Here is a 70080-nt window from a genome sequence, read left to right as displayed (position 1 = left end):
GGCACTTTATTGATTTTATCTCCTTCTTTTCCATGAGGCAGAACATTTATTAAGCACTAAATGGTACTCAGAGAGTCTTTAGGAGGACAAGGCTTGTTGAAGTTAGTAAGGAGTTTGGAGAAACCAAGGATTTGTTGGTTTGTTGGTTTGTTGGTTCTTGACGAGAAGAGCCCAGGCTGCCCAAGTTGGTGGCCAGGGTGGCCCTGTCGTTGTGGCAGTGCCACTGACCTGCCATGGTGGCTCTTGTGGCTCCAGGAGTGTCCCAGGAGCTGCTGGTGGCCATCCCTCTGCTCTCCCTGCCCACTGCAGAGCCCACTCTGCACTCTCACCTCATGAAGGGAGAAAAAGCTTTTTCCTGTTGTGGCATGACCGTGTCCCATGTCCTGGCTCTTCTCTGGTGGGTGAGAATGATCCCTGGTCAAATGGGACAAAGCTCAATGGGGAACCAGAGGAGGTGACTCTTTTCAGGTATTGGGATGGCCTGAGGGACTTCTCAGGGGAATCAGGGAGAAACTGGAAGTGTCTGTGCCATGTCTGTGCTGTGCTGCAGCCACACTGAAGCTCAGAGTAATGGCTCGAGATGTTTCTCCAGAAACCAAAGCTATCAAATCACAAAACTAAACACTTGTTCTGTGTAGTTTTTTTTTAACCTATCCTAGTTCAAAATAACTTCTGCTCTTAATTAACTTACCCAATCAGCACCATCAGCCAGCCCTGGCAGCTGTTTGGCTGTGTTTCTCTGTGCTGGTGAAGATGTGCTCAGAGCAGGGCTGGGACCTGCACTGGCTGCAGTCTGAACTGGCGTGAGACAAGAAAACCACAAGAGAATGAGTGTAAAAAGCACATGAGCATCTCTTTGGCTGTGCCCATGTTTTGATTCCAGGAACTTTGTTCAAAATAGATTGCTCTGAGGGCCACCCAAAGGAGCTTGATGGTTTCCAGTCAAGCTGAAGAAATGAGTATTTCCTGGGGAGTTGGAAAGGAATTTAACAGAGCTACCTATAAACCAATTGGTTTCACTTCTGGTCCCGAGGCTCACCAGAGCTCAGGAATTCCTCTCAGAGGGGGTCCCTGCTTGGGCTGCACCCCAGCACTGCTCCTTCCACTGATGTGCAGGGATCAGAGCTGGGCTGCAGACAGAGGAGTGGGGTGCTGAACAGCACAGATCATAGGGGAGCCGAATTTGTATGCTTTAGCACAAATTAGATTGCATTTCTAAAATCCTAATAAGCATAGAGATGGATCCAGTGGGATTGTTACAAACCAAAGCAGAATAATAAGCTCATCCAGAATTTAGCTAATGGACAAAAGGAGAGACAGATTTCAAGTAATGGGCACATCAAATGAAGCAGAGAGCATCTCTCTGAGAAGAAATACAATCCTGTTCTGGGATGCTGGGGCCTGCAGGGGGACATGGAGGGACTTTGCAAATTGCAGCTGTGCTGGGGAGAGGTGCTGATGAGTGCTCACCCTTAAATATGAGGGTCAAGGAAGTACTTCAGGTATTGATGAAAAATTGCTTTTAGGAGACCAAGTCCTTCATTGAAACCAATGGAGAATTTGCCATTGACTGCAGTGGGATCAGCACTAGACCTGTAACAAGAAAATAATAATGGTCTTGTCTGAGAAATAAAGAAATAAATAAATAAAAGCCAGCATTCAGAGCAGCCAAGAGCATTCTCTGTGGCTCCAGGAACACTGTACTTGGTGAATCATTTCTCTGTTAGATAGAGCACTTGTTCGGCTCCTGATTTATCTCCAAGCAAATTTAGACTACTCAAAATCGATTTGCTCGTCATAATTTTTCAATGCCTATGGGCAAACTCTTGGCTGGTGTTGTTCACTGTTGTTGTTCCTGCTGAGCATTGGTTGCCTGGCTCACGTGGGGCTGTGCCCCCTCCCTGCTGTGTGACGAAATGATATAAATGTTATAAATAGGCTGGGGAAAATCACAGTGCCTGTGTTCCACAGGGTGGGATTCGTGGCTCTAAGGGCTCTGTTACACCACTCTTACATGGTTAGCCCCAAAATTCTGATTCCCTTTATTTTAGAGTCAGTTCAAAGCACCTGTTCTTTAAAGAACTGGGTGCATGTGTTAACAGGCAATAAAGAAAAGCAAAGCACATCAGGCAGCAGCTAAAGAGACCTTAAAAGGCTTCCCTGAGAGCCATTGAGCCAGAACCTGCAAATATGCATTAATGAAAGTTATTTTGCTGATGCAGGTTTCTCACAATAATTTGGTTGGGTTGGATTGCTGTTTGGGAGGAGGGGACCTAAGGAACCTCCCTGGACATTATCCTGGGGAGCCTTTTAAGGCAGCACCAGCCCAGTGTCAGCACATTTTATGGACACTGCTGCAGCTCCTCCAGCTACTGGCTGGATGGGATTCAAGCAGTAGCCTGGAGGGGATTTTACAGACCTCTGCCCTTTTCTGTTGAAGCTGCTGCTTACCCAGGATCCTGTCCAAATTTTATTTAGATATTCCTATTTGGCCTCCCTGTTTAGAATTTTAATTACGTTTGGCTGTTCCACATGTGGTCAATCCAGTTTCGTGCTTCAGTGAGTGCTGCTCAGCACTGAGAATTCATTACCTGTGGGGGCACTGAAGGATCCTTCAGCCCTTAGCATTTGCACTTCCTCTGAAATTCTGGGGTTTGCAGCCCTGCCTGCCCCAGAAGAGCTTTCACAGGAGCAGATCTGCTGGTAAGAAGCTCTGATCTTGTGTGTAAGAAGCTCTGCTCAGCTGCAAGAGCAGCCCAGGCTGAGCTCACTCTGTTATCAGGAGATTCTGTGATCCTCTGCTGTTTCTAACTCCACAAGTGACACACAGGTTTGTCTCACGTCAGGCTCAGCAGCTCCTTGGATGTTTGGTTTAGCACTGAGACATCATGCTTTCATTGGGATCCTTTGTTCTTGCAGTACCTTACACCAAACACGTTTTTTGGAAATGCCAAGAATTTGCATGATATTAAAATGCATGTTCCACTGGGCTTTCCAGTTAATTCTTTCTCTTTTTTTCTTTTTTTTTCTTTTTTCTTTTTTTTCCTTTTTTTTTTTTTTAACAAATAGACTCAGTTTTACCATTGTTCAATTTTTTTCTTTTATTTAAGCAAAATCTTCAGCCATTCAGCGCGTCTGTTGAGATTTTTTTCTTTCATTACTTTATGGCAGATGAAAGTTAAGAGGTCCAATTACTAACATTTTATGATAGCACAGAATATTATTAAAGCACTTAAGAGGTTATTAACACCTTTTATGTACCTCATTATTTAAAAGCCTGCCATATTTAATCATTTTAGCACCATTAAATTGGCATTAACAACAACCCCATGACTTACGCTCAGAAATGTCACCATTTGACAACACTAATGCAATAAAATATCTCACAGAAACCTGGAGGTACCAGGTGAATTATAAAAAAATTTTTAAAAAAATAAAAATTAGGGGTTTTTCATGGGTTCCAAGCACAGAGATGTGCAAGGAGAGGCAGGGGGTGCCCACCTCACAGTGGCTGCTCCAGAGGGAGCCAGGGGAATGTGTTTGGCAGGGAAAGCTGGGGTTGCTGCAGGACCCTCTGCAGTGGCTGGGGGACACCAGGGACAGGGAGAGCTCCCTGTGCAGAGGAGCAGGAGCTGATCCTTGGCCAGTCCTCTCTGCAGTCCAAGTGCAGCTGAAGGTCAGGGGTCTTGCCTGGGCAATGGCAGTCCTGGGAATCCTTTTGTGTCCCCAGGGACGCTGGGGCACCTTTGCTGTGTCCATGCCATGACCCTTAATTCAGCGAGTGTCACACTCCTCGCTGTGCCTGGGGATGGATGAGCACCTCTGACAGGTGAGGGAGCAGCAAAGCCCTTCTTCACTCCCTGCCCTTCTTCACAGCAGTTACCCATGTGCTGCTCCCTCTTAAAGGGGTGTAATTATTGCTCCTGTGACTCTCCCCTTGGACCCCCTTCCTTTCTTCTCTCCCCTCTGTCTGTGCTGGGGGCTGACACACAGACCGGTGTTTGGTGATTGCACACTCAGCATCTGCCTCTGCCCTCTGATTATCAAGGACAAAACCCAACAGCAGACTGGAACATCATGTTAATCAAGGTAGAAATATTATTTTTACAGCCTTCTGATTATTTCTAACAACCTGCTAAAAGCCAGTGGGACTGGGTGGGTCGGAAATGCTCCGGTGACATTGGGATTGTTCCAGACCCTGGAGTTTTTCCAGCTCCTGCAATTTTCAGCTCACCAGCTGAAGGTTCAATTCATGTGGGACTTTTCCACAGCAAAATATGGGAAGAATTGTGTTTTCTCTTTAAGGTTTACAAATAAATTCCTTTCTTATAATCATTATTTTCATAGACAAGTGTTACTAATATATTTTGGCATTTTAAAGCACATCCTTGAATTTACCCTGGCAACTGCTGTACAGCTGAACACACAATCAGGGAAATCTATTCCATGACTTTAGTAGTATTTGCATTCTTTGTGATGGTCTAACAAGGAAAAAAATGGAAAAAGTCCCCAAAGTCTCAAATCTAGGGCCATAAAAGGCCTCCTGAGTTATTTTTCAGGCGTTGGCACTCAGACAAGTGACTGTGTCAAAACCCCCAACAGGTCTATGTACAAAACCAGCTGCTGGAAGGGTGCCAGCAGCACTATCAGGATATTAGTTCAGCCTTTTGGGGAGGGTAAATGTCAGTGTTTGTACTGGGAAGGGCTGGGGTGTTCAGTGTTAATGAGGCTGCCTGTCCACAGCCCAATCCCCCCTTCCAGTGATCTGGGGATCTTCCCTGTTTCCATTGCCCTTGAAGGGATGGATTAACATTCCAGCCCAGCCACGCTTGGGTTTGTTTTGCTGTTTGTAATACATCGATGTCTGCAGCAGTTAAATGCTGGTAGGTCCTCAGGTCTGTTAAACAAATGATGGGAGCCTTTAAACATCTCTGCACTGGGCTCCATCCCCCAGAGCCAGCATGCAGATCACTCAGGTGTGAGTGGAGAGGAGGGAATGGGGCTCCTGCCAATCCCCCCCTCCAGCAGAGCCAACTCCCTCATTATCTGGGAAGGAGGGAGGTTAATTGGCATGTCCTGTGTAGGGTTTAAAAGCAGTGCCCTGGCCCTGAGCACAGAGCTGTGTCTGGTTTTCTCCCCCAGGTCTGGGTCTGTCTCTCCAGGTGTCTCTGGTATCTCTGATGTTCCCTGGCCCTCCTCCTTCCATCTCCCCCACTCTTCCCAGGGTGTTTTTGTGTTTCTCTGCTGTAGCACCCTTTGCTGGAGCTGTGCCACGGTGATGGAGCTGGGCCATGGGGTGCAGCCCTGCAGGGCCATGGGGACAAGGGAGGCTGTGGCTGGCTGGGGTCTCTGCCCCAGCTGGGCTGCCTGGGACAGGAGAGGCTCTGCAGGGCCAGCAGCAGCTCCCCTTGCCATGGGCAGTGAGTGAGGGTCTCACGCTCCTGTGCCAGCAAAGGAGTGATCAAACTGGGCAAGGACTGAGCTCCAAGGGGAAGGGCTGCTGTACATTTATATATGATGCTATTCTGAAAATGGCAAAGCCCATATCCTGCCTGTAGGAGCAAGTTTCATCTGTTACATCAATACAGCTGCAGCAACAGGTAACTATTGCATTCAGTGCTGTAAAATAGCTCCCATGTGGCTTTTCCTACCAAGCCTTCACTACCAAAAGAGGTGTGACATTTTTTTTTTTTCTTTATGGGCAGATAGCTACTAAGTGGTAACTATTTTCCTGTAAAATCTGGGGGTGATGAGACTCCAGACCCAAAGGCAGCATTGCTGGGTGAGAGTAGCCATGGGTCACTTGGCACCGGCCAAGGGAAATGGTTCAGTCCCTGAGGTTATTTCAGACTCACCATTGCTCTTTACTTGCTGAGTAACTTAAAATCCTGTCTCAGCACTTGTTCTGCTCGTGCCTCTGAACTGCCCTGGAACATTCATCCCAGCCTGTGGCCAGCAGAAGTTTCTAGTTCAGCCTGCCCTTCCTTGTTTGAGGGGACCGTCTCCTCAGCAGCAGAGCTGGACAATTTGGCTGTTTTGCAGAGCATCATCAGCCCAGGCTGGTGCAAACCCAGGGTCATTTATCATCGGGGGCTGTGATGGATGAGGTGATGTGAATTGGTGGCTTTGCTCCATTAGTGTTGGAACCAACCGATCTCCTTGCTGGCAGCCGCAGCTGGAAAGACTCTTGGTGCCCTGTGGCACCTTTCCTTTTTGGAGAAGGCCTCTGTCCTTCAGAGGGACTGTGAGCAATCAGCACAGTGACCTCGGAGATTTTGCTGCCTCTGCTCCCTGGAGCTTTCCTGCTGTGCCAGGGCTCAGTGCAGACTCCGATTCCTGCAGTGAGGCTGACTCAGCTCCCTGGGGAGAGTGCCCAGGACCCCCGGGCAGGGCAGGCAGATCCCACAGCTACTTTGCAGCCTGGGATTTGCGTGTCTGCAGCGTGGCTGCTTTGCAGCACCGAGTTATTTGCATTTGTGTGGGGGTTTTTTCTGCCCCAGATCCCACAGAGGAGCTGCTGCCTCTCACGCAGCACAGCCCAGGCTCGCTCACTCCTGCAGCTCACCCGGTGCTTGCCACAGATTCAAGTTAAAGTTAGCCCTGGCTTTTAAGGTCTATTCCAACCCATTTAACTCCTCGGCTTTGTGTGAAAAACAAATGGGAAATATAAAAGCTTACATCAGCTCCTGCAAGTCGCAAAGTGAATGGGGAAAGCTGCAATAAATTTACAGTCAGAAAAAGAACTGTGTGTAAACTCCCACTTTGTTCAAAGACAGTTTATTAGCAAAGGATAATTTTAGGTGACAGTTGTTGCTGGGGTATTTTGTGCTTTTTAAAAATTATTACTACTTTTTAGTTCTACAGCGTAATTCTTGAGCAGATACTCAAACAAGCGGAGATTGGCTCATCATTCCTCTTTAATTCCACATCATGTCACTTTGGAAGGGAAATGGCTTGGTAAAAGCCAGAGAGTTCAGATACGATGCTGGCAGATCGTTATGAAATATTCACAAGACATTTAGTTTAACTTGGTGCTAATTGAACACTGACAGCACAAGTTACTCCTGCCTGCAGCAATAGTCTATCACGTTTAGGCAAGTGGCATTCCTTCCCCTTTGATGCTCTCCGAGACTGGAGGCTGTCAGGGAGCACAGTTAACAACCAGTAAACACTCGGGGAGCAGCGCTGGAGAGGATCCTGCACGGAGAATCCTCCAAAAAGTGGAGAGAGTTTATTAGAACAGGGGTTGTGACAAGGTTTCCACTTTGTCTATGAAAATACTCAGTATCAGGTGAGGGGTGACTCTAAATCATACAGTTTGTTGTTTTGTTTCTTTTAAATATCCTCCTGAGTGAAGACACTTCAAAGCAAGACTATTTGCAGACTACCTAATTTCTGAAGCCATGGCCCAAAAGGGATCCTTGCCCTGAGATGAGAGTTTCCAGGGCAGTCATAGCTGTACTGGTGTAACTCTATTTTCTATGGAGACATGGCCTTGTTTACTTCTTTCCTCTTTATTTCTATAGCTCAACATGCTGTTTGCTGATATTTGTGAATTTGTTTCTTATTTGTCAGCTTCACCATGGACATTTAATAACAGGAATTTTCCTACATTTTTAATTGTCTCTTATTCCAGAGGCAAGCAGAGTTTGAAGCAGAGTACTAATACCATCATTTTAGTCATCAGACATGACGTGTGGTCTAAATAACTTGGATAAAACTCAGTACCCAACTTTGCCTGAAACCCTCTGGCCATCTGTGGCTGAGATGCAGTCATCTGCCTTGGGTGCCTCAGTTTCCCAGCTATGGACAAAGGTTAAGTTGTTACTCGAGGACTTTTCTCATCTTCCCATTTGGAGGGGTTTGCTGCAGGCTCCTCCTGTGTGCCAGCACAGGGGGTACCCAGCAGGAATGTGCAGGCACAGCTGCCTCAGCAGGGACCCTGCTCTGCAGCCCGTGCCAAGCACATTTTGTCACTCTCAATGTGGCTGAAGGATTGAGTGACTTCCGTGGGCAGCAAAATATTAGAGAAGTGACCCAGAATATTTTTAATCTACCAGGAGAAATGTCCCTGTCTGCCTAACTCACCTGTCCCAGGGAGTTAAACTGGAGAGGATTCACATATGAGGTGTTAATGAAACTGTCACTGAGTACTGAGGTGACAGTGGCTGCGATTTCAGGAGTCCCTCAAGCAAATGAGGTGGTGACTGAGCCCTTGGCGGCTGCAGAAAGGCAGTCAGAGATGCTGACAGACTTAAAGAATGAAATAGGGATTTATTCAGAGGATCTCCTCCATGGATGCACCTTGGGCAGCACCAGAGCCCAGCCAGGGCTGCACCCAAGATGCACCAAAATGGCCCCAAAATGCACGGCCGGGCACGGGCTCTGTCCCTGGGATCAGTTCTGCTCCATTTGCACCTTGCAGTTCATTGTCCCGTTCCAGCTTTAGCCCAGGCAGTCCCACCCTGCTTGTTTTTCTCTCTCCAGCCCACGGTGTTTGTGCTCCTGGGCTGAGATTTGGGTCATTTGTCCTTGGTGCCCAGCTGGAGCAGGAATTGTTTTGTCTCCCTGCTCTGTGCTCAGAGCTCAGCATCCCCTCATGTGAAGCTCAGACCCACACACTAAAGCAGCACAGAATCTGAAAATAGAAAAGCCAAACCTGAGGCATTACAGCAGTGCAGCCACCATGTCTGACCAAAGCAGCAGTAGTACAACTGGTAGTAACTATCTAAGAGCTCCAGCAGCTTGGAGTAAATTCCCAAATTCAGTGCTTGTACAAATGCAGGGGAAATGGGCATCTCCTTCCCCATAGCCCTGATGGGAAGCTACAAATGGGTGTAAACAGCCAAGGAATACGAGTTAAAATGTGAGGAATATTGCACAGGCAGCAGTCACAGCACACACTGGTGCTGAAGCTGTGTTTTCCCCTTTTAAACAGAAATTATTGGAAATGGGGAGTGCTAAGAAAGGATTTAAAGGAGGTATCGGTGATTTCTTCAAAGCTTGGGGTAGGGTGGAAGGTGAAGGATGGTTTCTGAGCTGGACAGACTGGAGCCAGCAGCTGAGGATGCTGCGGGGGTGATCCCCACTCCCCTTGCCTCCAGTGGCAGTCATGGTGAATGAAATAGGGATCACCCCAGAAGAGCTTCTGAGGTGGGGGACATCCACTGGGATTGCAGAGAGGAGGGACCAGCGAAATTTAAGCAACTAAGGAAAACATAATTTCATTAGCAGAAGGTTTTTTCATGCCAAGCAGATTCTGGATATAAGGTCTGGCTGAGTTGAAAGCCACAGAAAGGAGCTTTCCTGCCCTGGAGTTTTACACGAGTTGGTTGATGGCTGTAGATAATGATCTGCTGGGAAAACACACCTTGCTTTCAACAACAACACGTTTTCAAAAGCCAAGGATGCAACACTGGATTAAAAGAGCTTTCAGACTTCCTTTCCATAGAACCCCCACCCCTGGATTGTTGAAAATCACTCTCCCAGTGATGCTGTCCTTGGGAGGGTTGAATAAACCAACAGTCCCCCTCTGCAGAGAGGCAGCAGCAGAGGGAGGGACATGAAATGTCCCATCTTCCCCAGAGTCCTGCTCCAACTGGCTTCCATAAGCACTGCTCCTCAGGAGGGAAAACAAATGAGGCTTTCAAAACTGTTTTACTTAATTCATTTCATTCTGGGCCAGAGCAAGGCAAATAGACAGTGGGAGGACTACACTGATAAAGTTTTTTTGTTTTTTTTTTTTCAAAAGCTGAGAATACCAGAAGATAACACAACAGCAAATTAATGCATATTTTAAACCCTTGTAGCTAAACATTCCCTTTTGGGGCTGCGCCAGGTATCTGGTGGTGCCAGTGAAAATGGGATACAGATGTTCACTTGTTTGGATGGAGACACTGCAATAATTCATGCCTGCTACAAATGATCAGCTGCCTCGTGCTCACAAAAAAATACTCTGATCTTTTTGTCAGGAATAAGGAAATATATCCCCTGTACCTATCTTAAGGAAAATAAGGACTGTAAGAACTGTGAAATGTGTTTTTTCAGTTTTCAAGATGTAATTTCTGTTGTAGCAGCACAGGCTGTGCTGGTAAAAGTGCAATCAGCCCGATTCCAGTCCAAGGATGTCCTCATGCAAGGGGAATGAGTGTCTGGGACAGGTATATGGACCATTAAAATACCTGATGTGAAATGTGTATTCACAGAGGAGCTTTGGGATGCTGTTCCTGACACCTTTTTCTTTGTTTCCTTTTTCACAACTTCAGCTTTAAATAGTTGGGTCTTTTTGTAGGATGAATTTAGGTGGTTTTAACATGTTTTACCTCTGACTTCGAACTGGCTTGTGGTGAAAGCAACCTCAGTAAGAGTGCTCAGGAATGTGGTGTATCTGTTTTAATGGCCATGATGGAAAAGGGAGCTGCATCCCCCAAAAGCACCCAGGGATGTGAGGAGAAAGAGCTGAGCCCATCAGGCTGCAGCACAGCAGCAGGGCTGACACTCACCTTCTGCTTTTCCATGTACAGCAGAGCCCTGCAAAGCTGGCAGCTGCCAGAAGGATTTGTTCCATCCCTGAATACCTGCACCGCTGCTTCCCCCCGTGCTGCTGTCAGGAGAGGAACAAACAGGTTCACACCTGCTGCATAGCTGGCCTTGGAGGAATGCATGTGCAAATCTGGCAGGTAGGAATTGCTCCCTTCAAATCACTTCTTGAAACAGGAGCTCTCTGCTTTTCCTGCCTGCTGTTCTATTTTTCGCTTTCTTCTTGCAGTGCCCATATTAAAATGAAGATTTTTATAACTTTTTATTTAATCTTTTTAATTCATTTTCATAGTGGGGCTGTAACCAAATCCAAACTGGCACTTCTGAGAATCCAGCCCCAATGGTGTATGAGGGTTTTAAAGGTGTGCATAGTTTTTATTCTCATTCGCCCAATTTATTTTTTTCTTGGTAATTTTTGTGATGTGGATTTGGACCTGACACAACTGGCATAATTTGTGATGTAATGACTTTTTCTCCTGGTTTATTTGGGAGTTGTTTAACCTTTTGCTTATGTTTCTCAAGTTGTAGGTTGACTTCTAATTGAAAAATCCCATTTAGAATCAAAACCCACTGAAAATCTTTGGATTCAGTGCACTTAAATGCAATGCTTTATTTCCCTATTTTTTTCAACTGTTTTTCTTGGCTTAAATGACTCACCAGATTTTTTTTTTTCCAATTTAACGAAAAGTTTTGGCATTCTGAAAGGGCATTTTTTGTAGGACTAACTGTTAACTGATTGTTTTTCCCTGTTATTGTTTACTACATTGTGATTGTAGTTTTTCACATCAGTGCAGACTATGGACAACCCCAGCTGGGCATACACACACGCACACACACACACACACACACACATATATATATATATATATATATATATATATTTATGCAGACTATTCAAAACTTTCCAAGGGAATTGTGGATCCCTGGTTAGAAAATTTCTCTCTCTAAGCTGAATACCTTTTCTCATTTCTCTGTGGACTCCTCGAAGTCCCCAGCCCCCAGAAGTTCACAGAGCACAGCTAAAAACTGTTTTCAGGTTCATTCCCACTTGCTCACAGAATGTAGTAGCTCAGCCAAGACGTGCTGCCCCACTGGTGTTGCTTCACTGGAGCAAGTCACAGCCAGAAATAAAGGCAGGGGCTATTTTTTTCTTCTCTAAGTATGTTCAAAACATGAATTTCCATGAGTTTCCAACATAAGACCTATATCTGCATGGTAAGTAGAGTCACTTTCACTTGCAAATGAGGTTGGATCTGCTAAAAAATCTGCTAATTTGCAATAAAAATAGCATCCATCTTTGCTCTGCAAATATAGTCTCTTTGAAAACTGTCCCATTTTCAGAGCTGCAGCAGCTTGTAGGATGGGAGAAAGGGGAAGGAGGAAATACCTTGCATTTGAAGTCACTTTGTGTTTCTCCAGGACTATTTCACACACCTTTAGTCATTATGCTGCGTTTTGTGTTGTCACATTAATTTTCACAGTAACAGACTGATAGAAACAGTGTGACTGCACTGCAGAAGCAAGGGAAGCTGGATTGATTGGGAGGGAGAAGGATTTGTTCAGACATAAATATCTCCTGCCATATTGAGGGGAGTTTAAAAAAAAATGGCCAGCCAAGAAATTGCTTTTTTGTAGGAACGTTCTGTTTCTCTCTTTTTCCTATTTTTTGTTTTCCCTTTTAATACATGCTTTAATGTGAGAGACAAAGGGGAAAGCAAGTGGCTATTTAATGAGTCTGAGGTGGTGGATCCAAGAGCTCTTTCAGAGGGTGAGGAATGGGAGACAAGGAAGGTGAAGGGCTGTGTGGAAGACGGCATTAAATAAGGAGGCCTGGTCATGTAAGGTCTTGTTGGGGAAACTGCTGACTTTCTTGCAGGTTAAATGCTTGAAGGAATTGCAGAGTCAGGCTCCTGGAAAATGAGGGCACACACCAAAAAATCAGCATCTCAGCACACGAGCAGGTGAGAAGATCAGGCGCAGAGAGGTAAGCCAGTGCAAAGCCTTTTATCCCACTCTTCCTGCAGCCCAGGAAGGATGCAGAGATTGCAGAGGGGAGCAGTATTGCTGTCCCTGCACAGCAGCACCTACCTGGCCACCAATTTGTTCCCTGTGCAGCTCTGCCCAGGCTCTGAGAAAGCTGTTCCAGCACTCACATCTGCTGCCTTGGCAATGCTTTTGCCCTGCCAGGGCCACTGGGATGGCTTGCAGTGCAGGCTGGAAGCATTCCCTGGGCTCCCATGGCTTTTCCTTTGAGGGAGGAGCTGAGAGATGCCTCAGCTTTGGAGCTGAGTTCTCTGCTGGCACTTGTCACTCCTTGAGTATTCTGGGCTGGAGCTTGTGGTCTGGTGTAAGAAAATAAATCCGCCTCTGAGGAGGCTGGAAGAAAAGTCCCAGTATCTGATCAGAGGTTTTGCTGTTAAGGATGGGATCAGTTGCAGCTCTAGGAATGCCTTATTCCTCACACTTCTCCTGTGCTAAGGACAGCTGGGATGGGTCACACTGTCCCTTGTGCAGCATCTGAGCCCTGAATGAGGTTTCCACTTGATATGTCCAAGTTTCTACCAAAAGCCTTGGGTGGAAACTTGCTTGTGTCTGGCTGGTTGGCAGCAGGCAAAACTCTTAAAGGAAGAACAGCTAATTGCATATTCATAATGGCACATACTTGAGAAAAGCCCTTAATTTCTGCTGTGGTGGATCTGGAAATTCACCCCTGTCCATGCTCAGCAACATCCACCCTCAGCCTCTGAAGAATGTGGATCAAGCAGAGCTTTTTGGCCCTTTTCCTCTGAGAAAGAACCACTAATTTCTTCAGTTGGAGCACATTATTTTTTAACAAAAGAGCATGATACAGCTCTATACACCAGTTGGAAGCAATGTGATTTGTGTCATGCATACTAATATGCATTTGATGGTATCCTATAAATTCAACACGTTCAGAAGAGCATTAACAAGAGTTGTAGGAACCATACTTAAATTCTTCCCCTACTTTTTTGTCAATTAAAGGAAAAGGAAGCCAGTGAGAGTCTGCATTTGTATCCAAAACAAATATGGCTTGGGTCACGACAAGACTTCTGCACGCCATGCTAGACCTGGGTCTACAGCACATGCATTGATTTTTGTCTCCATGAATCACCCTAAAGCTATAGGCAACAAAAGCTGAAGCTATGTAGATGTGATTTCTAGTTCATTTGTTGTTCATTAGAAAGATTTTGTCTCTCTCATTTGCAGCACCCCTGCTGCTGCGTGTTCATTAGGAGAATGGAACGTATTCCAAATATTTCCTAGCTCTGGCAGGGCAGATGGTGGAAAGTAATTTTCCAAACTCTTCTGGAAAAGGATGGGGCGGGGGGAGGGGGGGGAACACACCCAAATAACCCCAAGTCACCCCCTGCATGCCAGAAGAATTTGGTATTTCTGAGTGCAGACGTGCCGTACACTCTCTGTCTCTCTGGTTGTACAGTGCAGCATGTCGGAGTGGTGGGAAGTGTGTATGAATGGGAATGTATCACATTACATGTGGGATGTTAGCAAGGCTGGGATTTTTTTTCACAGGAAACTGCATTTGCAAAGAGCACACAGCAACACGCAGTACCCTAAAAGATGTGTGTGAAGGAGTGAGCAGGATTCATTTCCCTAAATCTTCTGGGCAACCCAATGCCTGAGGGAATCCCAGGGAGGGAGGACAGAGCCTGGGCCCCACTCCAGTTTCCCAGTCCGGCGCTGTGCAGAGGCGTGAGGCAAACTGGAAGCTCCTCAGACACCCCATCCCCAGTGCCTGGCCTGGCAGGAGGATGTCCCAGCGCTCAGACAATGGTGGAGGAAGCGGCTCTGGCTGCATTTCCCTCCTGCTCCCTGGGGAGCCGGGGCAGCACACACAGGGCAGGGCCACATTTAGCTCTTGGATCCACATGAAACACCCCTGAGCCGACTGCTCCCTTCCTCCCTCACGGGATGGAAGTGGCGCTCACGGGGGAACAGAGGGGCCGGGCCCGAGAGCGGCAGCAGGGCCGGGAGCACAATGAGGAGGAAACAAAGAGCGGGACTGTGTTAGCTGCCTTCCCGGGGCCATTCACTTCTCCTCTTGGAGCCTGTTTCCTCTTTTCAGGAGCCTCTTGACCTGCAGCTCCCTCTCCTCAGCTCAGAGCCCAAAGCCCCGCGGCTGGATCCTAATGCCTCTTGAGATCAAACCCGGAGCACAGAGCCCGGGCTGTGTGTTTGCAGCCAGGCTTTAAGCTCCTTGGTGCTGGCACCGGGGGCTCCTGTTTGTTTTCCAACTCCTGGGGACAGCAACGGCGCTCTCAAAGTCAATACAAACAAACTAGCAGAGGCTTCAGGCAGTGCAGCAGAGCTTATCCAAGGGCTGCCATCCCCGGGACTGGGCTGTGCTGATGGAAGGTGCCTCCAGCGCTGACCTGGGCTGCCAGCTCAGGCCTGCACGCCCCAAATCTCACACAAAGAAACCTGGCAGAACACAGAACTTCCTCAGAAGAAGGGGGCCAGTGACCCATCCATGCCAAGCCACCCAGCTCGAGAGGGAGGTGCTCTGACAGCTGCTCTAAAGCCCTGTCAGATTTTCAAAGCTCGCTGTCAGTGATGGATTTTCAAGCCCCCTCTTTCTCCAGGCACTCTCACAGTGCAGTGAGTGGGTGCAGGTGGAGGTGTTGAGGCTCCCATTGGACTCATTTCATAGAATCACAGAATGGTTTATGTTGGAAAAGCCCTCTAAAGTCACCAAGTCCAACCATTCCCCAGTGCTGCCAAGGCCACCACTAAACCCTGTCCCCATTCACACATCTTTTACAGGAGACCCCTCTGAGCCCGAAAAATCAGGAGCAGAGCTTCCTATCCCACCAGCTAAGATTCGGGGGTTTGTGCACACCACATCCAACACCTGAACCTGAGTTTTAAACTCCTCTCCATCAGCTACAGCTGGCAGCCTTCAGAGATGAGCAGGGGCTGTAATTGATTCGTCAGGGCTCCTGTTAATTGGGCTTTGCTCAATTGTTGTGATATATTTCGTTCCCGATTATTACGCTCTGGAGCCAAGGTTCCTTTAGGTAATTTACACTGTTGCCTGCGTATGTGTAAAAAATTTATTGCACTCATGTTTTTAATTAAAATGCATGCGATAATACTAAAAGCAGAGAGGGAGGGAGGAGAACGCAGATTAAGTTTTTAATTGTTTTAATAGTGAGATTTGTTTCAGAGAGAACAGGGCATATTGGTTTCCTTGGAAACATTGGCGATGTATTAGCTGTATAAAATCTAGCATAAAAGATTTGAGAAAGTGAAGCCTTTAGGTTTGAACTGATGTTATAACTCTTTTCATTTGGAAAATCAGATTCACACATGCTCCCTGGAGCCCCAAAATGGTGTCTTTGTTGTGTTTTCTCTTAAAACTTAGAATATGTAATTTCATAGATTATCAGAATCATTAGAAATCCAAAACTGCAAGAACAACAAGGAAAAAAATCCCTTCAACAATTCAATATCCCTGATTCATACAATTTAATTAGATGTGCCTGTAACTTCTCTTTGTGCCAAACAGTACCAGGCTCAGGCAAGACTCCACATGATTTGAGAAAGAAGTGCAAAAAATTTGGCTTTTTAAAATGTTCCAGTAAAGCTAGAGATTATTGGTAGTGGAGAGAGGGTGATGTTTTATATACATTCTGTGTTCACTTGTTTTATTGTACATCACCTGGATGCACAATATAAACTGCACAGACAGCTTCAAGCTCAGGGAATCACTGAGGCTGATGATAATGATGATGATGATCTGCCCTCACACAAAGTCTTCAAGGCCTCTATTTTTCCTGGCTTGTTATTTTAGGAACAAGAGGACCCCGAGAGATTCTCATCCCCAGAAATGTCAGCATGTCAGGTTTGGGGTTGCAACACTCCAAGGCAGTACAGGAGGTCAAATGTACGTTTTGAGGGTCTTCTCATTTGAAATTAAAACACTTTCTCTTTATTCTCTTTGAAAAGCAGCTCTCAAATTATCAGTTTTGTCTCTTTGTGAGAGGCTTCAGCTCTCTGCAGCCGACTGGGACTGAAACAACCACTTTTAATATCTGTGATTCACCTCTGAGCCCAAACTGTGATAATACAGAGCATCTGGGGATCAAATACTGCAGAAATGCTCTCTTTGGAACAAAAGGGGGGAAAATAGACTGCAGATAAAGTACCGGATGTAGGATTTTGGACCATCGGAGAAGAGAATGGATGGCTTGGTTTTAGCATGTAAGACTAATCACTCAGTTGAAATCATTTCAGCAGCTGAGTAAATAGACTTATGGAAAAGACATTTATGGGAGCATTTGTGTTCCAGGATCCTCCCTCTTTCCTAGCCCTGCCGTTTGTTTGCTTTTCTGTCTCGCTGCTGCGGAAGGCTCCGCTCTCGCAGGTTTGGTGTGACGGTGTCAGCCGTGCCCGGTGCGAGCAGAGGGGCTGGGGCTGCCCGTCCTGCTGGGGACAGGGCCCGATGGGACAGGGCCTGATGGGACAGGGCCGATGGGACAGGGCCTGATGGGACAGAGCCGATGGGACAGGGCCGATGGGACAGGGCCTGATGGGACAGGGCCGATGGGACAGGGCCTGATGGGACAGAGCCGATGGGACAGGGCCGATGGGACAGGGCCCGACGGGACAGGGCCAGCCCGGCTCGGGGCCGGCAGCACCGGCCGGGCCATCGCGCCCAGCTCCGGTCACCGCCAGCAGCGCCCCCGGCCCGGGCAGCCCCGGCAGAGGCACCGGAGGGTGCGAAATGAGCGGAACCTGAAGGAAAGCAGAGCTTAAGGGCACGGAGTAGGCTCAGCCTGCGCAGGGAACGGGGGACTTCATGGCCCAGCCCTGTCTGTCTGTGTGTCCGTCTGTCCTGCCCGGTGGATGCAGACAAACTCTGCCAGGCCTGAGCCCTGACTGTCTGTCCAGCCCGGCCGGTGCAGGCAGAGCCCCGGCTGTCTGTCCGTCCGTCCGTCCGGGCACGGCGGCTGTGCCCAGCTCGGGGCAGGGCACGGTCACCGCTCGACGCCCCGCAGAGGCGATGCCATCTGTCCCTGCCTGCTGCGCGTACGGGCGGCTGAGCCGGTTCATGACCGGGGCAGGAAGCGCTGGCAGCGCCGCGGGTGCCGCGGCACACCCAGGGCGCGCACAGCGGCAGCGCCGGGGGTCGGGCCGGCCCCGCCCGGCCGCGGTGGCTCGGGCGGCCCGGGGCGCGCGCTGTCCCTTTAAGGCGGCGGCGCGGGAAGGCGCGCGCTGCGCCTTTGTCGCGGCCCCGGGTCACGGCGCGGTCACGGCCCCGCCCCACGTGGCGCCGCCGCCCGCATGGCCGCGCGCCACGCCCCCTGCGCTGATTGGCTGCCTCGCGCCCCGCGGCCGCCGCCGTCACTTCTGATTGGCTGAGCCCGCGCGGCGTTTGCCGGCGGGGGCGGGGCAGCGCTTGCCCGTGACACCGGGGCCATCTGGGGCTGCCCCGCGGCCTCCGCGCCATTTAAAGGGGCCGCGTCCCGCCCTGCCGGGCCAGGCGAGTTCGGTTCTGCGGGCACGGTCCCGCTGGGTTTCCATGCGAGACCGAGGGCGCGTTCCTGGGGATACCCTTATGGTACCCCGCGAGTGATGGTGATGGCGGGAGGAGGGCTCGGGGACGCCCTGTGCTGCCGCTGAATGGCGACTCAAGGCAGGGGCATCTTCAGAGCCTCCTCCTCTTCCTCCCGCAAAGTTCCCCTGGCAGGCGCGGAGGGGCTCCCGGGATGGCTCCGGAGCGGGGCAGCGAGCGGGGCCTGCCCGGGGCGGCAGCTCCAGCCCAGCCCGGTGTGCCCGGGCAGGAACGCGCAGAGCAGAGCCCGGCTCTGAGCTCACCTTTAACGCGAGAAACGAAAGCAGCAAAGCAGCAAATGTGTTGTGACAAACACGAGCTGTGCGTGTGCAGTGTTTGTGCAGTATTTGTGCAGGGGTGGGTGTGCATGGGCATTAGACAAGGACAGTTCCAGCCATGAGCTCTCGCAGCTGCTCCCTTCCAGAGCTGCCTTCAGCATCACTCGGATCATCGTGAAGTCTTCACCTGGCTGTGGCAGAGCTCAGGGTCACCTCTGTGTGCTTTCCAGAGCGCCATTCCCCTCTCCCGTATCTCTGCTGTTCCCTTAAGAAGTCAGGGATGGTTTTATGTGTGTGCAGTTAGAACTCTTCCCTTAGTGCTGTTTTATTTTACCTGTGCCATCCTGGGTTCTCCAGCACAAGGAAATGCAGTGTGCTCAGGCTGTGAATTCAGAGTGTGATGTATTTCCTACCAGTGCCTCAGTAAAATGTAAAGGTAGGGTGGAGTCTTCCCAGTGATGTCAGCCGGAGTTATATCAGGCCCCAAATAAGACAGAATGGGTTGGAAATACATTCTGGTGGTTTCAGTGAAAAATTTTCATTACAAATACTCAGTGACTTTGTATCCCTCCTGGTTGGGAACAAAACCTCCTCAGTGGGACCCTTAACGAAAGCTGCTGAGCATCCACATCCCCGTGGCATTGCTCTCCTCTGTGGCAGCAGAGATCCTGTTCTAACTGTTGGGGAGAAAACCTGAGTTTCTGGTACCAAGCAGTTAGAAAAATAAACTTAAATTGAGAGGTTAGTCACCAGAAAGTGGAAACCATGTCTCGAATTGTTAGAAATGAGGCTTGTTTGAAAATAAATATAGAATTATTCACCATGGTAACTATTGCCCTATTGCGTTAGCACGTATCGATTCAACATTAATCCAAAGACTAATGCTGTGAAATATTTGGACTCTTTATTGGACAACTGTTTCGTTAACAAAGCTTTGGGGAGTTGTGGAGGTTTTTTTTGTTTTGTTTTTCCTTAGGTTGTCTTGAACACCACTTGACTCTTAAGGTTACTTATTTCTCAGATGGATCTTGCTTTTCCATTACATTTTATGAATTTATCCATAGCCCTGCATTGTAATGATCTAAGTGATGCTGGAGTGTTGCAGTGAGGAATAAAAGGAGAGATTTAAATGTGACTGCACAGGCAAATGCCTGACTTCTGGTCTGGCACTGGGTGAAATTACATTACAATCCCCAGCTAGCCATGGCAGACTGATGTGCCCGTGTCCTTCAGCCTGTCCAAGGATCCCAGATGGTCCCAGAGCTCCTGTGGGTCCCTTTCCATGGCTTCAGAGCCCGAAGCCCAGGGAGCAGCCTTGGATTTCCCTGAAATTTGATGGCAAACCCAGGAAGCGAAGGGAGATCTCGCAGTTCCAGACTCATCCTGGAGCTGTCTGAGGTGTCTCCAGGGAAAACATAAAAAGAAGTGGAAAAAAGCCGATCAGTGACAGAACACTGATATCAACAATAATATGTTCTGGAAATGTCCCACAGATGAGCAGCACCCACTGCTGGGACAGAAGCTCTGACAAATGCCTTGGGCTGGAGGCTGGATGGTGTCATTACAAAGAACAGGGTGAAGCATTTAAGTTAGATGATGTACTTTTAATTTTTACAAGCCCATCTGGGATGACTTTAATTATTTGTTCTTAAATCATGGTGGAAAAATGCTGATTATTCTTAAAGCCACATGAGTCGTTCAGATGAAATGGGGATGGTGGTAAACAGCATTTTTAAACCAGCATCGACTTGCAAACAGTTATTTTTTCTTTATTTTTAAAGAAGGTCGGGAAGATGTGTGAACTTGCAGCAGCCTGCACCTGAAACAGGAGCCTTTATCCACCAGAGCTTTGTGAGCTTGTAAAAACTCCCCCTAGAACAAGCTGATTCATGGGGTGAGGGCAGGAGCTGCCTCTGCCACAGCTCCAGGGCAGCCTGGGCACGGGGTGCTGGCAGTGCCATAGCTCAGGGTACCCATCTCCTGTCCCTGTGCCCAGGGTGATGCCTTCGGGATGGCAAAGCCTTTTGGAAGGCAAGGCCGTGCAGACAAGGACCCTCCACTCAAGGACCTGACCTGCCTCAGAAGAATAATCCATTGCTCGGAGCTGCATTCACTCTCTTGAGGCTGTTTAAGGGTCTCCTGACTGTGTTAACATCCAAGAATTCTGAATCAAACGTGAACTGTGGCCACATCCACAAGGCTGAAGAGCTCATGGGCTTGGGGGCTTGGCAGTGGTGGCAGGGCTGGAGCTGCCAGCTGGGACCTCACATGACACAGGGACACGTGCAGTCCTCACCTTGACTTGTTTATGGCACTGCTGTGTGTTTTCAGTGCAAAGGATGTTAGTGGCAAGCTGGTAGGCTCAGATAAGCTGCCAGCCACCTTCCCTGGCCAGTCAAGGAAGGTCCTTTGGAAAGGTGTCGCTAATGTTCAACCACCAAGTGTTTTAAATATAATATAAAGATAGATTTCCAGATAATAAAAGTAGGTTGAGTGATAAAGCATATCTGAACTGGAATTTGTCTTCAGAATTTTGACCATGTGTGTGCCTGGCTTTTGCTTCTTGATGTCCTTTCTGGGGCTGGTGGGCCAAGTGTCCTTGTAACACAGGTAATGTTTCTTCCTTCACATTTTCACGAAGCATTTCTAAAAATCTGACTGCCACAAGATAAATTGAGCCCCCAGAAATAACCTCAAGGAATCAGGATTACCCCTCCTGCATTACTGATGGGGAAACTGAGGCAGGAAACAAAATATAAAATAGAATTGGAAATGCTTTATCTCCAGCTCTAGCACAGATTTTTTTCACATAATTGTCTCTAATCTCCCAGCACACCAATTCCCACCTCTGGTGCCACCCCAGCACCTCCCCTGCCTTTGGGAATGGCACTTGTGGGATAATTCACGTGTGCTCTGTGCTGGGGAGCACAAACTTCTCAGAGCTTTTTTCTGTCCGAGCCACACGATCCCCTTCCGTGTTTCCTTTGGGTCAGTAATTGTTGGGAGTTACCATCTGTCGAGTACAAAGAGTAAAATATTAAACAACCTGGCAATTCCTTGTTCCTGCTCTCCAGGCATTTTCACAGGACTGGATGGGCTGCAGGAGTAAAGCACGGGTGGGTATTTATTTAACATTAGTTTGTAGCAGTCATGTAGAAATAAATTCTTTTTCTGGGCAGGGAAATAAAGGTTAAACCTTACCAATGAGTGCCACTGAATCTGACCCAAATTTTGAGACCATCCATCTTCTGTGGTTGCTTCAGCTTTGTAGGAATTGGATTTCTGCTCGTTGTTTGCCTGTCCCCACCTCGGTGCATCTTCCCAACAGCACCTCTGGGGAATGCAGGCCCAGCTGGGGATGCCTCAGATACTCCCAAATCCTAAATCAGAGCTATCAACAGTTCCAGGGAATTGTGCTTTCTTAGAAGATAACTGAAGCTGCCTTTATCTCCCAGTAACAGGATTCACTGTGATTTATAGCAGCTACTTCGCACCACTGTAGTTAAGCTTGTTTCAGCATTTTCATTATAAACCTTTGTTTTCACAGGTTTATTTCCCAGAAAAAATATAAAAATCTGTCTCGACTAAAGCTTGGCACAATGAGCCCTTAGGGAAGAGATGATGTTTTTTTTCCTTTTACCTGTCTTGCAGTGAATGGGGTCACTCCATTTTACAGCGTGTGGTTTGAAACAAAGGTGGAAATGTGTCAGGAACAGTTCCTGAGCTCTGAGCAGCACCACTGGCACCACCATGGGAGCTAATGAGAATTTTCACTGAGCGCAGCCATGGTCAGACTGGGTTATCCCCTGCATCTCCTTCCCAATCTTTCCCATTTTTCTGTCTGAAATGCTGCGCTGGGGACTGGCTGTGTGAAGTGAGCCCGGAGCCCTGTGGCTCAGTGCTGTGGGGCCAGGGCTGAAGGGGGATGTTGTAGGGTGAGCCTGAATTTTGGGTGCTTTTCCAGCAGGATACCCAAACCCAGGTGCTTTTGGAGCTGATCTGTAAAAGGATCATCTCTGCCAGGTCCTGCCGGAGGCTGGCAGCTGGGGGTGCCACTGGACCCACCTGGGTGGGCTCAGTGCAGGTGGTACTTTAAAGATCCACGGTGGGTGGGTGGGTGCAGTAACGACTGGAGCATCTCTGACGAGGAAAGGCTGAGAGAACAGGGCCTGCTCGGACTCAAGGGATGACTGAGAGGAGACCTCATCAATGTGTGTAAATATCTAAAGGAAGGGTGCCAAGAACATGGACCGGGCTCTGTTCCTTGGTGCTGGGCAATAGGACAAGAGGCTACAAACCAGATGGCCAGGAATTTCCACCAGAACACGAGGAAGAACTTTGTTTCTGTGCAGGTGAACGAACACTGAACAGATTGCCCGGAGAGGGTGTGGAGTCTCCCTCGCTGGAGATCTTCCAGAAGCTTGGACACAATCCTGTGCTCCGGGATGTCCCTGCCTGAGCCGGGGGTGGGAGACCGGCTGACCCACGGCGGTCCCTTCCAGCCTGACCCGCCCTGCGGTGCCAGGGGTCCCACCCGGGCACTGCCCCCGGCCCCGCTCCCGGCGGCAGGCGGGGAAGGGAAGGGAAGGGAAGGGAAGGGAAGGGCAGTCCCCGTCTGGCGCTGACGTCACGGTCCCGCCCGCGGCGGCGGCGGCGCGGCCGCGTCCCCGTGGCCGTGAATGAGCGCGGGGGGCGGGAGCGGAGCGGGAGCGGGCGGGCCGCGCTCCCACCGCGCTCCCACCGCGCCGCGCCCCACAAAAGTGCGGGGCTGCCGCGGCCGGGCCCAGCGCTGCCGCTTCCCGGGCCGGAGGGGCGCGGAGCAGCCGCGGGGCCGAGCGGAGCCGCTGCCGGGGGCGCTGCGCCGCGCCGGGTTTTTTATTTCCAATTTCTGATCGCAGCTGCATTTCCCTCCCTCCGCCCCCCCGCGCCGAGGAGGAGCCCCGGCTTTATGTGGTGCTGCCCGGGGAGCGCTCGGCGGCTGGGAAGTTCTTTGTGTCGCCGTCGCCTTCCTTTTTTTTTTTTTTTTTTCTTTTTTTTTCCTTTTTTTTTTTTTCTGTGTGTGTTTAAATGTATAACTTCATGGGGCTGAACAGCACGGCCGTAGCTATTCAGCCCAATGTGTCCTGCACATGCAACTGCAAAAGGTCTTTGTTCCAGAGCATGGAGATCAGTAAGTACCAGTCCTGCTGCTCCCGGGGAGGGTGCGGGAGGTGCCCGGCTGCGGGAGTGCCCGGCGGCCCCGCCGCGGGCGGGGAAGTTCCCGCAGGGGCTCCCGGGACCCTTGGCTGCGATGCGCTTTCCCGGAGTGCTTTTCCTCCCCCGCCGTGCCAGCCCCGCTCTCTCTCTCTCTCTCTCTCTCATCTGTTGCCGCTGGGATGTCGGTGCGGGTGTGACACGGCGCGGGCCGGGCTGCCGGAGCTGCCCGGGATCGGCCGCTCCCCGCCGGCTCCGGGCTGAGATCCCCGCTCCTCCGCATCGCGGCTCCATCACCGCCGCCTCTCGCCCTTCCCCGGTGCCCCTGCCCCGCGCCTTGCCCGCCCGCGGGGGTGATGCTGGGGCGCTCCCCAGCCTCCCCCGGCGGCCTGCGCTGCCCCCGTGTAAATCCCGCTCGCCTCGGTACCGGGGGCACCGCGGGCCGGGCGCCCGAGTAGGGTTTGTATTTGGGAACCTGTTCCCCTCGTCTCCAGCCCCTCGGGGCTTTTTGCTCCGAAGGGCGATTTGGGTTTTTTCATTAATATTTTTCAACCCTCGCAGAGTAGCAGTGAGGGCAGTGCCTGACCTAAATATTCACCACTTCTCTGTGTGCTCTTTCCCTCTTGGAAATGAAGTGCACGGAGGTGGGAGAGCAGGAATATTACTGCTGAGGGGAGAGGAATGACTTGGGCTCTTTGGCAGTTTTAAGCAAATGGTATTTTCTGTAAAGGGAAGGTTTTCAAGGCATCCCAGAGCGGGAGGGTTGTGAGGATTGTACCCTGCTAAGCACCTCATTTCAAGTGCCTTGAAATCCAAACCCTGCACAGCCTAATGCAAAATGGCCCAAAAGGAAAACTTGGGAAAGAGTCTGGATTTTGCATATATGCCTGGCACTGCGACGGGGCAGGCTGGCGCTCGGTGCGTGCAGGGAGAGCCAGCTGAGCCGTGCCTGTTTCTGCTAGCACAGGATCTGCCCCGTTACCTCCAGCGGGGCTGCAGAGTATCTGTCCCTTGCTATTTTGGATGGCTTTTGTCCAGCGTCGTCTGCCTTCTCCTTCCCCAGCTTCAGCCTTGGTTAATTCAGGTGTCTGAGTCCCAGAGAAGGTCTGCAGGCATTTGTATACTGAGTACTAAAATGTGTTCATTCTGAATTTTAGCATAAACCATACCCTTTGTACTGTATGCACTTTTAATCTTGATTTAATCTCATTCGTGTTCAGACAAAACTAAGCTGGATTTGCCTGATTTTATTAACACTACCGGTACTGAATAGACCATTATTCTTCCCTGACTTTAACAGGCCGGGCTAGATGTGCATACCAATAGCAGTGTATAAATAATGAAGATACAGTTCTTTTTTGTGCCAGCCAGTTGCTGAACATAAACTGTGTCCCACAGAATCACAAGGATGAGACTTTGTGTCTGAGCAAGGCTCATGGTTGTGATAGAAGTTGTGAATTAAAATGTGCAATGTCTTTTGAAGAAAAAGCTTCTATTCCAGTCTAACTCTTGGCATGAGGTTTTGTTGGAACAACTCATGCTTTTAATTTCACTCTTTGACTTTTTAGAAATGGCAAAGTTTATAATTTTTCCCCCCCATTTTGTCAGCATGTGAAAGGCTTGGTAAGGGGCAGGTGCTGCTTATGGATGGGAGTTGTGAGAGACAGGGAACAGTGAATGGCACCGGGGGAGACCTCGGATTGGCATGGGTGTTATTATAAATTATAAGTGGGATCCTCATGCCTGATGTTCCCGAGGTCCTTCCCTGCCTTGTCCCATGTCGTCTGTCAGCTCTGGGGTCCTGACACTCAAGTACTGAGTTCCCGTGAGCTCCCTTATTGCTGCCCTTCCTTATTTCATGTTGGAGTAGGTTTCTTATCTCCAGTGTTATTATTTATTTCCTGCTGATGGCGGGCAGCATTGGCTCACCTCTGTGCTACAGGAGAGCTCTGCTGGTGTTACCTGATCGCCTCCTGCACCTGGCTCCAGTGGAAAGGGCAGAGCTGAGTCTCCCTGAGATAAATTCATTCTACAGCGTTTTTCCTCCTCCAGTCGCTTGATTTTCGTGTATCTTTCTGACACGACTTTCAGGGAACCTCAGAGCAGCTACCACCAGATGCTCTATAATTTTCCAGCCAAAATTTTCAGTTACCAGGCAGGAACGCTTCAGGGAAGTGGCACGGGGAGGAGGAACACGCAAACTCCTCTGATTTACAACCCTCTAAATAGGTTAACTGTCCAAGCGATGCCCAGACCCCTTTTCCTCGCTGCCTTCATTCCGTATGGCGGCTGCGGCGCTGCGGTGGAGGCAGCAGCTGCTTTCTGTGTGTGGCGCTCCCAGATTAGGATTAGAACAGGGCTTTTTGCGGGCGGGGGCGCGAGTCTCGCCCGCCGCCGGGCTGCGGTGCCGCTGTGCCGGGCGGCGCTGAGCGGCCAGACGGCTGCAGAGCGGGCTCTGATCGCCTCGGCTGCTCAGCGGGTCAGGGGTGAGCGGCGTGCCGGAGGAGGCTGTGAATTACCAATTATTGGGGCAGGCTCCGTGCCTGCCTCCCCACCGGTACCGGCACCGGCCCGGGCATCCCGCGGGCACCGGGGCAGCCCTGCCCGAGCTGCCGAGGCGGCTCTCGGCACAGCCCGTGCAGACGCTTTGATGGTGCAGGATGTTATCCGAGGCGTTTGGGATTTTTGGGAGGTGTCCTTGCATCTCCCAGGATCGATGCCGATCCCCCAGCTGCAGCGCCCGTGGGAGCAGGTTCCTGGCCAAGCCAACACTTCCAGGCTTTCACATTCTTCAGTTGAATAACAAACCAAATGCATACGGCTCAACCAGGGATCACGTCTTCTTTCCGCTTTCACACTGCTTTTCTGACAAATCCGTTTCTTTCCTGATGCTCTGTCATCGGCAGTTATGGCTTGTTCCAGGGCACAGTGGATATGAGCCACGTGCTTCTTTATTCCCCCCCAAAGTTTTCCTCGTGGAGGGAAGCCAGAGCTGCTCCCAGCATTTCAGCAAGCCCAAAAGTGCTTGCACAGAGCATGTTCAGTTTGTGGCATCTCAGTTTGACCTCAGCCAAACCGGGGAGTTCCCCATGTCTGGCTCTGGTTGTGTGTCTGTGGTGAGCGCTGCTTTTTGCCGAGATCAGCATCCCAAGGTGTGATCCTGGAGGAGAAAAGCATGGCTGGCTTTACTTATGGTGGCCCAGGAGCTGTGTCTGTGTGTGCCCTTGGCCATCCCAGGGCACCCAGGCTCTCTGCAGTCCCAGCTTTCATAGCCAAGGAAAGGCCTGATTCCCTGAGTCTGGAGAGCACAGGGGTCTGTATTAAAATTGCAGTTTATTTGTGCCCTCAGGTAGTGATTTTGGTCTTAGTATTTTATAATTGATGTGGAATGGGAGAATGGAAAGACACAGGGGGAAATGCATGGGAAATAGTCAAACTTTGTTTTTTTCCTGTGGGTGAACACCTGGATTGTGCTGTGCTGCACAGTGGGACCAGCACACGGCACCAGAGGTGATCCTGTATAATTGGAGGTGATCATTTATAGTGCCAAGTGGAGGCAAGACGTGGTTCATTCTTGCTTTTCAGTCAGTGTCAGGGTGTTTGCTGCAGCAAGTCCTGTTAGCTTCTGCTGTGGAGGCATCCTCCACCCCCTGAATGTTTGCCTCCCTAGTGTTTTCAGATCCTGGCTGTGAGAACACCAGAACCGAAGGGTGTGTGGGGAACAGCAACCATATTCTTTTCCTTAAAGCCAGGAATTCCCAAGGTAGGATCCGGGATTACCTCTAAATTTTTGAGATACTGAATTAGCTGCTACCACTGCTTCCTTTGTGAATAGAGAGAAAAGCACTCACAAACACATGTCCTTACTTTTATTTGCTGTTGCTCATCGAAAAAAGAATAATTTTATATTTCCCAGTTGAAAGTTGGTGGTTTGATAAATCCAGTTCTAAAATGAATTTGTAAACGTAAATTATAAGTGGAGAGACATGAGGAGACCTTTCCAAGGGAAGTACCAAACTACATGGTGTCACTAATAAAGGGTAATTACAATCCAGCTCCTTTCCTGAGTAACTCAGTGTACAGTCATGTCTGTCGATGTTGTTTCATTCAGGTAGCAGCAGCTGTCGGAATTTGCTGAGCCTAATTAGTGAAAAAAAAAGTTAATTTATTTGCAGTGGTGTCTCATGTGAAGACTTCCAACCAGTTTGCTTCCTGGAGGGAGATCCCGTCCTGGTGTGTGGTTTGCCTTATCAGATCCCTCCAGTTCTCTGACACACGGTGTGTCTGCTCCTGGTGGGTTCCATCAAAGGGACAGAGCCAGGCTGCAGAGCTGCTGGGGACGAGGTACAAGGGCCACTTCCCTGCAATGAATGGAGCTTGGCTCACGCCATGAGCACACTCACAGACGGCCATAAAGCACAGGAATCATTGGTGTCCCTGGGATGTTTTCATGCAGTGTTCTTCCTGTCTGTGTGGCTGAATTGCTGGGTGGATATTTGATGACTCTTTTGGGTGGCAGGAGGTAGGTCACTCGGGCAGCTCCCAGGTGAGGAAATGCATCCCAGACCTGCTCTGTCTGCGAGCGGCGCGGCCGAGCCTGAGCAGGGAGGGACAGGGAGGAGCTGTGTGGCTGCAGGATCTGACCCCTCACTTCCATCTTCCAGAGCTGGTCAGTGGCTGCTGCATTGCTGCTTGCTGCTGCAGGGAATGCAGTGGTGGTCTGGGAGCTTCTCCAGGGGCCATGGGTAAGTGAGGAGTGAAGGGGATCCTGGCGCCGAGCATGGGAGCAGCTCCCTGAGTGCCAGCACCTGGAACCTGGACACTGTGCTGGGAGCTGGAGAGACCCTGCACACACAGACAGACCCCTCTGGGGGCTGGAGAGACCCTGCACACACAGACAGACCCCTCTGGGGGCTGGAGAGACCCTGCACACACAGACAGACCCCTCTGGGAGCTGGAGAGACCCTGCACACACAGACAGACCCCTCTGGGAGCTGGAGAGACCCTGCACACACACACACACACACACACAGACCCCCTCTCAGAGACCCTGCACACACAGACAGACCCCTCTGGGGGCTGGAGAGAGCCTGCACACACAGACAGACCCCTCTGGGAGCTGGAGAGACCCTGCACACACACACACACACACACACAGACCCCCTCTCAGAGACCCTGCACACACAGACAGACCCCTCTGGGGGCTGGAGAGAGCCTGCACACACAGACAGACCCCTCTGGGGGCTGGAGAGACCCTGCACACACAGACCCCTCTGGGGGCTGGAGAGACCCTGCACACAGGCACCACCAAGGGCTGACGAGTTTTCAGCACTTGAAGAGGTCTCAGGGTACTCTCTGTGTGTGCATGCAGGCATAAACACATCCATGAAACTTAATTTAGTAATACAGGAAAGCGGCTCCAGTGAACTGGTTAATGAAGAAGGTGGTAACCAGAGAAAGGAGTTGTGGGGTTTGGTGTTTTTTGATTTATTTTTTTGTTGTTGTTGTTGTTGTTTGTTTTTTTTTAAAGCAGATAAATTTCGGCTGTAAGAATTTATCGTTCAAATCAGAGGATTTGGGGAGCTGTTGAGAGTAAAGACAGCTTTGATGATTTGGCAAGGAATACAGCTTCTAAGGCAGCACTTTGATCTGCATTTTAAATGCTTCTTTGTAATGACAGTTTCACAATTTCTTTTCTCATTTTGAGTCAGTTTTGCAGAGGTATGTTTTGAGAGAAAATAGTAACAGCACACATTATTCTTGTTGGCTTTGGAGCCAGCTAGAACTTGTAGTTCATCCCAGATCTTTTGGCTACCGTGGTAAATTTATGATTGCACCAAAAAGGAAATTAGTAAAGATGTTAAATATTATCAAAGCTTTGCGAATCTTTTGAAATCTCTCCGGTGTGAAAACTAAACTTGCATTAGCATTTCTGCTGTGGTGTGTTGAACAGTGTTTATCCAAGCATCCACCTAATACTGCAGGTTCCTGATTTAGCTTTTTTTTTCCTTCTGAAGGACACGCTACTGTTTAGCACATGCATCCTTTCAGTCTTGCATTGCAGCTGAAATCTTGGCTCTAAGGACTCGAGCTTTCTGAAGACAGCCCTGATGGGAACCTTTTCCCTTCTATCTACAGCACCTCCTCAGATAAACTCTTGTTGGAGGGAGAAGGTTGTTGGTGCCTACAAGAGAGCTTGTGTTGCATTAATTTATGTAGTATGGAGAGGGGTAGGAATTGGGAATGTTTATAAGGTTTTAATACAAATTTTCCATAGCATCTTGAATGCAGTTTGGGGAGAGGTTTATACCTCTCATTGGAAATCAGCAGCCTCAAGCATGAGGACAAATAAGGAGGTTTTCCCAAATTGGTTTAGAGCTCTGTGGCAGCTCTTCCTGTGCTGGTTTTGGCCTCTCCTGGCTCTGATGAGCTGTACCAGGCTGGCAGCTCTGTGCTTGTGGGGCAGGTGTGTAAAACAGGGCACAGATTTCATTTGCAAAGTAAATGTGCCCAGGAAGTTGGGTCTTCAGTAGATGCAAAGGGTACTGGTAGGCCTTAGACAAATAGAGCTGTGTGTACATTTGGCTGGCATCCCTCCCAGGCTGTCAGTGCTGTGCTCAGTGGGGCGTTATCCCTGGTTTGGATCTCTCTGGTGCAGGGTGCTGCTTTGGAGCGTGTAGCCCTGAGACATGTCAGTCACCATCCCACTCAGAGATGCACAACCAGGGCGCTGTCTGTGTTCAGGCTCAGGCTGGCATCCACTCCACCTTCACTTTGAGAGTTTTTTTTAACTAAATGCTGCTTTTTCACTGTGTACGGCGAGGCAGCAGTGCTAGAGGCTGTAATCCATCAGTGTCCCCTTTTTCTCCAGGTACTCAGATTTCCCCTTTCTCCCTGGTGCAGGAGTAGCTAATGCTCCATTTAGGAGGGTGTGTTTTTCCCTGTGTGTGGTGTGTGTTAGCGTGTCCCAGACTGTGGTGTTACGTAAAGACACCTTGCACATCTTTGGAAACTTGCCTCACAAGTTGTCAGTGTTGGTGGATGTCCACAGTGCTTTCAAGTGGTTCACACATTTGTGCTTGGTGTGCTCAGTCTCACACATCTCTTTAATAAAATGCCTCAGACTGGGTAATTTTTCACTTGCAGGATGCATTCAAAATCGTGCAGTTAGCAAGGAAAGTGCTCTTGCACATGGCAGTTCTCTGGACCGTTCCTGAGACCTTGCTGGAGCCTGCAGAGCTCAGGGACTGTGCCTGTGATGGTTTGTGCTCTTCAGCAGGTGCAACAGGATTTCCCACATTTGCAAACTTGGCCCAAGCAGCCCAGCAAAGCAGAATTTAGCCTTGGCAAATGAAAACTGATTAACCCCCAGGCTTGGAGCGTACCAAGGATGAAAAAAGTTACTGGCACAAAAATCAAGGCTACTTTTCAAAGAATATGTGCAAGACACGGCTTGGGGATTTTTTTCCATCTCTTCATTCTGTCCAAGATGTAAAGTAGCTGGTTTGTTACTCTAACCCCCTACAAATGATTGTCAGTAATAATTCTGTAAAACTGTGAATCAACTCTGCATGACTTTGTGCAAATAGACTGAGTAATTTCTTTGTTCTTTTCTTCTTACTTTGTAATTGGAGTCTGTAAAAGCCCAAAGGTTTGGTCTTGTGGAAAGCATGATTCATTTATTGGTGTCTGTGCCGACTAGTTATCTTTCAGTAATTCCAGAGTGCTGCTACAAGCCAAGAGTGATTCATACATGGCTAAGTGCACAAACAAATGGGGTCATGGCCATCTGCAGAAACTTTTCTAATCTATTTATGGTATCGGAGAAAGAAGTGGGTGTATTAAGGATGATGGAATAGGTGTCAATTACATTAGTGACTATAACTGCTTAAGTAACGCTCACCATTACTCAAAACCACATCTGCTCCTTGCTGAAGATCACAACAGCAGGTCCTGTTTAAATGTTAACGCAGCTCTGATAGCAGAGATGGATTGAGTGTCTATCCTGCCTCCTGAGGAGCTCCCCATCCTCACAGCTCTTCTGCCTTCATTGACATTCAGACAGGGATCAGGAACTTGCACTGGGAATATTTGTAGTGGCAAAGTCTGTCTCTGGTGTTGCAGACCTTGGTCACTGTAAGCTTCACACAGAGAACTTGGCCTTGTGCTTAGCTTGTGTCGATGGTCAGGGTAGGGCTTGTCATTGGCAGAACATCTCAGAGTACTGCTCTGGTGGTCAGTTTTCCTTCCAAATGCATTTTCAGTAGTTTAAAATCTTGAGGGAAGATGACCAGTGTCTTACAAGGTGGCCTTTCTCTACTTCTGTCCCTTGTCACTAATTGTGAGAATTAATTCTCAATTTGTAACACTGATAACAGAACACCCTTGGCTGCAGTTGTGTCAGAATTTCTCAGGTTTTAGGCTTTTGCTTTTAGGTTCCTGCCCTGCTCAGGGGTGGAGGAGCTGGGCCCAGGGCTGGAGTTGGTTGTGAGGAAGAGTTTGAGATCAGCAGTAGGAAACAGGAGGAAAAGGAACACTCCAGATGCCCATGGTTGAGGGTCCCTGGTGGGCTCCCTCTAGATCTCTGGTTGCCAGAGCCTGCCTGCTCATCAGCCTTGCACACTGCAGCTGCTTTTGCACCTGAGACAGGAGAATACAACAAGATCTTGCCCTTGCAGAGCATGGAGTGCTCTCACAGTGTGTTAGAACCGTCCCATGTCTGCAGGATGGATGAGTGTTGCTCATGATGAGGTTTGGAAGTGGCCATGGCCTTGTCTCCCTGAGCTCTGGAACACAGAGCTCAGACTCCAATTTCTGTAAACTGAATTTAGGCATCAGCACTGGCCAAAAATATGGAGAATTTGGCAATGCATTGTTGTTGTCCTTTCGGTGATGTTTTGAGCGCTGTGTTCTGCTGCACCCTCCCTGCACGTGCTGCCATGAAGGAGCTGGCTGACACCCTGAGTTCTCTGTGGAGGGGGAAGTGACCCAGACTTTTGCCCAAAGGACTGATGAGCCTCTCCTGATGTCTGAGCAGCTTTCTTCTCCTGCCCTTGCTTTACTTAAGTCAACAGATTGTGTAAGCCACATGCGAGATTTACCTGCAGGGCAAGTGGGAGAGGAGCAGTGCCATTTGGATGGGTTCCCAAGAGACATCTAACCACCACTGAGTGCTCAGACTCACATTTCTGAGCTGAGTCCCACAACAGTCCTGAGCCTGCTTCCACTCTCCCATGCGTGGCTTTGGCTGGATCCTGGTGCCCAGGACAGTCCCAGCGATTTGCCGGCCGTGGCCGCTGGCTGGCAGCTCCCCTGCGGGCTGGGCTCTGTGCTGAGCAAGCTTGGAAATTCTCCCCCTTAGTGGTTTCTGTTTAATGTTATGATTGATGTTGTTATTTCTTACAAAAACAAGAGATCCCCCCAAAGCAGAGCGCCTCCCACAGCCTCCTGTGTTTCTCACGGCACTGAGGGTACTCGGGCTCACCCTTGGAGCCCTGCACTCTCTTCATGGGGTGAAACCCACAGCTCAGCAGCTGAAATGGCCATGGCTGGGCCTGTCCTTGGTGCCTGTTCCAGGCCTGGAACCAGGCTGGATTGCCGTGTGCTCCTCACGGGTATTTGTGCAATGAGACCTCGACAGTCAGTGGCTGTCGGTGTCCCCTGTGCTGGCTTGGCTGCAAGCGCTCACTGAGGGCAGATGTCTTTCCTGGAGGGCAAGTCCTGCTCCTTCTGTGCTGTTTTCATTATTTCCACCATGATTCCACTTTACCAAGGGTGGTCTCTTGGCTTCAGTAGCTCAGGGTAGCATCTACAGATTAGGCTGTTCATCACTGAGCTCTGAAAGTGCCTTGTCCTGCTAGGTGCTCTCTTTAGGACACTGAAGAAACAACGTGATTGATGGGCACTTGCTTCACACAATTCAGGGAAAATTTATCTTAAATTGCAATTATTTCCCACGTAATAAGCAGGAATCTCATTTTTGTTGTTACACTTACATTACTGTAATGGGACTTTGCTTGAATGGGAAGATGTGTTTTCAAATTCGGTGTTTCCAACTGCTGAGACACACTCAAGGTGTGTAACGCTTAATGGTACTGATCACTGGTGTGTAATGCAATCAGGGTTTATGTTTCTCTGGTGTGACTTATTCATAGCAGTATATACTGCTGCACCTTCCTCAGCTTTTTCTGGGAATGCAGGTGCTGCTGTCCTGTCAGCTGATGAGCCAGAGGTGGGCTCAAAAACAAGGAGAGGGGCAGAGGTCTCTGATGGGGATCCTGTGCCAGGTGCAGAACAAGCTGCAGGGTTACAAACACATTCTGTCCTGCTGATAGCTTTTAATCCTCATCGTTCTCATGGGTTTTCTTGATAAATACACTTTTCAACCTCCACTGAGTTGCCATCCAGGCCTGAATTGTAAGGAACAATAAACATAATGGAGAGACTCAATTTAATAGATTTCGGTACGAGCTTTTTATTAGTGCAGCTTTTTAAAAAAAGAAGGAAAAAGAGATGACTGCATTTATTTACTTGAAGTGCAGAAAGCAGCTCTTTGAAATCCAAGGGAAGCGTGCCTGAGTGGGCTTAGTTCAGCTGGTGGCTGTGGGGCGAGGGAAGGATCCATCCTGCTGTGCTGGCCGGTCTGGAATGGGTTAACAGTGCGTGCAGATGTTCAGGAATTCCTCTTTTGACTTGACCATGGGGTTTTGCTGCTCTTGAGAGCACAAGTGCACTCCAGTCACAGCAGGTTCGTGGGTTTGGAGATGCCTTTCATCTCTCCTGTTCCTGCTGCATGCTTGGGAAGGGATCACGCTGTATCTTGCTGCCATGTGTCTTCCTTGGTTGTGTTTCTAGAGATTTGCAGACCCACATAAAGCATCCATTAAATTAAGCAGAATGGCCTTTAGAAAGCTACGTTTCGAGTGGAAGAAATGCTTTATGTAACGTAGGGGTATGTGAGGGGACCTAAATACAAGCTTAAATTGGCTGTTACGAAAATAGGTATAATTGGGTTTTTGCACAGTGATTTTACAGCTCCTGAGTTTAATGTCCTGATGAAATCCTGCATCCAGTCCACGTGCAGCTGAGATGGGGGTTGAGCAGCCTGAGGAATGGGGCTTGTTCTAGGAACAGCCTTGCCCTCAATTGCAAAACTGGACATACCTGTCGCTGGCTGGGGCTCTGCTGTGTCTGAGAGGTGTCTGCAGTGAGGTGGTTCCTCTCACCTGTGTTTGCCCTCCGGCCTCTCCCCTCAGCTGCCCTTTGTCAGGGCAAGGGGCATCTCCCGCCGTGGCTGTAACTGCTTGCAGGTGAAAGATGCAGCTGTACCCTCCTAGCTGGGCACGCGCCAGGAGCTGCAGCTTTGTTTTCCAGCCAGATCAATGCAGTTCGTTGGAGTCGTTGGGTAATTTAGTAGCTGGAGGCGCTTCTGTGGGCTTGGCGTGGGAGCCACTGCCTGGCTTCCCCCTCGGGAGGGCTGGGAAGGGTTTCCCTCTGAACCCCGGCTCCCCCAGCTGCATCCGGGCACAGGGGATGCTCTGGGGTCGTGGTGCAGCCATTCTGGGACCAGGAGCCTCAGGAAGTGGAGGATATCACATTTTGACCTTGCATCCTCATATTAATCCCGATGGTTCTTCCTGTTTTAATATTTAAAGCCTTTCCATTCTTCTGTCTGGGGAGACAGAGTATTGGCTCTCCTGGGTAAAGATTGACACATCCTCTTTTAGAAAGCTCATCCCAAAGCAGGTTTTCTTCATAGAAATCAAGGTGCCTTCAAATCCTGTGGCAGGAATTGGAAGAATATTTTTTTTATTTGGTCTATCTCAGTTAGGCTTGAGAGCTGGTTTCCTTTCTGGATTACTAAGGTCTTGCAAGGATGAAAAAAATCTGTTGCTTTCCTTGGAGTCTCTTAGCCAAGGCATGGAGAAAAGCCTGGAACTGCGAGACAGGGTGGAAAAAGCTGAGATGGTATTTGCTGCTTCTTTGAAACTGTCCCTTTTTAATTGTCTAAACAGCATTTCAAAGAAAATCTCTGCTCTTCTCTATGTTCTTCCAGCATTATAATTCTATATAATCACTTTTCTTTCTCTAAAAGAATAGAGCGTGATTTATTTTTTTTTTTCAGAAGGGAGAAGGGATAAATTCCAGATGTTGCTGGGATACACTTTTTGCCTCTGTTTAATGTCTAGTGGCTTTCAGTAAATATGCTGCAAGAGGTGGGGCTGGTGTTTTTATTCTAGGACAAATCATCTACAACAAATCCCATCTGCTGGTGGGGAGGAGAGCATCTCCTGGGTGTGACCTGGTGGGGTTGGAGCTGATTCTGCCAGAGGCTGAGGCTGGCCCAGGTGCTCCTTTGGGATCTTTGCCCTTGGTCACTCCTGGTCTTCAGGCTGCCCTTCCACAGCACTGCCCAGCTCCTGCTCCATGAGCACAGGGGTGGTGACCCTGGCATGGGAATGGGCACTTCTGCTCTAAACTGGCACAGGGCATTTTGGGGAGCAGCTCTGCTCTGCTGGCAGCCCTGGCTGGGTGAGGGCTGTCACATCCTCTGTGCTGTCCCGTGTGGGATGCTCGGTTTAGCAGGACACTCCTGGCACGCCAGGTGCTGGTGGTTCAGCCCGGCAAAGAACATCCAGCTCCTGGATCCAGAGCTCTGCAGATGGGCAGCCCTTTTCCCTCCTTCCCTGCCCTTTCAGTGCAGGCCATGCTCGTCCCTGCTCTGCAGCCTTGCAGGCTGAGGCAGCAGTGATTTTCCAGCATGTGTTGCACAGAGGCGTTGTGGGACCAACACAGCAGCTCCGTTCCCTGTTTCATGTTTTCACCTGTTTAGGCAAAGCACATCCCTGCTTTGTTGGCAGCCTGTCGGGTTGCACAAACAGTGTAAGACAAAACCACGAGCAGGTGTTGGTCCAGCCAGGGTAATTACTGGTTCCATGGTAGGCAGAGAGGCTGAGCCACCCTTCCCATGGAGCTGTCTGGCAGCGCTGCGGCTGCACAAGGGCTCCAGGCACGGCCCAGCCACTCCCTGCCTCTCTTCCCTGCTGCCGATTGCATAAAAAAAGTTTATGCATATAAGGAGGGAGGGAGGAGAGGCTGAGGGTGGCTCTGGTCAGGTTTAAAGCACCGACTTTATGTGCCAATTCTCATTTGCATTTAAAAAGTTGGCAAATGCATGGCTGAACCTAAAGGGCAGATGTGAGGATGGGAGAGGCAGGCGTGCTGAGAGAGAGAGAAAGGGGAGAAGCAACATCCCAAAATCTTGCCTGACTTTAGAGGGTTCAGGCTGGCTTCTCCCACACATCCCAGACCATGGCCAAACATCTTGGATGAGACGTGATGGGGAGCACATGCCCACACGTGCACAGGGTGTCACGCTGCATCACCTGGGCTGTGGAACAGGGAGGGGAGAGGCATTGCTTTCTACCCTGTTGGAAATGTAGCCAGAGAAAAGCTGATGCTGATCCAGCCAGCTGCGTGCACAGGGTCTTTTTCTCAACCTCTAAGTTTCCTTTGGACTCCCACCCTTTTGGGTCTCCCAAGCCATTTTGGCATCCACTTTTTCTCAGACTCTACATTTTACTTTTGGGACTCCCACCCTTTTTGGCCTGCAATCTTCTTTTGGCCTTTCACTCCTTTCCAGCCTCCCACCCCTTTCCAGGCTTTGTGCAGTGAGCTGGCTAAGCAGGAGCAGGAGGAGGAGGTCCAAGCTTGTTGCCACACGTTGGAGTTTGGCTCGGCAGAATTCCTTTCTTTCCTTTCCTGTCACGCTCGGTGTCAGTGCCCGTTCCAGAGGGGTGGTGGTGGTGCTGCCCATGGGCCTGGAGGCTCAAGGCTGCCCATGTGCATTCAGGTGACACCTCATGTGTGCAGGCCCTCTTTGGAACACCTGCATGTGAAGCATTTAAATCAGCCTGGCTTCCCATCAGTGAGCCCAGCCTGTGACCCGTCGTTATTTAGCTGCTGCAGTAATTTACAGCAACTGTCTGATCCTTAATCTTTTCCTGGGATTAAAAAGCTGGTCTTCTCTGTCCTCCCAGGTGCATGGAAAGTAACTTTGTAAAGCTTTATGTGAGAGCAGTGATGTGCTGATGTATCCCTCGAGCCTGCTGTGTTGCTGCAGAGGCAGGCGCAGTGTGAGGAGCAGGCCGTGTGTCCGCGGCCCTGTGTGACTGCCTCCCTCCTCCCTTGCTCTCAGGTTAAAGGCCACTTTTATAGGCCAGTAGGGCTCCTGATGGTCAGACTGCACTAATTAGTACCAATTAACCATTATCAGTGGCAGACAGTTCTTACAGGCATCATAAAAGAATCCTGTATGTGTTTCTCTGGCGAACCTCCTGTGGGATGCAGAGCTCCCAGCCAGCCCAGAGTGTCTCAGCTTGCCAGGCTCTGGGGAGGATCCATGTCCTGTAATCCCCTCAGTGTTGCACACAGTGATGGGTGAGAGAGAAGTCATGAGTTGTCTTTTGTTGCAAACTTTTTGCTGCTTTGTTCTCCTCATTTGAAAATACATCTGCTGGGCTAGAAAATACAACTCCTGGGGTGTTGTGCAAGATTTTGCTGTGGCTCTTCCTCCTCAGCGCTGCACAGCCACTCCCCCCGCTGTGGGCATGGGGTGTCAGGAGACCCTGAGTTTTCAGCAGGCTCAGCTGCATGTGGGGCTCAGCTCTGTGTGTTTGCAGGGAGGCAGAATGTGATAAACAGTCCAGCAATGCCTTGAAATGCCGAGTGCTGTCCTGGGCCGTGGACAGGCAGTCTGGCACTGTTGGATGTGGCAGGGAGGTCTCTGGGGTGGGCTGAGTGATCCCAGAAACTTCACAAACCTCTGTGAGGCTTTGGCAATGCCATCAGGCAAGATCAGGAGAGCATCTTGGGGGAAGCAGGGGAGAGAGGAACGGGACCTTGTGTGGCAATTTCTGGTGTGGGAAAAGCTCGTGGGGTCAGGATCCAGGAGCGGTGGCACATCTGGCACTGCTGGCCTGTGGAGATGGTGGGAGCAGGTGATGCTGGCCAGGGGAGCTCTGCCAGGACGAGTCCCCAGAGGGGAGCTGGGGTGTGTGTGCAGCCGCTGTGGTGGCTCCCATCACTGACGGATCCTTTCTGTTTTTCTTTCAAATGTCTCCAGGCACTGAATGTTTAGGTCGCACCTTTCCAGGTAAACTGGGTAAGTGAAGTATTTCAAGAGTTGCCAAGATCTAATTACGAAGGCTGATTGCATGATTTCAGCTGCTGTACCGTAAACACCCCGGGTCCTGCTCCACGCCACGGGTGGGACATTGCTGGCCCCCAGAGCAGCAGGTACCTGCTCCTCTGCCCCACAGGGGGATGCAGTGGTGTCTGCAGAGGCTGACTGTGCAAACCTGCTGTTCTTTGGCTGTCCATACCTGGCTGCACTTTGGTAATCCTGGATGGGATTGTTTTTTCTGCTGTTCAATGTAGAAATGTGTTCAAAAGCTGAGTGTCATTTTAAGCACCAGCACTCTTTCGTTTGCTGCTGCTCTGGCAAACTGATGAGCAGTGTTACATTGAGGAAAGAGACTTACACTCGATTTTATGAAAGTAGTTGACATCCTGCACCTTTTTAAGTCATGGGATGTGGGACTTCTGCTGAGTGTGGCCAGAGATGCTCATGTTCAGCACAGACAAAACCAGGTGTTGGAAGCCCTGTTAAACCAGGCTTCTGGATCTGAGCTGAACCTGTTTGCAAAAGAGCCTTTAAAAAGACACTGCTATAGTGTTTATGGGTCTGTCTCTCAATTTAGAATCGAGTTTATGACAGTACCTCAAGACTAAGGTGTCTTTGCTCAAATGTGGTGTCCCGAGCCTTCTGGGGAAGAACCAGCTAAATAAATTGTTAACAAGTGGTGAATGAATGATTTTAATAAATGGCAAATCAATTGCTATAGAGCCTAGAAAGTCAATAGAGCTTATGACCTTGGCTTATAACCACACTCGGATCCTTAACATGCCTATAATGCCTACAAATCATTCATTAGGCTTTTATCAAGCATCAATTAGTAAAAGTCATAATCTAAAATAAGAGGAAAAAAAAAATTATTTCAGTTCCTTTATTTCAAGCCTGGTGGCACAATTTGGTTGCACAGCAGGATAGCCCTTGCTTATGCAAAAAAGCTGTGAGACACCACCGGTCCCCCAGCAGCGTTATCGTTATCGTGGTGCAGACATCAGGCAGGGGAACCACGGGAGCCTGAGGCTGGGATCAGCCCTGGAGCTGGGACACTCACACCAGCCCCAGGGAAACTGTCCTGCAGCACTCAGGGGTTGATTTACATTTATTTTATATTAATGTCATAAGATCTCAGCAGATCAGGCGGGCAGGGGTAGCTGTGGTGTCCCAGTGCTCTGAGGGGCTGCTCGGGGCGTTTTTGCTCCAGCAAAAGGTGTTTGGCTGTTGCTCCGTGGTTGTAAAACTCACACCCGTTTTCTTGTGCTGTGATTTGGGAAAGAGTGTGAGCGGGGATGTGCTCGAGCTGTGCTGCTCTTCCTGCTCTCCCTGGTCTTCCCATTTTGTGTGTGTGCTTGTGCCTCGGGGAGGGAGGCAGAGATGCAAGTGAAAACATGTGGTTTTCTTAGAATATAAATAACAGAAAATTAAGTATAATTTTTGTTTGTTGTAGAGTAATTCCCTGCAGTCTCCAGTTGTTTGCTCCTTTGCTGCACTCCTGTACTCTTTGGTTTTTTTTCATCTTACCAGATGGATGCTGTTTGGAGTGTGCTGCAGGACACTCCAGTGATCTTGCTGCGGGGTTAATTGTGCACCCAGCGAAGAGCTGTGCTTGCAGACATCAGTGCATGCCCAGGCTTCTGAGAGCCCGGCCTGCCAGACGGGGCTGCCTCTATCAGACGGCTTTTTGCCTCCCTTTGTTGTCTGGGTCCTTGTCTGCAGCTCCAGCTTGGGCCGGCATTCCCAGACATCGCCACCTCCACCACCCGCGTCCTCCCGGAGTCCTGGTGCTGCCTGCAGGGCCAGAACCCAGGGGAGATGCCCCTTCCCGTCCCAGAGAGATGCCCCTGCCCATCCCTGTGCCTCCTGGGTAAAGCCCTGCACGTGGTGGGTCAGAACACCAAACCTGGGCAGGGAGCAGCGCTGCCTCCCTCAAGGGAAGTTGGGTTTTCACTGGGCTTTTTTTCCTGGGTTTTTTAAGGCATTCCACCATCTCCTTGGTAACTCCTGGGTGTCTGTGGTGTGGATGTCAGGCTCTTGGATTCCTCTAAATGACTTGTGGGTGCCTCTTGTGCCTGCTGGGAGGGAACAGTTTGGCTGAGCTGCAGCCTCTGCCCAGGTCTGTGCACTGGGGCATGGTCAGGCACTGCTGTGTCCCCTCCATGGGGAGTGAAAGAAGAGGTGCTGCAGTTTCTGTGGATTTTGTGTTAGCCCTCCTGCTTCTCACAGAGAGTGGCTTGGAAATGGGTACAGAGGGGGAAGGAGAGAATGTCCTCAACAAATGGCTATTCATCTTATTTAGGAGGAGATGCATTCCTTGAACTCTGTAAAATCAAAGGGCAGGGTGGAGGGTTTACAACAAGCAAAATTCACATAGCTGAGTGTGTAAGTACATGAAATTACATGATTTCTTAAAAGTTTGGGTGAATTCTGGGAGAAGCTGGGTCATGCTCTGCATTCACTGCAATGTGAAAATGCCAATGTGCACCATTCTTTATTTTATTGCTGTGGGTTTGGGTATTTTGTTATATTAGTCTTAAATGCATTTGTTTCCATAGCTGCACACTGCTGATAAAAATCCCAGTGTGGGATCTCTCAGTCTCCCAGTGCATGTGCACCAAAAATAAATCCCAGGCAGTTGTCAGGAGAGGAGCTGCTGCCATGGCAGGTGCCAGGCTGTGAGGAGGGTCTGGCTGGACCTGCTGAGGCTGCAGGTGTGTGGCACCTTGCCTTGGTGTCCATCCACTGTCCTGCCACAGCTCCTGGCTCTGTTGGTGCCTCAGTAGTCCCTGGAGCACCTGGGGAAGGAGTTGCCAGTGATGTTTTGGAGATGGGGTAGGAAGCAACAGATGCAGGGGGAGAGGAAAGTCCCCATCCCTCACCTTTTTGTTGTGTAAGGTGTGGAAGTGGTGAGGTGTGCTGGTGAAGGATTGGCATCTGGTGCCTACCAGGATACTGAAACTCCTCACATGCTCTGAATTCCCTGTATTCATCATCAGCTGTTTGTAAATCACCTCTCATCAGAAGGAGGTGGGGATTTAATAGCTGCCTAAACAGTCTCAGTTGCTGGGTCTGGTTTTGCTTGGTCTCAGGCTGTAACTCCAGAGCTCCAGCCTGGAGCTGGCAGGAGGTGGTGAGGGATCCCTGCAGTGCCTGGGGTGGCTGCTGGCTGTGCCCAGGGTTGCAGGGTCCATGTGGAGGGGTGCCACGGGCCAGTGAGTGTCACAGGGTGCTGGGCTGAAGCACATCTTCCAGGTATTTACCTTTCCTCCAGGAACAGTGAAACAAAAGGGTTTTGTTTAGCCCAGAATTCTGATCTGTGGGTTCCCAGGTTTGCCTGCAGCCCCACTCTGTGCTGGGTGTGCTCTGGGCAGCTGCTGCTGCCTGTGCTCCATGGCCAGGGTGTGGGATCACCCCTAATCACCCCTGGGGGCACATGGGGGTGTTTCCCCTCACTACTCTGCCAGGGATGTCCTTAACCCCCCCTGAATGCTCTCTCTCCTTTAATGCATCTTTTTAAGTACTGGGTAATAGTGTTTTCTTTCTGGCAGAGACAAACAAGGGCTTTTAATAGGTCTTTTATTTTCTCTTCGTGCAGTTCCCTGGCAGTAATCTGCCATTAGCTCCAGCATTTATTTGGGGTATTTATATTTTTATATGTGGGGACCTCAACACTGGGAAGCCAAGGGGTTTGATCAGGGTCACCCAAGAAATACGTGTTAAAGCTGGGACTTTTTCTGAACGCTGAGCTGACCTCTAGGCTTGGCAGAGAGGGAACATCTTGTTTGTCCCCTTTTAACTGAGCCAGACAGGGAAAGCAGAAAATCAAGGCTCTGTGGAAGGAAGCACATATTTCATTTTTGCTCTTTCCTGCCGGCAATCCGCGCAGGGCTGGGATGGCAGGATCTGCGTTCAGGAGCGTGAGGATGCTGCGTGCGGAACGCACGAAGGCAAAGGAAATAAAGGAAATCTGACGGGCTGCTTCACCTCCGCGGGTTCCAGCGGCGCTGGGAGGTGGAAGCTGCCCTGCAGACCCTGCAGACCGTGTGCTGAGGAGGAAGGGCAGGGTGGGCCGTGCCGTGCCGTGCCGTGCCGTGCCGTGCGTGCCCCCTCCCCGGCAGCGGTGCGGGCGCTGCAGCTGGGGCTGCCCCGCAGCGCCTCTGTGCCCGCCTTGTGTGAGCAGCCCCAGTGTGCCGGAGCACAATGCTCCCTTCACTCCCCGGCAGACTGGAGGTCTAGACGCTCTCCCTGCCTTTTGTTGTCAGGGTCACAGGTTAGGGAGCGTTCCCAGCTCCTTTTTCCCTGCGCCGATCGGGGGCCGCTGCCCGCACGGGGAGCTGCGCCGGGGCGCCCCTCCGGAGGCAGTCACCCCGCTACCCAAACACACTCAGACTTCACATTATTGTGGCAGCTCCCAGAGAGAAATGTGCTTTTGAAAGGCAGCCGGGATCACCCCCACTCCAGCTCTTGCCGGCACAGATGCTCAGCTGACACCAGCTAAATAGAAACCTTTTAGCTCTTGCCAGTAAGTCTGGAGCAAACTGCCAAAAAGCATCGAGGACCAAGACACAAAACCAAGTCAGGCCCGAGCAAAGTACTTGTAAAGGAAGGATGGAACTGATGTGTTCTGTCTCTTGATCTTTAGCACATGAGGTGCTTCAGTCTCGGGGTTGGTGTTGTTTTTTTTTTTTTCTAAATACAGTGGTGGCATTTTAAAGGTTTTCAGATAAAAAGTAATTCCCCTAGCAACAAAGGGAAGGTTTTTCCCTTAGTGCAGGCTTTTTTAAGCATTTCTGTAATTTTCCTTCCCCCTTAAAGACAAGTTTGCCTGAAGGAGACATTTTTAGTGGCTTTTAGACATATTTAGAGATGGAACTTTTACCTGTGATGTTTCCCTTGCCCCAGCCCACCCCTGTCAGCCTTGCCCTGGCTGCAGCCCCTTGTCTGGAGAAGGGAGGTGCAGAGGAGGAAATGGTTTGATAAAGAAGTTAGGAACAACTTTTTTCTTATTCCTGGCAAGCAGACATAACAAAAAAATTGGCAGGTTCATGCTTTTTAATATTGAATTAAAATCTATTAAATAGTCACAGGGAGCCAAAACCTGAAATTGCTGTTAGGCACTGCTCTTGGTGAAGTGAAATGCTTCTGGATCTGGCTCACTTCTGCATTTTGTGTGTGTGTGTTTGGATCATGTGTGAAGAATGAGTCTATGAAGCTCAGATAGAGGTTTTAAATAGCAATAATGCTGGCAGCTCTTTCTCCCTGAATCCAGGGCTATTATGTGTCTGGCTCTTGCCAACATGAATTGCAGAGGAAGTTCATGTGAACTCCGTGGCTGATTTGACAGCTGCACAGCCATGGTGGGTTCAAAGCCCAGGCACTGTTGAGCAGAAGTGGTGACTTTTCTGGTGTTCCTTCTTTTCAGAGGGTGAGGATGGACCAGGGGAGCCTGTTTCCCACCCCACTCCTGGCACAGGCAGGGACGGGCACATTGAGCAGTGGTGGCCCAGCTTCTTCCCCAAAGCTTTATCCGTGATCCAGATGCTTCCACTCTCAGGGGGATGTCACTGAATTGTGCTGCCTGGGGGACATGAGGGGGACACAGACCATCCCACCAGCAGTGGTGGAGACCACAGAGCCCCCAGATCTGTCCCTGTGGGAATCCTGATGCACCTGTGTGCAATGGGAGCAGTTTGGGGTTGATTCCTCTGCAAACCCGCAGTGCAGCGAATGGTGCTGCTCGTACGGGGCGTGGGGGGAAATAATGGTAAATTAAACTCTGTAAGGGAAGAAAAGCATCCAGCCCCATTCTTTACTGCTCATTTTGGTAATTTCTTCCAGATAACCTACACATCTGTGTCAGTGCAATTAAAGCAGAAATTCTGTCTAATGAACAGTTGTAGCCCTTGGGCTATTGCGGAATGAACAATGAAGTTGGAAACAGTCTTATTAAAATAATAATTAAGAAACAAGGGTTGGGAGACAGAGGGAGGTGCAGATGAGGTGGTGGTGGGATGTCACAGGGTGAGGAGCAGAGAGGAGCTGGATTCAGGCTGGTTCTGGACTGCCAGGGGTGGCTCCCACCGTGACCCTGCCTTGTGGAAGGGACTGGGCAGTGAATTGGGCACAGGGCTGGGCACAGGGCCATGCCAGGGACACTTGGCTGTGCCATGTCCCAGCACAGCGGTCTCAGGCCAGTCTTGCCCTGGGGTGGAAGTTTTGGCCTGCAGTGGCTGTGGCCTGGCCCTGTCACGGCAGCGTTTCCCCTCCTGTTCAGCAGATCAGTGATTTTGCCTGTGTATTTTATTTTGAGGTTTTTTGGTACTTCAACAATTGGTAAAGCTCAGAGAGGAAGGAGAGTGTTTCTTGTGTTAGACAGGATTATATTTTGTTTTACTTTTTTTCAGAAAACCATCCTTTCTCTGTAAAAAACCCAACACTCTGAACACCCACATAGTTTGCTTTAACTTTCTTTTCTTTTTTGCATTCCTGAGGACTGGGACTGAGCAGGCTCAGCTGTGTCAGTGATAGGGACTGGCCAGTTTTTTTCATGTGATACAGTTTATTCTTTTGTTTCTAAGTAAATAAAACAAAAAAATTCCTTTTCAGTGTTGTTAACCCTTGGGGTTATAATACTGTTTCTCCAGGAGTCATCATTTTATGCCAATAAATCAGTTAAAACTTGGAGCTGGCTTTTTCAAACTTAATACACTCCTATTTAGAAATGCATGTGCTGCAGAAAGCCACTGACATCTCAGATTAATAAAATAAATTAAAAAAAAAAAAAGCAAATGCCATAAAAAAAGAGGCCAGACAAATCCCACTGGAATGATACATTGGAATGATTTTAGTGGGATTTATATCTATGAGCTGTGGGGGTTTTGTGGTTTTTTTTCCTTTTGAAATGGTTGTGAACCAGAGTGATTACTTATCATTTTCATTTTAACTCCATCTGACAAATCGTTTTAGATGGAGAAAGCAATACTGCGTCTTTAAATGGCCACTCTGTCAGCGCATCTTGCAGGGCTTTAAATGCCCTTTGTTATCGCAGTCTAGACAGGACGCAGGCGGAATATTTGATATGTTATAAGGCAGAGATGTGACAAGGTTGAATTAATTTACTGGCTTATTTAAAGCTGAATTTCAAAACATTTTTCCTTACAAACTTGTTTTTTTTTTCTCTCCATCCTATATTTTTTTTTTTCCAAGTTCGTGCAGTATGTTTCAACTGTTTAGACTGGGAGAGGAGACATTGGCTTACTGCAGCCTGCAGTACTTTAATTGCCCTTTTTATGACTGTCTAGACATCATGCAGATGCATGTTTGTGGTGAGAAGACATTTCCCCCTCTGGTTATACGATAGTCTGAAACCTTTACATTGCCTATCTCCTTACCCCCTCTGCCTCGGAATGCGCTTTGCTCCCTCCATCCCTGAAAATCACTTTTTCCCTCAGTTTTATTTTTTTGAAGGACGCTTTCTTTCCCCGTTTTCCTGCTCTTTTCGCCATGCTGGTGTGCAGACGGAGGTGCAGGAGGGGATGGCTCTGGGTGTCCCCGCAGCCCTGTCCCCGCCGCGGGTGCGGGTCCCGTTCAGCGCGCACATCGGCGGGGCTTTCAATGGGTGCGGAGTTTTAGTTATGCAAATCGGTGCATTAATTAACCCCGTTGCTATAGCTACCGCTTTATTGTTAAACGCAGTGAAAAGGGGACAGGCTGTGTCCGTGGATAATCCTCCCGTCGGTGCTGTGCCCTCTCCCGCCCCGGTGCGGGGCAGCTGCCGCCCGCAGCCCGCAGCCCGGCGGGCAGGTGGCGGGGCCGGCGTGGGCCGGCCGGGGCTCCGCCGCCTCCCCCGAGCCCTTTGTGGGCGCTGACCCGCGGGTCGGCTCCCTGCAGCCCCCCTGCCCCGTGGATCTGGGGATGGGACGGGGTGCGGGACAATGGGGCGGCAGGAGGGACGCAGATGGGCCGGGATGGGGATGCTCGGGATGGCAGAGCACCCCAGGATGGGGATGGGGATGCTCGGGGGTGGCAGGGATCCCTGGGATGGGGATGCTCAGGGATGACAGGGATCCCTGGGATGGGGATGCTCGGGAATGGCAGGGATCCCTGGGATGGGGATGCTCAGGGATGGCAGGGATCCCTGGGATGGGCATGCTCAGGGAAGAGGCAAAGCACCCCAGGATGGGGGTAGGGATGCTTGGGGAAAGGGGCAGAGCACCCCGGGATAGGGATGGGGATGCTCAGGGATGCAGAGCACCCTGGGATGGGGATGCTTGGGAAGGACAGGGATCCCTGGGTTGGGGATGGTCGGGGATGCAGAGCACCCTGGGATGGGGATTTGGTTTCTTGGGGATTGCAGGGAACTCCAGGATGAGGATGTTCAGGAAGGGCAGGTGACCTCAGCCCTGTTCTTGGCCCCAAACCCCATCTGTGCCTGGCCTTTCTCTTTGTGTGCGCCCTAAAACCTGCACATGCAGAACCCCCCAGTGAAACAGACTTCCCAGCAGATCTGCTGTGGGAGGTAAAACCTTTCTCAGGCTGTTGCTGCAGCTGAGGTGGAAGTAAATTTATTACCTTTAATTTTGTCAGATTTGGGGCGGTTGTACTCACCTCCCCCATTCACTCTGCTGTGTGTGTGTATATATATATATATATAAAAAAATACAATTTTTTTTCACATCTCTGTGAGAGTGTGCACATGCATTCGCTCCCATCTGGTGGTAGCGACCAGTTCAGACCAGTTCAAGAACTGAATTTGAATCCTGCAGTGACCAGACACAGTGTGCCTTGTCTGGGCATTTGCATGCATTTTGCATATTTTCTCCCTGCAATGCATAATTTTGCCTGTAACTTAAGATTGTCCTTGTTCCCTGGGAGTAACTTGCCTTGTGAAAGGTCACTCCTGGCGAGCAGGAGCTGCAGAGTGGCACAGATGATAACTGGGTGCTTGGGAAGAGGCAGGGCAGGGAGTGTTTCCCGTTTTTTGGCCCTGGAGCGTGCTGAGGAAATCCGGTCGCAGTTGCAGCCCTGTCGTGACCCGTGTGGCTTTGGCCAGCTTGCTCAATCGGGGTTTCAACACCCGTCTGCGAGCCAGGGCAGCCCCTGTGGCACTGCTGCCCGGGGCTGCGTGTCCTGGAGCCCCTGGGGGAGCTGCAGCCTCGGGACAGGGGCACGGCAGGGTCCCAAAACCATTCCCAAATGTCACGGGGCTCCTTGGGGACGTGCTGGTTGATAAGGGAGGTGGTGTGAGGGAGCCATGCTGGTGTGGAGTAGAAATGCAGGAAGAGCACAGGTTACCCAGCTGTAATTTGGGGTGTTTTGTGGCTTTTCTGCACCTCAGTCATGTCCCTGAGCGGGGTGCTGGGTGTGAGCTGATGGGTGCCGTGCTTGTGGCAGCGAGGCACAGGCACTGCTGCTGTCTCTGTCTCACTTGAGGTGCCCCTGCAGGAGCACTGGTCCCACAGGACTTGCTGGGCACCGTGACAGGGGCTGGGTGCTGGCACTGGGGCACCTGGAGCTGCTCCGGGCTCTGACAGGGTCATGGCTGAGCACACTGGGAATTGACCAGTGGATGGTTTCCCCAAGAATAAGTGGAAATGGAAACTTTCTAGTGGACAGCCAGGGTGGAGAGATGCCTGGTGAAACGTGGTGTATCCAGCATTTGTTCAGCAGGCAGAGGCTGTGGTTGATGCTGATGGCATCCACAAACCCCCATCTGCACACCCCTGTGCCGTCCCCGCTGTGTCACACACAGAGCAGGACAGCCTGTGCCATCTCCCTGCCCTGCTGCTCCTTTCTGTGTGCACAGCAAGTGCAGCCTGCTGGCTCCTCGTGACCTGCAGCATTCAAGGCTCCCTGTTGTGCTGGGCTGGGTGACAAATGCGTCCCCCATTCCCGGGTGTCCCCGTGGCAGCAGGAGGAGGGAGCAGCTCTGTGATGCGGCGCAGGGGATGCAGCTGAGGGAGGCTGCAGGTGCCCTGTCAGCACCAGGCATCCCTTGCAGTGAGAGATAGGGCTGAGAGGAAGCTGGAATCAGAAACCCAATCCCTGTAATTGCCATTTGCTTTCTGGAGAGGGGGCAAAGCCCTCCCTGCGTGGAGCACTTGCTCTCCTTGGAGCGTCCGCGTCTGGCAATTTGTCTGTCGAAACAGATGTGGGCAGCGACAAACATCTATTTCTATAACTAGAAACAAATTTGGTAATTGCCTCTTTCAACAGGACTTGCTCAAGCAGGAAATGAAATTCCTAAATGGCAGTTAGCAAAAGTATTTATAGCTAAGTTCATAAATGAGATGTGCTTTCCTTTGTCATGAGTTTCTGCTGGGTGGAAGGAAAAAAAAACCTCTACAGTAGCAAGCCACATATTGATCAGGAGTGTTTCCAGGGTATACGAAAATACTTATTTATTAATGTGTTTATTTTTACTGGCTGTTAGAAATACCCCTGACAAACAAAACCTGTTTGGTCTTTCAGGGTCAGCTGGTGGGGTTTGATCCGGATATTGTGTGCTGTGTTTTTTCACTCATTATTTGGTAGATTTTTTTTTTTTTCTGATTCAGGCTATTTATGACTGCAGACGGTAAAATCTTGTTCTTGTGTCCCTCTCTCTTGGTGCTCTTGTTCAAAGGGTGGGTGATGTTCTGCCCTCCCCCCTGCCCAAACACCATCCAGGCCTGATGCATTGTGCTTCCTTTTGGGAAGCAGGAGGTGTTTTGGATCTGCTCAGCTTGGTGGGGGCCATGAGCCCTGCTCAACCTTTTCTAGTGAGCAAGCAAATTTACCTGTCTTTTAAGTGCAAAATCAAAATGACTTTATTCTTTTAATCCAGTTCAGCTGTTCTCACCCTGGGAGTAACTTCAAAAGCCGTGTACTCCTTCCAGTCATCTCGGCAGGCTGGGATCAGCCTGACTGTGTGTGAAATACCTCATCTAAAAACCCTGGAAAAGGGGAGGGTGGGAGAAGTAGGCAGAGAAAAGAGAGAAGGGGTTGGCATATGCAAGATTTCAGAGAGCTGGTGTGTCCCAAAGAACCTTGTTAGTTCTCACTGCTCTGAGGGAGCTGTTTCATGTCTCCAGGAGTTTCTCTAAACGAGTGTCCGGCTGACAGGTCTCTGCTCAGAGCCCAGAGCGTCCTGGCTGACAGAGCTGCTGACCCCAGCTCTCACATTTGCCATTTCCCTCTAAAAGCTGAGTTCTGCCATGCTGATCGTGCCCCTCTGGCCCTTGGATGTGTGTCCCATTCCTGCAGCTGCCACCAAGCTGGGTGAGCTCAGGAAGGTCACCTTCTGAAAACAGGCCCAGTGGTGCAGCCAGGAGAGTTGCTTTGGTTTTTAAGCACCAAAAAATGTTCTGAGGCCCAAGCAGTGTGATGTTTCTGTGACTATTAAGCATGAAATAAGGCTGTTTCCTTTAAAACAAACAAAAATGGGGGTGGGAGGATAAGGCCATCATTTGCCGGTGACTCAGAGGATGTGATGCTTGATTACCTGGGTGACATCTGAAAAAAAGAACTACATTAAACACAGTTACAGCCCAAAGCTTGGCACTATGAGCAGGACTTCTTGAGGCTCTATCCCCTTTTTTCCAGCAATGTTTTTATTTCAATTGGCTCCTTTTCTGAGTCTCCCTTGCTCCCTGCCCTCCTGCCCCATCTCAGCCTGTCCTCACTGGCTTGCAGGGCATCATTTCTGCTCGCTGCATCAGAATTGACTGTGCTGAGTCCAGAAATGAAGTTTAGCTGTTAACTGTACTGATGATGCGTGAAACAGGCCCAAAATGATCTCTTCCTAGCTGTCCTGCCTGTTGTCAGGCCTGATCCTGCTTCCTTTGGTGTTGCTGCAGCTTCAAGGTGCTGCCAGTCAGTGCCAGCAGCACTATCAATATTGAGATCAAATTCTGGATCCTCCTCTGCTCCCTCGTAAACAAACACAATTGTTGACAGTCTGATTGGCCCTTCTATCTGGTTTTATGGGGGTATTAGAAGACAAATGTAGCAGATGCTAATACAAAAATAGTGCAGTAATGACTTTGCCTGCTCTGATTGTTTCTGTGATGACCCAGCAGATGAGCGAGGGTGAGTAATCTGCCATCTGAAGTTCTTTGTTCTTTCATCTCTTCTCTTCTCTGCTGTCCACAGCCTCTGAAAGGGAGAACACTCTTTAACGAGTGTATATGTGTATGTGTAAAAATGTGTAAGAGTGTGTGAGAGAGTTTGTAAGAGAGAGTGTGTGAGTGTGTTAAGAATGTGTAACTCTGTGTGTGTTAAGAGTGTGAGGTTTTTAACTTTTTTCCTTAGGGGTTATGGCTAGTGCAGCTACATTTCTTCATCTTAGCCGTTTTCTCCTGTGTAATTTCACTTTTTCTTGTCACTTCTTACACGATACACAATTCCAGTACCTACAGAAATTGTAATTGAAGCTCAGGGATGACTGGTTTGACCTGCAGATGTGTGTTATACCTGGCTGAAAGCACAGGTCATCTTGGCTGGGACCTTGCCTCTAAGCTGTTCTGTCCACCTGTAAATGATAGCTGGAGTGTCTGGAATGATTGCAGCAAAATACAGGTTTTGGTTTGGGGTTTTTTTTCCTCCTTTATACTTGTGGTGGTTTGGAGAGTTTGTCTTCTGCAGAGATACTCTGTGTGGAAGGAAGGGCATTAATAAAGTTTATAGGAAGCGTTTTATGAACTGAAATGTAGCTGTAAAAGGCAAGGCAATGCATTTAAAGTGTAACCCAGCCTCACCTCCCCTGCGGCTGTAAGGGTGCTCCCAGCATCACCATCGACTCAAATCACTCTCTCTCCTTGTAAATATATTAATTAATTTGAACCTGTGGGTGCCAGTATTTTGTGGGTGCCAGTGTTCTGTTTGTAAGGACTCGGGGAAGCTCCCAGGTGCTCCTTCCTGCAGCATCTCCTGTGGAGCTGTGAGCAGGGTCTGCAGTGTGGCCAGCGCTCAGTGAGGGACCCACACATAAATCCAGAAATCTGAGACACTCCAGAGCTTCATGGGCCTGGTGACTGGGCAGCAGGGTGGGCAGTGTGACCGTGTTCACAGGGGTACAAGGATGAGGGAAGAGACAAGGATCTGACTCCATGTTTCAGAAGGCTGATTTATTATTTTATGATATATATTATATTAAAACAATGCTAAAAGAATAGAAGAAAGGATTTCATCGGAAGGCTAGCTAAGAATAGAAAAAGAAGGAATGAATAAGAAAGGCTTGTGTGTCAGACACTGTGATTGGCCATTAATTAGGAACAACCACATGAGACCAATCCCAGATGCACCTGTTGCATTCCACAGCAGCAGATAACCATTGTTTACATTTTGTTCCTGAGGCCTCTCAGCTTCTCAGGAGGAAAAATCCCAAGGAAAGGATTTCCCATAAAAGATGTCTGTGACAGGGCAGCAAGGGCATGAGCTTCCTGTAAATACAGGGGAGTGGAGTGCACAGCTTTGGAAGCGCACAGTGCCCATCACTCATTCACACATCTCCACAGCCCCCTTGTCCGAGGCCATGCGTGGCTTGAAGTGGCAAGTGAGCAGTGAAGACGAGGAATGGGAGGTGACAGTTGCTCTCCTTGGTCACGAACAGCCCGTTTTGGGGCGCTGAGGGGAAGTGCTGACTTGCAGAAGGGCGGCACGCACGGCGCCCGGCTCCCGGAGCTGCCGCGTCTAGACGGAAAACACGGAAAAGCAGGTTGTGTCACTTCAATGTGATGTCTGAACCTGTTAGTTTGAAACGTATTCTGGAATAAAAATTATGCAAAATTAAATTAGTGTGACCTTGCTTTGCATTTGGAGGCGGAATATGCCCATCTTGTAAAGCCTAGTGCATTTATAACACTTCCCTTGGGGAAAATTACAGAGAGAAATGGAATGAGGTCTCTTCTAATTGAAAAGTGACAATGATTAGGAAGCCAAATACAAAATGTGTTGAGTATTTTTTTTCTTGTTTTGTTGTGTGTGTGTTTTTAAGAATACCAGTAGAATTATAAATTATGTGCTTTGCAGTTTGGCTTGTTTTTCATTCCCCAAAGGCTTTTTATTAGCATAGCAGCTGAATTGCACTTGTATAATAGCATATTAACTCAAACTTTGGGTTTTTAATGATCTTTCTTCATTAGTTTGACTGAGCTGCTTGGATAAAAATCTTACTGAGCACATCCAGCTTTCCAGTGTGTTGGGTTTGTTTTCCCTTCTGCAGAAAAGAAGCCCATGAAGACAAGTTAAAACAGAGGGAGAGCTGGCAGAAACTTTGGTGCCTCGAGTGGATATGAGTCTCTTGAAACATGAAAAGCACAAATTGAGTGTGTGTGTGTGTGGGGGGGGGGGGTGGTTTGTTTGGTTTGACTTTTATTTTATTTTTTCCAAAGGCCAGATTGGGCAACCTGAGTGTTCTTGGGATTAAAGCAGGATGGGTTTGCTCCTGGGCATGGTAAGGCTGGGCTGCTGCTCAGAGCCTGGGCTTGGGGTAGGGATGGGGCAGGAGGAGCATCCCAGCTGGAAAGCAGCATCCCCTTTGTTCTGGTGATCATCCTGTGCCGCCTCTGCCTGTAATCCCCAGTTACAGCAGTCCCAGGGCACTGAGCATGGATGGGACACTGGTGTGTTGTCCCAGATGCTGATGGAATTCCCATCCTTTCTTCTGCTTCAGGCTCTGCTGGTTCTGTGTCTGTGTGTGCAGGAATTCTGGTTTAGGTCATTTGTAAGTGACACATCTTGTGTGTTCCTTCCTGGGAAGGAATTTCCTGGGCCAAAACTTCACCTGTGTCACTGAAGCACCAGGACCAATTTAGCAAGGTTTGGTTCATTTGAGGCATCTCTTGTCCTAGGAAAGGAACTTTCCTTTATTACTACTCTGGCCTTGTTTTTCTTTAGAAATATAACCCCTTTTAACAGAAAAGGAAGTTTTCCATCACCAGCTTCATTTATACTTTTTCTTGTGTTTTCTTACCATGGCCAAAGCACATGCTGCATTTTGAGGCCAAAGTGACTCATCTTCTTAAAAACATTTAGGGTTTTTTTTTTTTTTGCTTACTTTTTTCTTTTCCATAATGATTTGTGCAAGAGATGGGCCCTGTTCCAGCCAGTTCCTCCAGCACAGGGGCAGCTTTTGGGTCCCACAGATGAGCTGTGCTGCTTTGGGGCTGGATCAAATTTATGGGATTTGGATTTCTTCCATGGTGTTCCTCTCACAGTGGCACTGGGCGACTAGTTAGGGTTGATGTGAAAGACCCAGAGCTTATCTAGCATTTTTAAGGCACAACTCCTGCACAATGTTTGGCTTTTAATCCCTCTCCTCCCACCCTGTGTGTGACCTTCTAGAGGAGAGGCAGCTGCGTTTTAGGGGTGCTGGAAGGACCTGGGCTCACAGTCCCTCATCCATCCAGCTTCAAGTGCCAGATAAGGCTCCTGCTTTCAAGGCATAATTCTGTTTTCTGCAGGCAGTGGGCAGAGCTGGTGGAGCATTTTGGGCAGTGGCAGAAATAGCTGCTGTTTAGCAGAAAAAGCTCCAAGGTAACTGGCAGCGCTCACCACCTGGACTGTTTTCTTGACATTTATTTGCTTTTACTGGCACTCAAATGCCACCTGTCGGGAGAAAACTTTCCATTAAAAAAAAAACAACAACAAAAAACCTAATAAATTTGCCTGACTCAGCAGAAGCCACCCCAGCTGGTATGAGTGAGTGGTGCCCTTTGAGGTTTTATGGGCCCTGCTGTGTGTCTGCAGATATATATGTGTGTGTCTGTATAGATTAAATATAGATGGCAGCATCCATGATAGCTTAGGGCACGGCTTTCCCAAACTGGATTTTATAGCTGTCGCTGCTGAGAAGCAAACAAGCTGTAAATCCCCAGAATGATTGAATTTTGCTGTCTGGCCCCTCCTTTGTGCTGGGCACTGGAGTTGCTGCTGCCCAGTCCTGGCCACTGCTGGCCTGAAGGGGAATGGGGGGAGTGACTGAGCAGTTTGGGAATGGCATGTACTCCCTGGGCACCAAATTCATGGAAATAATGACCCAGCACAATGTTTGCCTCCAGTGCTCAATTTTCCTAAGCCTCAGAGAGGTGTGAGGAATTATTTCCTTAGGAAATTTTAGGAGCGACTCCTCGCTGCCTCCTGCCAAGTGTCTGCAGAGTTAACAGGATAGTCTGTTGTTTGCTTGTTGTGTTTGTTTGGAGGGGTTTTGGCAGTTTTCCTTCCTGCCAGTTGAAGCCACTCAAGCTGCCGCTGTCAGCTGGCCGAGCCCTGAGCTGTCTGGAGCTGTGGGATGTGGCCCTGTGGCAGAGCATGGCACCCGTCTGGCGTCTCACCCCAAGGCAGGAGCTCTGCCCCCCTGCTTCTGCTTCCTCTGGTGGGTGGGCAGCCTGGGAAACGGGGGCTGCCACTGCCTGCTGTGCCGGGCTGTCCCCTGGGCCACCCCTGTCTGACCCTGGGACAGAGGGGATGTGCAGGGATGTGCCGAGGCTCAGTCCTGGCCTCCCCAGAGGAAAGAGTAGTGGTGATGGGAAGAGAACTGCAGAAATTTAGCTGAACTGTGTCATTAGGGTGAATTCTGTTGGTTCATGGCTCTACAGCCCCAAGAGAGGCACGTGAGGCACTGGGATGCTCCTGGCTTTGTGACACCCAGGAGATCTTTGGGAAGTCCAGTCTGTGCTGTAGCCAGGACACTTTGAAGTGTAGATTGTCTGCAAAGATCCCTCCTGGAGACTCTTCTGTGACACTGAAAAGTGAATGGATGAGGTTTTTGTGGGCTCAGGGCACACAGAGCCCACGTGTGAAGCTGTGGCAGGAAGGGTGCAGCGCTGTCAGTGTTGTCTCAGCCACTTCAGTTGTTCTTGTGCTCATTACCTGCTGCTGTTCCTGACGGCTCAAATCTGTCTGTCTCTCTTGCAGCGGAGCTGGAGTTTGTACAGATAATCATAATCGTGGTGGTGATGATGGTGATGGTGGTGGTGATCACGTGCCTGCTGAACCACTACAAGCTCTCTGCGCGCTCCTTCATCAGCCGGCACAGCCAGGGCAGGCGGCGCGACGAGAACCTCTCCTCAGTAAGTCACACCCTGCTCTTCAGCCACACAGGCCAGGTTGTGTTTGCCCTTGGCATCATCTGTCTCTGTTTTGGGGGTGAGGGGGCATTTTAGGGGTGCCTCTGGCTCTTCAGGGTGCTGTGTGTATGGACAGCCATAGCCTCTGCCTTTGCCTTGAGCTTTGCAATTTGGATTTTACATTAGTGAAGTGACTGCACGAGGCTGTTATTGGCATGTCCTGCTCCTGAAACCACCACCCCCAGCTGGTTCATCTGCCTTGGTTTAGCAGTCCCAAACTACCCAGTCCTTTGGCTCCAGTTAGTCTCAAGTGTCTGTATAAAAACTTCCTGCCTGCCCTGCAGAGAGCAGGAAATCCTGAGTAATTTGCTCCAGTTTTCACCAGTGCTGCTGCCATCACTGCAGTGGAAGGGGCAGAAATCACTTGTCAGCCAGACCAGCAGAGATCTCTCCAAGGGGATGTGTGAGAGGCTCTCTTAACCCAGGCTCCCAGCTCCATAAAAGCCTGAGGAGAAATGTGTGAATTGTACCTCTGACAGGGATTTGAGGGCAAACCTCAGCAGCCTCAAGGCAGATGTTGGTTCACGCAGTTTCCTCAAATGTAGTGGCTCAGAGAGACTTAGAAGGATGTATAGAGAAAAGACATCACATTTTCTTGGAGGGTGAGCATGTACTGTTCACTTGTGCCTCCCTGGCTTTGTCTTCAGTGCAGGGATGTCTTGTACAGACATTCTCTTTTTTAGCATTCACCCTGAAGGGTCTCAGAGCCCTTTAAATGGGGCTCCCTCAAGGTCACTGCTGCCTGCCCCCTCCTCTGCAGGCTGGACACACCACTGGTGCTGTGTGCTGCTCTGTGTTGGGGCTGTGCTCCCCTGAATCAAATCTATACTTGCTGCAGGAAAAAGATTGAATACAGAGATTGCTCAGGGGTCTTTTCTTCTATTTTTCCATTTTCTTTCCTCTATTATTTTTTTTGAGAGGGATATCTAAGACGTTTCACTAAGCCATCCTTCAGTGCAGTTGCAGGCTGCCCAGGGCTGTCCCTCGTAGCTGCTGTTTTGTCACACACCACACACAGCAGAGGTCCCTTCTTGGTCCCTTCTTGGCTGCTTTTTGAGGGGGGTGCCCCGTGGGAAGGAGTGCTGTGCCGACCCCAGCCCCATTAACCCCTTGTTGTGTGGGCTGTGAGCACTGGGCTGTGATCCCAGCTCAGGATCTGTCCCTGCTGCAGTGGGATGGAGTGCTGGGAATGCCTGATCCCACGGGATGCTGATCCCACGTTAAAGCAGCTGGTGTGAGGGTGGAGATGGCTCAGGCACCTCCTGCTTTGGGGCTCAGAGCCCAGCTCCCCACACACATCCCAGCTCCACCCGGAAATCTTGTGTTCCTCTTACGGTCCCGTGCACCCACTGCCAGCAGCAGCAGGGTGTGGGCATCCGAGCACATGAGTTATTAAAAATAGCAGAAACATTGTTTGCCCATTTTCACATTCTTTCACTGTATCATCATGTCCAGAATGCTTTACCTGCACCGTGCCAAATGTGTAGTTTTGCATTTTCTAAGTTCAGCTCAAGCCCTCTTTATTTTAATACAGTAATTTGTGTTCTTAAGTGGCCTGCTTTTTGTTTTCTTTAAAAAGAGTTCAGAAGGGTAACATAGAAATAAAAGAGAAAATCACATGGAGATTGACCAAAAATTTCAGATTAAATAAAAAATTGACTCTTTATAAAACAATTCCTTTTTCCCCTTTATTGTTTTTTTATATTTTAAATTTTTCCAAGCCAAAATTTCCAACCATTTTGTTGGCTCATCTCTGTTACTTATTCAGACACATCAGTGATTAAATGGCTTTCCAGCAGTGTTTGACCTCTGTGCATCTGCTCAACCCCAGTGAGGATGTGGAGTCTTCCAAACCTTTTTTGGAGCTAAGCAGAGAAATAGGAATGTATAATTTTGGGGTTTTTTTACATTTTTCCCATCTTTATGGTTGTTCCCCATCTCCTGCCCTGTCCATGCTGTGTGTGCAGCACTGCTGGAGTGGGAAGCTCGTTACAGGGGATCCAGCATAATAAACACCTTAAAGGCAGCACCTTTCGTGTCTGTCAGTGGAAAACAGTCTGAAGGAGGGCTGGAGCCTGGCAGGCAGAGGCCACGCTGGGCTGGATGCTGGTTGATGCAATCCATTAAACTTGCACTGAACTTTTTAAATCCCAAACTTCATTTTGGTGTCGTGACCGCAGACGGGCACCGGAGCTGCATTCGCGCTTTTCATCTGCTGAAATATTAAAGCAGTTCATCCCATGGTCAGGGTGCTGCTGGGGCTGCTGGAGTTGTCCTTTTTTGTTGCTGCAGCTCAAAAATTACAGCTGAAGGAGAAATTAATTTCCCTAAAGGGTTTTTTAATGCGGCTCTCACTGGCAAGCAGTTTTTGTATTGCTTCGTGCGTTTCTCCATCACCGTTCTTGCTGTACTTAAACTCTTGTCTCCTCATGACAAGCACTTTTTATTTTCCAGAACTAAGGATATTTAAGAAATGTTTCTAATAACTTTTCTCCTTTTAGAATGGCACTTTCTCTGCACCTTTGTGACAGTGGTATCCCACTCCCCCAAGAAACAGTACCTTTGTGTCCCCCAAAATAGAAAATGAGTCTTCCTGAAGGCTCAGAGACTTAATCTGCACCATGCAGCTTTACAGGGAAAATTCTCTGACATCACTAAAACAAGTAGTTCTAAAAAAAGTTGAAGATTGATGTCTAAAAAGACATTTTAAAGTAATTTTAGGTTCTGCAGCAAGTCCTGCAATACTTGAGGAGGCTTTTACAGCTGTGTTGCTCCCAAGACAGCAGAATCTCACCTTTCATTTCAGAAACCTGTGGCTTTCTAGGCTGTTCATTGTTGAGATGGATTCAAGTCCTAAATATTCTGAAAATCAGAGGTGGGTGAGGAGAGGCTGAGGATCTGCAGTGATGTTGCTCCTGCAGTTTTGCTTGGCTCAGTGGGGCTGTGGAGCCATCCCAGGCCAAAGTAAAGGCTAAAAGCAGGGATGTATCCTGTCCTGAGGCTTTGCCCTCCTCTGTCTACTGATTTCCAGCACTTTTAATCTTGCTGGGGGGTTTTTAGGGCAGCTGAGCTGCTCCCCAGATGGGTTCATGGTAGTGTGTGAGGCAGAGGTTGGTTTTGGGGAGCACTGGGTGCCTGTGGTGGATCACCCATGGGCACAGGAGTCCTGGGAGAGGTGGTTAATAATGGCTGCAGAAAATGGGGCTCCTGTCTGCTCCTCCTCTCTCTGCTCATCCCATTTAATGCTCTTTCTGCTACTCTTGCATCCACGTGTTGCCCAGGGCATCATTCCTGGACCTCATCTGTACAAACAGATGATTATGTGTGAGCCAAAGCTTTGATTCCAAACACATGGGCAGGATCTTGGTGAGGCTGTGGCTGCCTGGGCACCCGGGGTAGGGCATGTTTGGGGTGGAGCAGCCCTGCCCATCCCCTGCCCACAGCAGGATGCCCCAGCTGAGCCTGGCAGGGCTGGGAAGCACCAGGAATCTCAGCAGCTACCCTCGTGGGAGCTGGCTGACATCACTCCCGGGAAAGGGGGGAGCAGATGGGATATTGCCATGGCGCTGCCCACTGCCAAGTTAAATATAAAGCATCTAGCAGAAGGCAGCGGGGTACTCGCTGCTCAGGAAGTCTGCCACGGGGGCACGGCAAAGTAAACACACTTTTGGGAGTGCTTCCCGCTCCTGCCCACTGCTGTGGTGTCCTTTGGGATGAGGTGACAGGCTGGCAGTGCCTGTGGTGGCTCTGGAAATCCTCCCCGGGCCCTTTGGTGTCAGTTGGAGGTGAGGATTTGTCCTGTGGCACATGCAGTTCCTCTTGGATCGTTTGGCTGCTGGGGGAGATCGACTGCAGACTCTCCCTGCAGGCAAGAAATGCGTGTAAAATGGACCAGACTAAACAGTCCGTGCCTGTGTAAACAATTGCATGGAGGAGTGCCGAGGTCTGCAGTGAAACAGGGTTGTCCTGCTCGGGAAGGGCCATGGGGCTGCAGCTCAGCCAGCACATGGCTCAGCTGTGGCCAGGGAGCTGCTGGCATTGTGACATTCACCTCTGCTCCTGAAGGTGCTCCTCAAAACCCCTTGGAGAAGGGGGAAGGCTCTGGGCAGTCTCATTTCCATTTAAATCACTGTTTTCCTTGCACTGGCACCAGCCCTGCCCCGAGGTTTGTGTGCAGAGCTCAGCTTCAAAACCCAGAACCTGATGGATTCACTGTGTACCTGATACCACGTCCTATGCCAAAGGAGAAAATACATTCCAGCAGTGGGGAAAAATGAGAAGACAGGAGGGTGGGGGATATAATGGGCGATTTCTCTGGAGATTTTAATGTGGTGCTGGTGCTGTGTTTGGGGCAGGTGGAGATATAGGAGTTCTCATAGGAGGAAGGTGTGTGGTTTCCTCAGAGCAGCCTCTCAGTGCAACATTTAAAAGGAAAAATGGGGTTTCTTTTTCCCTTGGCATTTTTTTTCCCACTGGTGCTAAATACTTCTGCCTGTGCCTGGCTTACTAGTGCCAGAACTGGAGATTCACCTGCAAGGAGCTGGGAAGTTCCAAGTTATAATTACAAGCCTTCTGGCTGTTTTCCTCCAGCTCTGCCTGCCAGAGGGATGTTGCTATATGTGAATATTAGCAATATTTAAATATTGCAGTTCCTAAGGCAAAAAAGTCTGGGGTGAACTGTGCGTGCTCAGAGTATCACCAGCAGATGGGAGGAACCTTTGTTTGTTTGTTTTGATCATGAATTGTAAACTAGTCTCAGAGTTTGGGGGAAATTGTGGCTTCACCTTGCCTGGGGTTGTTGGCACTGAGGTTTGGATCTCAGGATCAGGGTGATGCTTGCAGTGTAAGAAAGCCTCTGCACTGCATTCCCTCAGTCTATTTAAGTCAAGGACCACTTACTCTTTGGGAAAAAATACTCTGAAACCATCCTGTTGCTACAGAGTTTTTTTCTTTTTGTTTTTTTTTTAGCCAAATCAAAATTAGTCTTAACATTTGGTTATTCACTTATTATCTTTATTTTCCCATGATGTCCGTGGTTGTGAGCATCAGAATGTGGGTGTGAGGGGTTTTTTTTGGTTTGGTTTTTTTCCTTGTGGTTTTTTTTTTTTTTTTTTTTTTAATCTTGTCATTATTTCATGGAGCATTTTTTGATGTCTTGTGAATCACCCACGGCTCATGGATCACAAATTGAAAAATACTCCTCTGGCATGTTTGAACCAGGGAAAGAACCATGCTGGGGGTGTGGGGGTGGCAGGGGGGAAGTCTGCACATGGGAGAGGGCTGTTTGGTAGTGCTGTTCTCATCATTCATTCTGCAAACCATCCATTAAATGGAGATGGAGGTGCAAGGGGAGGGAAGTTTTGCTCGGAAGGGGTGTTTTCAGTGGCCATGTGGTGACTCTGGAGCAGGTACCACACGCTGCCCAGCACACACGGTTGCTGTTGGAGATGCTGGTTGGGGTTGGTGCAGGAGGGCAGGAACGCATTGGTGGCAGTGTCTTCTCCAGGTGACTCCTGTTTGCAGCAGGAGCTTACACCCCTGGCATCACTGACCCACACGATGCCCAGCACACACGATCGCTGTTGGAGATGCTGGTTGGGGTTGGTGCAGGAGGGCAGGAACGCATTGGTGGCAGTGTCCTCCAGGTGACTCCTGTTTGCAGCAGGAGCTTACACCCCTGGCATCACTCACCCTGGCCTCTCTTTCCTTTCCCACGCAGGAGGGAAGCCTGTGGCCTTCGGAAAGCACCGTGTCGGGGACCGGCATAAGCGAGGTGAGAGCGCTGCCCGTCCCGCTGTCCCGCTGTGCCCCAGCACCTCCCGCCTCTCACCCCTCTCCTCTCCTGTCCTGTCCCTTCCAGCAGCAGATCTACACCCCGCGGCCCAGCGAGCGCCTGGCAGTGCCCTCCTTCCTGCAGAGGGACCGCTTCAACCGGTTCCAGCCCACGTACCCGTACCTGCAGCACGAGATCGACCTGCCGCCCACCATCTCGCTGTCGGACGGCGAGGAGCCGCCGCCCTACCAGGGACCCTGCACGCTGCAGCTGCGCGACCCCGAGCAGCAGATGGAGCTCAACAGGGAGTCCGTGCGCGCGCCCCCAAACAGAACCATCTTCGACAGTGACTTGATAGATAACTCCGTGTTTGGGGGGCCGTGCCCCCCCAGCAGTAACTCTGGCATCAGCGCCACCTGCTACGGCAGCAGCGGCAGGATGGAGGGGCCGCCGCCGACCTACAGCGAGGTGATCGGCCACTACCCCGGCTCCACCTTCTACCAGCACCAGCAGAACAACAGCGGCGTGCCCCCCATCTTGGAGGGCAGCAGACTCCATCCCTCACAGATCAATGGCCTTGAGAGCACAACGACGACGACGGCGTGGAACAAAGAGAAAGAGAAACAAAAAGGGCACCCCTTTTAAAAAAAAAAAAAAAAAAAGAAAAAAAAAAGGAAAAGTGAAAAAAAAAAAAGGCAAGAAAGTAAATGAAACACTCTGCACTTCTCGTTAAAAGAAAAAGGAGAGAGAGAGAGTTGAGGAAGATGAGCAAAGAAAAAAAAAAAGAAGCCCTTCCCCATCTCTCCGTGTATAAATATTTACTTGTTATGTCTGGTCTGAATGCACAAGCCTACCAAGCTTGCAAAAACATTTCTTTATTGAGCTGTGTCTAGACGTTTAAAAAGGAAAAAAAAATTCAACTGTAGTATTTTTTTTTGTTTGTTTCTAGTTGGGCTGTGTGTGAATGCTTTTTTTTTTGTTTGATTATTTCACTTATCTTTAAAAACAAAATATTTGCACAAAAACCATTTTGTTTAAAGATCTGCAATATAAATATATAAATATATATTAAAAATAAGAGAAAGTGTATGTGTAAGGAGCAGGAGTATTTTTGTATTAGAAGAGGCCTATTCAAAAAAAAAAGTTGTTTTCTGAACTAGAAGAAAAATGGCAATTTTTTGAGTGCCAACTCAAAAAGCATGTATTACATTGTAAAAAAACAAAAAACAAAAAAAAATCAAAAGCAGGGGTTTAGAGTTATTTATATAAATGTTGAAATTTTGCACTATTTTTTAATATAAATATGTCAGTGCTTGTGTTGGTCAAAGCCTCTATCATGTCTACCATGAACCTGTTAAGGGATCTATGTGGAAGTGAAGAACAAAGTAGCTGGAAGGGGAGGAGGATCGCTGGAGTGGAGATGCCAGCCCTGGGAGGAGCGGTGAGCGAGACTGCAGCTTATGCAAATCCTTAATTTCCAGAGTCCCTGCGCGTGGCCGCCGACAGCCACGGCTTTTATACATTCCCTACAAAGCAAGAGGAGTTGGTGTGTGTCTGTCTGTCATCCGGTAGGATTATTGGAGTAACAAGGTAAAATGAAAACTCCCTGCTTCCCGCAGTCAGGAATGACTGAAGCAGGCAAAAATTACTTGATTTTTTTCTTTTTTTTTTTTCTTTTTTTTTTCTTTTTTTTTTTTTTTTTGGACAACCTCTAACTTTTTGGAGGGGAGGGTGGTGGGGGTTGAGAATAAACTTCTGTGTCTGAAGGAACAAAAGTGTTTTTTGGTTTATTTCTTTCCATGTTCAACTGAAGGGCCCTGCTGGAGCCAAAGCGGTGGTTGTGGAAGTCGATGTGAGGAACTGGTAAAGCACCCACTGGCTGCCCTTCAGCTGGGTTTAAATGTCTCGTTGAAAGGACGAGGTGGAAAGTGTGGTGGTGGTGGTGGTGAACATCATTTTCATTTTGTTTCAACCTCCCAAACCACAGTTTGGGATGAACGGGCGCAGCCGTGTCCCGCGGCGCCGCCATCCCTGGTTGTCGCTATTTTTGACGTTTGTTATCCAGCTAAAGAGGCACCAGGTACAGTAGATGGAAATGAATCTGCTCCTGTGTTGTATTAATTAAAGGCTACAAAAATAACGCTTAAGGCTTTAGAAGCAACCCCCCTTACCTCTTCTGGGACATCCTTCCCCCCAGGTCCCGCTGCCCTCCCGCCGCCGGGCGCTGCGCGCGGTTAATTTCTCTCGGTTTGGAAGCGCTTTGTCTTGCTCTGCTCTTGTTTACATTTTCTGTCACCTCGGTGTCTGGTAGGGGCCTCACCCTCGTGGTGAATCGGTAGGTGACTGAGTGAGTGAGTGGGGAACCTGAGAGAGCGAGGGGAGAAGGCAAAAGGGAGAGATCCCGTTGTGGGTCCCGTCTCTGAATGAACACGAGGAAGGGTTGGTAGGGAGCCACAGAGAGCGAGGATTTTACAAGGGGGTGTGATTTGATTTCCTGCAGGATGCTATCTAGTAGAGTGACATAAATGAAAGATATAAAGGCAATAACTATTGTTTTTAAGCAACTTTTTTATTACTTGAAAAAGAAAAAAAAACCATAACCATGAGAACGGTTTTGAAGTTCTGACCATTTGAACAATATTTATATATATTTTAAAGAAGATGATGAATAGCTGAACTTGAAGTTTGATCATTATTTTTTTGCTTTTTGCTTTTTTTTTATTTCTGCCTAGAAATAGTCCCGTACCTTCTCAATACTTCAAACTGCTTTTCCACAGCTCTTGAAATCTTCATAGTTTTACAGTCACTTAACCTAAATTTTGATGACCTAAAAAAAAAAAAAGAAAAAAAAAAGAAAAGAAAAGCCACAAAAAAATAAAGTAATGCAAAGGAATAAATCTAGTGTGTCATGAAAGGTACAAAACTGGTGAATTTGTACGAGTTTTTAAAATGTATCTTTCCTTTATGTAACATGTCTATTTAGTGCCTTATTAAACAAACAGTAACCCTCCCTTATTAGAGAGGGGGACACAGAATCATCGTTAGCAGTACAAGTAACCAGCGTCTGGTCTCTTGCTCCTTTGGACCTTGCATTCACTTTTCCAGTCCCTTTTATCCCGGAGCAGCTCCCTGTGCCTGGCCACACCTGCTGCTCCCTTGGCCGCTGCTCTGCTCCGACTGTTCTTAGGGAACTTGAACACGTTTTATGCACATTATCCTACCCAGGGAGGTAGGAATCTGTGGTGGATATTGTAACTGAGATACCAACCAAAAGAGAAAGCGAAATATAATATCTACTGCCCTCTTGAGCCAAAATGCGTGAATAGTGTTGTTGGGGTTGGGTGTGTTTGTTTTTTTGTTTTGTTTCTTTGGGGGAGGGAGGGGGGTGTTGTTCAGTGACCTGAACTAGTTTTGTTTGCTATTAAAAAAATATGGTTACCTCAGCAGATTTTGGGTGGAATATGCATCACATGTTTAAAACTGAGCAGTGAGTAAAGAGGTGGTGTGGGGACCAGAGGTTGTTAAGAAATGAGATTGTCTTGTCACAAGGTGTCACCTGGCCACCAAACCCCGTGGGAAAGTCAGGGAAGTGGGCAAGAGTTGGATAGGCACAGAGGGGTAGTGGGAGAGGGTCTGAAGATGCAGTGCAATTGAACCCAGCTCTCATGCTTGAAAGTCCTCAAAATTTCAACCAATTCTCTTTTCCTCCTATTTTTTTCCCTTCCTCCCCAATCCTCTCCCAGTGTGAGCTTTTATTTGTCTAGTGTCACCCCAGGCTCTGTGCTTGAGTGATCAGTTTGTTGAGTTCCTGGGTCCAGTTTCATTTACCTCTTTCTCTAGTTTGGGGAGCTTAATGAGTGTGAAATGGGGTGGCTCATCAACACCAAATTTCTGTTGCAAATTATGCCTTTCAGCCCATCCATGCACAAACCCCAAGCTGCCACCTTTCCCTGTCTGCTGCAGCTCCAGTGGGGAGAGCCCCAGGTCCCAGGCAGTGGGTGCAGCTCCTCAGCAGAGCTCAGCTGTTATCTTTTGTCTTTCTTCTGTCCATCCCTCTCTTTGCAGTCCTGAGAATTGTGTATTTCAAGTGCAGATACCAGATCTGGGGCCCAGATCGACTCCAAGTTCTGGATGGGTGTTTAGAAATAATGGTCTGTTCTTTTTTTATTATTATTGTTGTTGTTATTGTTGTTATTATTATTATTACTACTATTTAATGTTACTTTTTGCCTCGGGGTCCATTTCTCCCCCATTCCCATGTCCTGAATTGCCACCAAGGCAGGGAATTTGCTTTGCACACCCTTGCTGATGTTCCTCTGGCCTTGGTGCAGCTCAGTGGAGAGCGGTGCTAGAGTGTCCTGCAGCTGCCAGCACAGAGATTCAGGCCCCTTAAAAGTGATTTATTTTTAAAGAAATGCAGAAGAATCAAAGCATTGCTAATGCTTAGCAACCTCATGTCCTAGCCTGCCTTTTTGCTCGCAGTTTTAAGTCGCGTTAGCTTTAAAAGGGGTTGTTGATCTTACAGAGTTTCTTAGCTTACAGTACAGCAAACAGCATCCTCAAAGTGCCCCCAAACCTCACTGGCCTGGAGGGGGAACGTGGCTTTGTGGATTCTGGTGGGGTGGAAGGATGGGTTTCACTTGGGGCTGACCCTGGTCAAACACGAGTTCCCTTCACAACCCTTGGTTACACCGGTTTGAAGACTCAGCTTTACTAATCCAGCGTGTTGTTTCCATAAGTGTTACAAAATTCATTCTGTCTTAAGTGGGATCTAAGGAAATCCAATTGCTTTCTGGAGAATCACCCTTTTGTATATGTATTGAATTATAAAATTGCACTAACTGCTATATTAAGAAAAATAAAGAAATCAAAGCCCAATGTTTTTCCTAAGGATTGGAAAAAGACTGAATCAGATGTGTAGCATTAACAGTGCTAGGCCAGAACAGAATGAATTTTAATCTCTTCTGTCTCTGAACTGCTCAGAGATATTCTGTGTGCAACACAAAGCTACAAATAAAAACAAAACAAAAAGAAGTTTTCCAGAAACTGCGCTTCAAATTTTTGCTGTACTATAGAAGCTCATGAAGGACAACATTAAAGTCCTAATTTGCCTGCCTTATAGACACATTTCATTGTATTAATATTTTCTTAAACTTCCAGTTGCATTGTGTTGGCTTTGGAGTTTGTTATAGGCAGTCCTGTATCCTGAGTTCTGTTCAATTTAAACTTATGTAAACTATTGACAGCACATGCAATGCAGTACTTATCTATATTTTGCTGTTTTAGTATGAATATGTACTCTGATGCCAATTTACAAAAATCTGTTGTAAACGCTTCTTGTGTACCAGTAACCAATAGTGGCAATTATATGTCATTCTAAAAGCTGCAATACTTATACAATAAATTTTACAATACTTTGGAAAATTTGCCTTCACCTTTTGCTTTGTTACCCCCCCAAAAAAAAGAAAAAAAAAGAAAGAAAAAATCAGGGTTTGTCAACACAATGTAATTTCAGTTTTCCTATTTTCTTCTGGAATGTTGGAAAATGAATCTGCTCAGTTTTGGATATTTGTGTGGGCTCCCCTGGTTCTGAAGCACGGCCCCAGCTCTGCATTGCCACCCCTGGAGCTGGAGCTGGTTCCTGGTGCATCTGCACGGTCCCTGTGTGTGTGCGCACGTACAGCTCTTCCCTTTGGAGCAGAGCAGGTGCATGGAAAGCTGTTTCCCTTGGAGCAGGGCAGGTGGCACAGCTCCAAGCCCAGAAGAAGCATTCCTGCTTTGCACACTCTGTCCAACCCTCCTGGTCCTGCCTTCCAGCCGAGAGCGTCACTGATGGTCAGAAGGTTTTAACTTGAATATCGTCAGTCAACGAGAGCTGCACAGATTGACTCAAATCCTAAGCACAGAGAATTTGTGTGACTTTTTTTTTTTTTTTCCTTTCTGAAGCTGTGGTCAAATTGCAGTGATCACATTAAAGCAATTGAAAACTTGACTGTTTGCAGGGGGTTTTCTTTTGTGTGTCTGAGGGATGGATGGATGGATGGATGGATGTCCTGTAGATTCACCCAGACCTGGGGCTGAGGGATGTGTCGTCATTAATCCCTGGGGTTTGCTGCCAGCTCTGCCCAAGCCCTTGGTCTCCCCAGCCCTCCTCTCTGGCTGGTCACAGACCTCTATTTCAGGTGACAGCACTTTTAAAATGTTAAAAAAGTTAAAAGTGGCCCCTGGCTTTGACAAGCAGCTCCTCCAGCTGCTTTGGATGGGCAAGGGGTGGACACTTTGCTTTGCTTTGGGCACAAGGAGCTCCTGTGGGTTTCAGCATGATGCTGGGATGCTCTGCCTGTCCAGTTATTTGCAACACAGCCCCAGGCTGATGGTGAGCTGGGAGAATGTCTCTGGTGAGGAATGAAAGCAGCTTGATTGCAGCCCAGGGAGGAGAACCCCAAACCCACCCCTGTGGCTCCAATTCTGGAACCGAGCCACGGAACCAAGCCACTCGCCTCCTGGTTGGGGTTTGTTTGTGGGATCCCTGTGTCCCCTGTGCATTGCTGCTGGAAGGACAGCCCGGGCTGACACAGTGCTGGAAAGCAGCTGGCCTTGGCCGCAGCACTTCCCCTGTGGTAGGAAGTCAGATGATTTTAAGGCTGTGCCAATGCTGTGACCCCAGCGCTGGCTTGAGCAGCTCCAAACCCTCCTTCCCATCTCATGCCCAAAGAAACACCAAAGCACAAAATTGCTGAGAGCAGGCAATGCCCCTGCCCCAACCCAGGATCACAAATACCCAAGTGGAATACATCCACCTTGCCCCAGGCATGGTGAGGCAGGGACAGGGCAGGGTTTGGTTTGAATTTCTGTTTCGAAATTACGTTTTTGGAATCACAGCTGAAACCAACATATTCCCACAGAAAAAGAGAGCTCAGCTGAAACCACATTTTCCAAAAGGGATTTTTTTTTAAATGACAAAAAAATCAAGTTCAGCCAGTGCAGTGCGTGGGAATGGGCAGAGGTAGCTGTTACTTAGCTACCTTTCCATGTCTGCTGAGGAGATCTGGGGACACTGCAGCACCACTGATGGGCAAAAGATTATTTTTAAATTTTTGGGTTTTGGTCGGTTTTTTTTTTTTTCCAGCTCAATGGGAGAAACAATTTTGTGACTTTTGGAAACCGCAGGTGGCAAACCTTTGATTTTAAACAGATTTCTGTGCTGCAAGTGGAATGGGAGTTAAGAGGTCGGGTTCAGATTTTCCCTGTGCTTCCAGCATCGAAGCCCTTCTTGCAGCTCTTGTGGGCTCCATGGTGCACTGGCTGGAAGGTGCAAATTCCAACTGCAGAGAATTTAAATCTCATAGAAGCTCTTTTTATTTTATTTTTTTTTCTCTTCTGTCTCTGTATTTTCCTGTTTGTCCTGATCCAGCTCTGCCTCTGCCATCCTTGGGAGTCCTGTCCATCCTGCTCCTGCCCTCCTGGCAGACGATTCATTGCTCAGGCTCCTGCCTGTGTTTAATCAGGTTTGTGCCCTCAGGGCACCAAGCAAAACCTCTCTGAGGCTTGTCCTGGTGCTCAGGGATGCTCCCACCAGGGATTCCCTGCCAGGCAGGACAGGGATGGCTTGGGGTGCTTTGGGATGGGGAAGGTGTGAAACCTGGCATCAGCCTCTTGCTTTTTAGCCTGCCCAAGCTGCATTTGGGTTGATTTATTGGAGGTTTTTCCCCCATGCTGTGCAGGCAGAGCCCTGTGTCACCACGGAGGGAGGGAAAGCCTTGAGCAGGGATAGAAACCCTGAGTAAAGTGGCTGGAAACAGATTCTCCCTGCAGTGATGGTTTCACTGAGATTTGCTAAGACAGCAACGTGGATCTCACAGGGATCCTGCTGCTGACTCTCCCAGCTGTAATGGGAATTTACTCCAAACACTTGCTGCTATCCCTTAAAAAATAAAATTTAAAAAGTGAAGAAATTCCCACTGCTTTGGCATACAACAGGGCTGTGCAACAGTATTAGTAGAAAATCAAATACTGCCCTACTGCCCAAGGGTCCCTTCATTTAAGGTCTGATGGCATCAAAACTGATTCTCCCTCCCTCTTTCCCCTCTCAGGAGCCCTGCAGACAGCTCTGCCCTCTCCTTGGAACACTGTGCAGGAAGACTCAGGGGCTTGGCAGGGACAGGCAGGAATGGGCAGGGACAGGCAGGAATGGGCAGCTGGCCCAGCTGGGGGATGTGGCCCAGGTGGGCACAGTTTCACAGTTTTGCCAAGGCCCATGTGGGCACAGTTTTGCCATGGCCCAGGTGGGCACAGTTTTGCCATAGCCCAGGTGGGCACAGTTTTACCATGGCCCAGGTGGGCACAGTTTTGCCAAGGCCCAGGTGGGCACAGTTTTGCCATGGCCCAGGTGGGCACAGTTTTGC

The 70080-nt window shown here is 49.1% G+C and overlaps 1 protein-coding gene across 3 annotated transcripts; it reads left to right on the top strand.

The window, feature by feature from the left end:
• The first annotated feature begins 23233 nt into the window (after window positions 1-23233).
• PMEPA1 (prostate transmembrane protein, androgen induced 1) lies at window positions 23234-62343 on the top strand. Of its 3 annotated transcripts, none has more exons than XM_054274798.1 (5): window positions 23234-23584; window positions 38732-38770; window positions 55691-55845; window positions 61622-61675; window positions 61763-62343. In XM_054274798.1, exons 1-5 carry the CDS (start codon window positions 23482-23484, stop codon window positions 62318-62320), a joined length of 909 nt encoding a protein of 302 aa, XP_054130773.1. In that variant the 5' UTR covers window positions 23234-23481; the 3' UTR covers window positions 62321-62343. The 3 variants fall into 3 exon arrangements, with proteins under 3 accessions (XP_054130773.1, XP_054130774.1, XP_054130776.1); XM_054274799.1 differs by having other exon boundaries at window positions 61766-62335; XM_054274801.1 differs by lacking the exon at window positions 38732-38770 and having other exon boundaries at window positions 61763-62339.
• The last annotated feature ends 7737 nt before the right edge of the window (window positions 62344-70080 follow it).

Source organism: Melozone crissalis, unplaced genomic scaffold (assembly GCF_028551555.1).
Source record: "Melozone crissalis strain CALT ecotype California unplaced genomic scaffold, PUWL_Pcris_2 ptg000017l_1, whole genome shotgun sequence".
In the NCBI taxonomy this organism is placed as follows: domain Eukaryota; kingdom Metazoa; phylum Chordata; class Aves; order Passeriformes; family Passerellidae; genus Melozone; species Melozone crissalis.
This window is presented reverse-complemented; position numbering and strand designations above follow the sequence as displayed.

What these genes read in the sequence shown, in the direction of transcription:
- PMEPA1 (XM_054274798.1), top strand. Translation starts at nt 23,482, where the DNA reads ATGTATAACTTCATGGGGCTGAACAGCACGGCCGTAGCTATTCAGCCC. An exon ending in GCGACGAGAACCTCTCCTCA is followed by an intron (nt 55,846 to 61,621) that starts GTAAGTCACACC and finishes TTTCCCACGCAG; the next exon opens with GAGGGAAGCCTGTGGCCTTC. An exon ending in CGGGGACCGGCATAAGCGAG is followed by an intron (nt 61,676 to 61,762) that starts GTGAGAGCGCTG and finishes TGTCCCTTCCAG; the next exon opens with CAGCAGATCTACACCCCGCG.